The sequence below is a fragment of the Mirounga angustirostris genome, unplaced genomic scaffold (genome assembly GCF_029215605.1).
Source record: "Mirounga angustirostris isolate CCGP_5_RB_7025 unplaced genomic scaffold, mMirAng1.0.hap1 SCAF_5, whole genome shotgun sequence".
Classification (NCBI taxonomy): domain Eukaryota; kingdom Metazoa; phylum Chordata; class Mammalia; order Carnivora; family Phocidae; genus Mirounga; species Mirounga angustirostris.
The window spans coordinates 9,891,994-9,961,263 of record NW_026991713.1 but is presented as its reverse complement, the minus strand read 5'-3'; the positions used below and the strand labels follow the sequence as shown (position 1 = coordinate 9,961,263).

At 52.0% G+C, this 69,270-nt stretch overlaps 3 protein-coding genes across 6 annotated transcripts; 1 reads left to right on the top strand and 2 right to left on the bottom strand.

Annotated features, from left to right (window-relative positions):
- Window positions 1-1,498: 1,498 nt before the first annotated feature.
- On the bottom strand, window positions 1,499-24,807 carry KCNJ4 (potassium inwardly rectifying channel subfamily J member 4). The gene is made up of 3 exons (XM_045872528.3): window positions 24,419-24,807; window positions 7,925-8,170; window positions 1,499-3,256 (listed from the first exon to the last, which is right to left on the bottom strand). The coding sequence occupies exon 3, from the start codon at window positions 3,215-3,217 to the stop codon at window positions 1,856-1,858; it is 1,362 nt and encodes a 453-aa protein (XP_045728484.1). The 5' UTR covers window positions 3,218-3,256; window positions 7,925-8,170; window positions 24,419-24,807; the 3' UTR covers window positions 1,499-1,855.
- Window positions 24,808-35,574: 10,767 nt separating this feature from the next.
- On the top strand, window positions 35,575-50,094 carry KDELR3 (KDEL endoplasmic reticulum protein retention receptor 3). The gene is made up of 5 exons (XM_045872527.3): window positions 35,575-35,849; window positions 40,166-40,266; window positions 44,596-44,754; window positions 45,456-45,708; window positions 46,709-50,094. The coding sequence occupies exons 1-5, from the start codon at window positions 35,759-35,761 to the stop codon at window positions 46,747-46,749; spliced, it is 645 nt and encodes a 214-aa protein (XP_045728483.1). The 5' UTR covers window positions 35,575-35,758; the 3' UTR covers window positions 46,750-50,094.
- DDX17 (DEAD-box helicase 17) lies at window positions 47,631-68,997 on the bottom strand. Of its 4 annotated transcripts, none has more exons than XM_064590605.1 (13): window positions 68,615-68,996; window positions 63,848-63,998; window positions 62,861-62,960; window positions 61,744-61,877; window positions 61,366-61,431; window positions 59,502-59,643; window positions 58,968-59,128; window positions 58,708-58,880; window positions 58,250-58,360; window positions 57,935-57,996; window positions 55,829-55,888; window positions 51,627-51,869; window positions 47,631-50,650 (listed from the first exon to the last, which is right to left on the bottom strand). In XM_064590605.1, the coding sequence occupies exons 1-13, from the start codon at window positions 68,662-68,664 to the stop codon at window positions 50,145-50,147; spliced, it is 1,959 nt and encodes a 652-aa protein (XP_064446675.1). In that variant the 5' UTR covers window positions 68,665-68,996; the 3' UTR covers window positions 47,631-50,144. The 4 variants fall into 4 exon arrangements, with proteins under 4 accessions (XP_064446675.1, XP_064446676.1, XP_064446677.1 ...); XM_064590606.1 differs by having other exon boundaries at window positions 51,633-51,869; window positions 68,615-68,995; XM_064590607.1 differs by lacking the exon at window positions 61,366-61,431 and having other exon boundaries at window positions 68,615-68,997.
- Between the last annotated feature and the right edge of the window lie 273 nt (window positions 68,998-69,270).

Below are 69,270 nucleotides of genomic sequence, written 5' to 3'. Positions count from 1 at the left end.
TGGGTATGCAGTTGGCACATAGACTAGAGGTAGAGCTGGAAGGGGCTCTCACACTGAAAGTTTCTGTGACAGACTACCACGTACGGCCACAATGCCACCCCGGTGTGGACACCCTTTGCCACGGGACTTTTACCATGCTCCCAGAAGCTGGAGTCTGATTTCCCACCCTTTGAATCTGGGCTGGCCGCGTGACCTCATTGGCCAAGAGATTGCAGTGGAAACGACGTCATCCAAGTTCAAGGCTAGGCTCAAGAGACCTCGTAGCTTCTGCCTTCTCCCTCTTAGGTTGCTGCCCTGAGATGCCATGAAGGAATTTGGAGGAAGAGAGGCCCCGGCCGATAGCCAGACCGACCACCTGACACGTGGGCGAGGCCATCGTGGACCTTACAGCCGAGCTGATGTTCCCCAGCTGCTGGAGTGAGCCCTAGGAAACTGGGCCAGGGAGCACTCAGTCCACCCACAGAACCTCGAGGAAGAATATAGCACCGTCGTCCAGGTTTTGGGGTGGTTTTTTACACAGCACAGCTAACCGAAGCCCAGAGAAAGGAAAGGACTTAGCCAAGGTCCCACCCACAGTGAGACAGAGACCAAGTCCGACTAGGACCAGGTTTCCTAGCAGCCCCCGAGAGCCCTTGCCACCAGTGTCCTGAGGCCAAATTCATCGGCCCAGCCTGGCGTGTGTGCCTGGAGCAGGTGTGACCAGACAGGCCCCTCCCTTCCGGCCCCCCCCCCCCAGCCGCCACGGGTTACAGAGGCTTAGCTGCCAGCCACACAGGGCTTTCCTGACCATCATCTCTTGGGAGGGAGGGGTGGTTCCTCCCATTCTACAGATGATGAAACTGAGGCCAAGAGCAGATGGGCAACTTGCTGGAAGCCACACAGCGGTGAAGTAGCAAAGCTCCAGCTCAAGCCCAGGTCCTCTGAAGCCGGCTCAGGCTCTTTCCCATTGGCTCCCAGGAAGGAAAATGGCAGGTGGTATAGTCCCCTCCAGGGCTCCGTGTCTCGGAAAGGGACACGTACATACCACACGCAGACACACTCACATCATGGTCTCTCTCTCTCTCTATCTCTTCTTCTCTGCTTTTCATCTTCAACCAGCCTACCCTAATGGACCATATACTTTATTAAAAATATATAGTTACAAACTCCATTGTCAATCTGGGCTGGACCCCGGGGATCTGGAGGGACCACAGGAGGTCCTCATCCTGCCCCTCGGGGTCCCACCTTTGTACCCAAACCCAACACCATCCAGGGGCCAAGATGGCTGGCTTTGGGGACCAGCCAGCTGGGCGGGGGAAGGGGCTAGGCTTGCCGGGCTGGGAGGGGGAGGGGTTCACAGAGAGGGACTGCACCTCCTCGTCCTGCGGGTACAAACGGCAGAAGGTGGATTTGGTGCCTCCATTTCTCCATTTATAGATATTTACAAAAGAAAGTCAAGAGCAACTGGTCACAGTCATGCAAAAGAAACGCACCCCCACCCTCCCTCCTCCCACACTAACCCCTGCCCACCCCAGAACCCTGTGATGCCCAACCCCCAGCAGTCCAGCCGCCTTCCCCAAGGTTCTGAGAGTAAAGGGGGCACGTCCTTGAAGTGTCAGTGGGAAAAGGGTGGTGGGTCTGGGGTCCCCGAGATGCCAGTGGGTAGGCTGACAGGGCAGAGGGTATCCTGGGCCCTTCCCAGGCCTGGGCTCTGGAGTCAATAGGAAGGGGTTCCCCAGTCTTTGAAGCGCCCCCCCCTCCCTCCGGAAGGTCCACGCAGCCAGGGTCAGCTCTGTCCTGAGTGTGGAAGGGGTGTCCTGGCATCCCACCCCCTGCAGAGGCTCGTGTGGGAAGTGATGAAGGCGGGGCCTGGAGGTCAGATGGCGGACTCCCTGCGGTAGGAGATGTTGTCCAGCGGGAGGGTGGCTTGCATGCGCTCCAGATCCAGGTGACTGCCAAACTCCAGCATTCGGATGATGCCCGCCTCCTCCTTGGAGCCTGCCTCCAGGCCCAGGCCCGCGGCCACGGCAGCAGCGGCTGCTGCCTCCTCCTCCATCTCCTCTTCCTCCTGGCTCATGAGGGCCAGCTCGTTCTCGTAGCAGAAGGCACTGGGCGGGGGCGGCGGGGCAGGCAGCACGGTGATCTTGCTCTCCTGCAGCTCCCGGGCGGAGCAGCAGGGCGTGCCGGCCACCTCGTAGGTCTTGTGGAAGCGCGAGTAGTCCACCTTGTAGTGGCTCTTCTCCTCGAAGACCACGGGCTCAAAGCGGTGGCCCCACAGGATCTCGCTGGCCAGGTAGGAGCTGCGGGCCTGGGTGGTCATGGCGGTGGCCTCCACCATGCCCTCGAGGATGACCACGATCTCAAAGTCCTCCGACTCTAGCTCCTCCTTGCCCATGCCATAGAGCGGGCTGTCCTCGTCGATCTCGTGGACGATGATGATGGGCGACACCAGGAAGATGCGGTCCAGGCCGATGTCGTAGCCCACGTTGAGGTCCCGCTGGTCCAGCGGCAGGTACTCGCCCTCCTGGGTCATGTAGGGCTTGATGAGCTGGGCCCGCACGTGGGCCTCCACGATGTGGCTCTTGCGCAGGTTGCCCACGCGCCACATCAGGCAGAGCTTGCCGTCGCGCACCGAGATGACTGCGTGGTGGCTGAACAGCAGCGTCTGCGCCCGCTTCTTGGGCCGAGCCATCTTGGCCATGATGGTGCCGATCATGAAGGAGTCGATGACACAGCCCACGATGGACTGGACCACCACGGCAATGACCGCCAGCGGGCACTCCTCCGTCACGCACCGGAACCCGTAGCCGATGGTCGTCTGCGTCTCCACAGAAAACAGGAAGGCGCCCAGGAAGCCGTTCACGTGCATGATGCAGGGCTTGGGGGCCGTCGGGGCGGCCGCGCCACCGCCCGTCGGGGCCCCCCCTGCCGCCACCGCCGCCGCCGCCGCCGTGGCCGCGGCCGCCGGGCCAGCCTCCAGGTCACCGTGGAAGAAGGCGATACACCAGAAGAGGAGGCCAAAGAAGAGCCAGGAGACGAGGAAGGCGGCGGAGAAGATCATGAGCATGTAGCGCCAGCGCGTGTCCACGCAGGTGGTGAATATGTCCGCCATGTAGCGCTGCGACTTGTTGCTCAGGTTGGCGAAGTAGACGTTGCATTGGCCGTTCTTCTTGACGAAGCGGTTGCGGCGTTTCCGCCGGGGCACGTGGGCCTGCCCGTTTCGGCTGTGCCCGTGCATGTCCTGAAGCCGGCGTGGTCACCTGGGAAGACGCAGGGCCTGGGGGGGGAAGCCCGACAGGTGAGATGCTGGCGGCCGGGGAACCCCCCCCGCCCCCCCACCCCCGCCAGAGGCTCAGAAGGGGAAGAGCCTGGCCTAGGACCCAGGACCTCCTCGAGCCCCGCGGGCAGAACATGGCGGGGGAGGTGCTTCTGAGGTCGGGGAGGGAGTGTGGGGGCCTGAGCCAGTGCCTCCAAGGACCAGAAGCCGAGGCCACCAGGCCGGCCCTCGTGCTGCCCCCCTCCGGCCCTCCTTGGCCCCCACCCCATCTGGGGAGCTTCCTGGCACCCATCTTGGCTCCACCATCTGTCCCCCTTGCCCTGAGCAGAGGGAGCTGCGAGCGCTCTGGCCCCTGCTCACCTCCTGGGTTCAGCCTCTGCCCTCTTGGCTCTCTCTGGGGCTGGACATCCTCCCGAGCGGGCCCGAAGAGCAGCCAATGGCCCCCCGTGGCTTTGTACATTTACTAAAGATTAAACACAGTTTTCACTTCACTGCCCCGCATTTCAAGCGCTCAGTGGCCGCTTGTGGCTAATGGCTGCCATGACGAGACGGAGTTGATACAGAACATTTGCCTCATTGCGGAAAGTCCTACCAGACTGCGCTGAGACCCGAGGCCCCATGTCGGTTCCTGTCCTGTCCCCAGACCTGCTGGGAACAGAAGTGGGTGAAGACACCAATGGTGGGGGTCAAGATGGAGGAAAGGGGAGCCCCAAGCTTTGGCTCCCATGTAGGTATTGCTAGTCCCATGTCACAGGTGAGGGAGCGGGGCTCAGAGAGGGGAAGTGACCTGCCCAAGGCCGCACAGCTGTGGAGTAAATCCAAACTCAGGTGTGTCTAGCCTTCAGCCCCCAGGTGCCGTCAACCTCCATGAGCTCACGGGTCCGGAGGCAGGGAGGCAGACACACCCACTGCCTCGCTGTGACACCTCGGAAAACTCATTTCCCCTCACCTGTAAAATGGGGATCAAAAGCCTACCTCACAGGACCCGAGGAGGTCGTGGGTGCTTGGTTAAAGCCAGTCACCCTCCTGCCTGCCTTCCCGAGTCTCCAGAGCAGGAGGACGCGGGCGAGAGGCAGGGTTTGCCTGTCAGCCTCCTCGGCTGTGTCTCAGTGGAGGCGGCCCTCACCCCGCCGGGGTGGCAGAAGCACCGGCCGGGCCCACGGAGGGCAGACCCTCCCTCCACCCCTCCCCTCCGCCGGGGCCCCGGGAGAGAGAAGGTGCTGCCCAGGGCCCCCACTCCTCGCAGGGCTGGGCCTGGGCCTGGGCTCCCGGTAACGTTTTGGCCCAGAATTATATAAGGCTGGAAGTTTCTATTTTCTGTTCTATTCTTCTTCCTGATCTAATTGTGCATCTGTGGTAATGTTTATACACTTCCCCGTTCAGGACAACTCGGTTGCCTCAGCAACCGGTGCGCGCCAACGCTGTAATTTAGAGATCAACAGCCTGGTGCCTGCCTGCGCCTCTTCCCGGGAGAAACTCCCTCCCTCGGCCGGGCCTGGGGAGACTGAGCCCTGCCCCCCTCCTCCCCCGCGATCACCCCCCACTCTGGGTTCTTCTCCCTTCCCAGCCTGTGCTCCCTGGATCATCCACCACATAACATGGGGGGCAAGTCACTTGGCTGCTGCGAGCCTCAGTTTCTTCATCTGGAAAATAGGACCAGTGAGACCCATCGGTCTGAAGATCTAACAATGTGGGTGGGCAATGCTGGCCCTTAAGAGGTCATAACTTTAGCTGGGAGTCCCAGACCCTGTCTGCCACCTCCCCCAGAGGCCTAACAGCCAGGGCTCCAGGTGGGAGCCCTGAAGAAATTGGGGGCCAGGGGCACCTTCTAGGTTTTAGGGAGGTCATCCTTCACTAAGCATCTCCCTCTCTGCTCTGTCCCGCTGTCTTGAATGCCTCCAGGAGCACCACAGAAGGAACCAGAGCCAGAAGGAGCTGGAAACCACTGATTTCAAGACCCTCATTTTATATCTGAGGCCCAGGAAGCACAGACCTGGGATGGATTGGCTAAGGGTCCCAGAGGGAGGCAGAGTGGACCAGCCCTGAGCCAGGGCACCTCATTCCCACTCCAGAGCTCCTGGGAGGTGAAGGTGCTCCTGGCAAGAGGAGCCTCCTCCCTGGAGTGCTTGGGGCAGGGTTTGCTGCAGGAGAAGACTCTTCATGGGGCTCCCACTCCCTAGGAGGGCCCGGGGCTGAGGGTCAGGGAGATGGTCCCCGCGTGCTCTAGGCTGCTGGTCCTCGCTCACCAGCATGGCCCACTTTTCCCTGGTCCTGAGTGCGAGTGGCAGGATCAGCCCGGCCCCAGGATCCAGGGTCAGCCCTGAGGCTCCACATGTCCCCACCCGACACTCCCCCACCCCCAGCTTCAACCCTCACCCCCAGCCCCTGCCTTTCCATCACCCCATCCCCACCAGCCTCACATCTTAGCCCAGTAGGGGCACAGCTTGTCCTGCACCCTTGTGTCTCCTCTCCTGGTCATAGCAGTGTCCTCAAGCCCCTGCGGGGTTTCCCGCCCTGTGCCCACGGCTCTGCTCTGCCATGTTCAGCCATGCTCAGAAATGTCTGCTCCTGGGCCGATGGGAAAGCCGCCCCCAGACCCATCACCCTCCGCCACGGAGGGGCCTGTGTGCCGCCTGTCTCCCTGGGGACCCTCAGTTGGTGAGGGCCCTGTCTGCAGGGACCCGTTCAAATAAGTGAGCACTCCTGTCCCTGCTGACTCCTTCAGCAGGAACGAGAGGCTCACCTGCCAGCGCGTGGGCTGACCCACACGATGCCCAACCGAGAAGTGAAAAGTCCGAAGCTTGGCCTCGTGCTTGCATGGGACGGCCACCGGGAGACAGCCGGGTTTTCTGTCCCTTGTTTGTCACACGAGGCTTCCTGGCGAAGGCCCAAGGGCCCAAGGGGGACGTGCGCAAGAGAAGGGGCACAGATGGTCGAAGAGGGCAAGAGGCATCGACAACTGGGTATCACCCTCCTCTGAATATAGATGTGCTTTTGGAGAGAGCGCGTCCCGTGGATCGCGTCTACAGTGAAACCATACGAAGGCAGGGAGCTGGTGTTCATTCTCTTGCAACAAGTGTGCCGGGAAATGAACACACATGGGAGAACTCGGTTTCAGCACATTTCCTAAGGCGGAGGCTCCGCGAGGCTGGGCCCCCCTCACTGCCTTGCGGGGTGACCTTGGGCAAGTCCTTCTCCTTCTGGGCCAGCTTCCTGGGCCGGTCGCGACCCTTGAGCCTGAGTGCATCCTGAGACTCCTTTCGTGGTCAACATTCTTTCTTTGGGGAAGTGATAGGGATGGGAGATGCTGGCTGCTTTTAAAAACATAATGTCCTTTCTTGGCGAAGTGAAGGATTGAGATGCTGCGCCAGTTACCAAACTTTGTCTTTTCCTTTAATTTTACGGTGCTGTCAACGTCCCAAATCTGGAGCCCCTAGTCCAGACTTCACTGGACAACTAGAGAAACTGAGGCCAAGAGCAGGGCTGTGGCACAGGGAGGCAGTGCCTAGCCAAGGACATTCTGGCCTCGGGGACCTGGTGAAGGTGACCAGCAGGGCTGTCAACTCGTTGGCATCATCGCTAGCCTGCTCCTTCCGGGAGACGGCCGGATGCCCGGCCTGCCACGGGTCCAGAGGAGGCAGGAGAAAGACCCCACGCCTGTCACTAGGTTTTCCCTCTGATTTTATGACCCACAACTCCCTTTGCCAAAGAAAAGCTGATAAAGGGACAGCAGCGCTAGGGGGACTCCAGCAACCCCGGCCGACTGTGAAGACAAATCTCCCAGTGCGCACCCACCCCCCGCACGGGAGAACGCTGGTGGCTGCAGGGGTATGTCACCGTGGCCCCCAACCCGCGGCAGCAGCCCTTCCTGAGACGGGGACCAGGCAGGCTCTCTAGAGGGCAGGAGGAAGGGGACACTTAGCCAGCCTGCAGGGCCTTGATGCATGCCGTTGTTACTGGATGGGACAATAGGGCAGGTGAAGTGACTTGCCGGAGGTCACATTCCTCAGCCCTGGGGCCCAGCTGAACCTGCCGTCCTTCTCAGTGGCTGCTCTCAGGGAAGGAACCTGCTGGAAGTGTGAGCTCCCTGCCTGATCTATCTCCCTGAAGCGTCACTGCAAGGCTTTGTTTATTTAACAAGTATTTATTAAGCACCAACCACAGCAACAAGCAGGGTTATTATTTCTCTTCCCAGCTGAAGAATCACAGGCTGGGGGTGGGGGGAGTAGGGACGAGGATGGGGGTTGCCCAGCAGAAGCGGCAAAGCTGGGATTCCCACTCAGGTCTGGCTGGCTCCAGCTCCTCGGCTCACCCTGGTCCCCCAGTCTCGGCTTCGGGCTCCCTTCACCTTCCACAACGCCCTGCTCAACGCAGATTCCTCGTGTCTCTCCGCAGCCCCCCAGGCCCAGCCCCAGCCCCTCCAGTCTCTGAATCTTCCCAGGCTGCCTCGCTAGCCGCAGCCCTGCCTCCTCTGAGCCCCTTGGCTCTCACTGCCTGTCTGTTCCACTCTGCTCCTTCTTGACTTCAGGAAAAGAACATGCTGGCTAAGCCCTTGTGTTTGGCCGGCAAGACCTGGCTCTCAGTCTCAGCTCTGTCACCTCCTAGCGTGTCCTCTTTGGACCTCGGTTTCCTCATCTGCAAAGTGGACGTGATAGCGATTGTACCTACCTCACCAGACCCCTGATGAGGTGAGTGTGATAACCACTAGGAACAGAAACGCGGACCGAGGGCTCCAGAGGGCTTTGCAGGTGGAATGCACGGAATATGCAGATGATGCTGGTGGTGGTGGTCGTGATGATGATGATGAGGAGGAGTATGAGGATGACGACACAGGACAGGGGACTGGGGGCCGGGAAACCCAGCATCAGGTCCTGGCTTCACTAACTGCTCCAGCCAGGTGCTCCTTCTCTCCATCTGCAAAATGGGGGACCATATTTGCTCCCTGGCAGGAGAGCGGGAAGATGTAAGAAACAAGGCACCCAGCACAGAGTCTGAAATAAGGCAAGGGAGCTGGTGGGTGTTCCTGAGTCCCATCAGCCTCCTTCATCCCTGAAGCCCTCTGAGGCTTGGACAGGGAGGCTGACTCTTCTTCTACCAGAAGGAACAGGCACAAGGCAAAGGAGGTGAGGTGAGGTGGGGTGAGGGGCTAACTCAGTGAACCCAGATCAGGTTCTAGAGGCTAGAAAGATTTCCCTGGGGGATGTGGAAGGAATTAGCACCATTGTCTCCTTTCCCAGCCCCCTAAGGAGCCCCCCCGCCCCTCCTCCAGCTCTGACTGAGGCCTTTTAGGCCTGAGCGGCCTGGTTTGGGTAAGAGTTCACTCAGCTCTGACACAGAGGGCTTTGCACAGAGATGGGAAAGGGCTCAAGGCCTGGCAGCTGAGCTGTGTTCCTCAAAGAGTAAAAGGGAGCTGGAGATGGATCTAGCCATGGGGGAAATTGTGGCATTTTGTCCCCTCCTGCCCACAGCCTTCTGGAGGCCCCTGTCCTGCTCCTCAGACCCCAGGAGGTCTGACTACCTTGTCTTCATGAGGCTCAAGAGCCCACATCTTCCCCCTGTACTGGCTTCAACCCAAGTCCAAAGCGGACTCTCTGTACCACTTTCTGCCTGAGTGACCTTGGGCAAATTACTTAGCCTCTCTGGTCCCTGCACTCATCATCTCGAGGTGGGGCTAGCAATAGTCCTTACCTCATAAAACTGTAATGAGGAATAAATGGGATCATGCACATCATGTGCCCAGCACAGCGCACGTGGTTGCTAAGTGATACAAATCACTCCCGAGGCTGACCAGTCCTTCCCTTGTCCTCCTCCCCCTGGATTTGAGCTGCAGCTCGCCAGAGCCCGCCCAGCACCCATCACATGGCCCTGCCCCGTTTGTTTTCCCACACCAGCCCCGGGAGCAGCCGAGCAAGGGCAGTGGCCACGATCTCCCCGGGGGGCTGGGCGGGAAGTGGGAGCAGTCCCGCCTCGCATGCTCGGTCCAGCAGATCCCTTGACCTCTCCGAGCCTTAGCGTCTTCATTTGCAAAGGAACGTGGTAATGCCTACCTTGCAGGGTGGTCCTGAGGGCCAGATGTGGATTGCCACCTGTCACAGAGCTGCAGGCCACAGAGTGGGTGCTCAATGAACGCCGTTCCTCCCTCACACTCTCTGTGCCCTGAAACCCCACTGCACACGGAGGCCCGCCCCCACCGGCCGCCGGGGTGACATCGCAAACTCCTCGCGGAGCACTGAGCGTGCACTTCCTCTGTGCGGCCCTCTTCTGAGTGCTTTACGCTGATCAATTCCTGCCCTGCTCACCGTGACCTCAGAGGAAGTTACCATTATGATCCCTACTTTAGAAGTAAGAAAACTAAGGCAGAGAGAGATCCAGCAACTGATCCAACGTCACACAGCCCATTAGTGGAGGAGCCAGGATTTGGACCCAGGCAGTCGATGCCAGAGCACGTTCATTTGACATTTTACTCTCCTGGCCCGAGGACACATGGGTCATGTTGCACGTTTCTTCCCTTTAGTAAATATTTATCCAGCCCTACTGTGTGCCAGGCTCTGTCAAGTCAGTCCTTTTGGGAAAGGAGAAGCTGGGTCATAGGGCAAGTTGGAGCCAGAACATGGTCCCTGATTATAGAGCCAGACACACAGGAGACTCTGGGCTTGCAGAGGGGCTCTGAGCAGTGTGGGGTGAGCGGGCTCATTCTTCCAGCTCTGACCCCACCTCCCAACTTTCCTGCCCAGCCATTCAGCCATCAGGTGAACAGGCTCAGAAAGCAAGGTCCCCAGAATGTCCAGAGAGGCCTTCTGGTCACAGCCAAATGGCAGGAGCTGGTGGCCGCAGGACCCCAAGGGTCACTGCTCCAACCTGCAGCCGTGCCCCTTCTTGCCTGGCCCGCGCCTGGCCCCTGCCCTGACGGAGAGCTTACTACCCTCACAGGAGCTGCCTCGATTGGCCCACCAAAGGGACTGTCCCCAAACACCTGTGCCCTTCTTCTATACAGGGACTAGAAGGTGAGAGCAGATCTCTGGAGGCTCCTCTTTTCCAGAACAACCTCAGCTCTCTCATTGGTGGTGGGATTCAATCCCCCATGGCCTCGTTGTGCCTTCTCGGGGCCTGGTCTGCCGTGCATTCTTCCTCAAAAATTGTTCAGTCCACTACTATTTATCGTATACCCTGCTGCAGGTCAGACCCAGGCCGTGGATTCACCCAGCTTATGGCTCAGCTGGGGAGAGACGTTGCACACATAATAGCATCTACACAGTTGGGCAGTCAGAAATTGTGGTAAGCTGCTTGAAGGAAAGTTCGGCGTGATGTGAAAGAAAGGACAAGGGGGTCTTGTTTACTGGGGGGTCCCCTAAGGTCTCTTTGAGAAAGTGACATTGAAACTAGCGCTGAGTAGTGACTGGGAGTCAAGTCGGTGAGGAGAACCGTGTGTCTGTGTGAAAGGTGGGATGTAGAACATTCCACAAGGGGTTTGGCGTGTCAAGAATCTGCAGCAAGGGGCGCCTGGGTGGCTCAGTTGGTTAAGCGACTGCCTTCGGCTCAGGTCATGATCTCAGGGTCCTGGGATCGAGCCCCACATCGGGCTCCCTGCTTGGCGGGAAGCCTGCTTCTCCCTTTCCCACTCCCCCTGCTTGTGTTCCCTCTCTCGCTGTGTCTCTCTCTGTCAAATAAATAAATAAAATAAAATCTTTAAAAAAAAAAAAAGAATCTGCAGCAAGTCTGCTTAGTGGGAGTGAAGTGAGCAAGAGGAGCGAGAGCAAACTTGCCCAGGATGAGGTCCTGGGTAGGGGGTGGGAGGGATTTCGGATTTCACCCTCATGGCCACAGGAAACAGGTGGGCAGGCAGTTGGGTTTTGCCTGGTTGGATCTTTTCAATTTTCATGTGAAATCTTTAAGACAGATAGGAATAAAGAATAATACAATAAACCCTTGTGTATCCACCACCAGGCTTAAGAAATAAAACCTCCTCAGGGCAACTGGGGGGCTCAGTTTGGTTAAGCATCTGACTCCATCTCTGCTCAGGTCTTGATCGCAGGGTCGTGAGTTCAAGCCCCGCGCTGGGCTCCATGCTGGGCATGGAGCCTACTTAAAAAAAGAAAAGAAAAGGGGCACCTGGGTGGCTCAGTCGGTTGAGCGGCTGCCTTCGTCTCAGGTCATGATCCCGGGGTCCTGGGATCGAGCCCCACGTCGGGCTCCCTGCTCAGTGGGGAGCCTGCTTCTCCCTCTGCCTCCCCCCTGGCTTGTGTTCGTGCTCTCTCTCTCAAATAAATAAAATCTTTAAAAAAAAAAAAAAAGAAAAAAAGAAACCCTCCTCGATGTGGCTTCTGTGGCCCCCTGCCCTGGTCTGGCCTCGGAGGCCTCCACTGTCTGGGCCCGGTGCACTCACGGGGTAAGAGGTGCTGGGGCCCCGCACGGGGTCCCGTGCACGCAGGAGGCTTTCGCGCGGGTTCGGGCGGCAGCCCAGGCGGTGGCCTGCAGGGCACGGTGGCAGGTTGCATGGGGCGGTTGGGAAGAGGGGTGTTGGGAACAGGTGCCACGGGACACTGAAAGAGGACCCGATTTAAGGCGTGATGGTTTCCAGCGTGCGGTGGCTGTGGGGTGTGCGGGTGGAGAAGTCCGCAGCACGTCCGACCCCGAGGCTTGATGCTGACCACTGGCGCTGTGGGAAGCTATGGAAGCTGATGCGGCCGCTCTCCTCCTGGGGCAGGAATGCTGAGGAGGAGAGCGGAGGCCCCAGAGCCGCCGGGCATCCCCTGCCCGCGGACGAGGACCCGGCACAGCGGAGGGAGGCAGAGCGGCACCCGGACAGCAGGGCCCCTGGAGCCAGGAGAAGAGGAGTTTCGGCAGAGCTGCCCAGTGGGTCCCAACCAGCCCAGACCACGCGAGGCCAGCGGCCCCACATCCCTTCTCCACTTGGATGCTGTCCCTCCCCAGCCACCAAGGGCAAAGTGAGGACACCGGAGAAGGCAAGGTGCTGGGGACGTGGTAGCCACGGTGGGCCAGGGACAGGAGCAGAGGTGGCCTTGGCACAGTCCACGTCCAGGGCACATGCCCCAGCCGGGGAAGGGGGCGGGCGTGGAGATCACCAGCCCAACCTCGGTCTCTCAGCAAACAAGCCCGCAGGAGCTGGGGCTGTCGGCCAGGGCGGGGTGGGGGTGGGGGTGGGGGGAGTGTCTACCGGCGCCGTGGGTGGGGGGGCGCGTGGGGGCTGACACCTCTCACCCACACCGGCACGGGGTTCCCTGGATTCTCCGATGGGCCTAAGAAGAGGTGTGGGGAGACGGGAGGAGCAGGGAAGGCGAGTGTGAGCCAAGTCCCAGGCTTACTTTCTGCCTCGCCCTGCGTGGCCCTGGGTGGCCTCGGAGAGCCATGGGACTGCCTATGACACTTGGGTGCGCTCTTGGACCTCAGCCTGCAGCTGGTCATGCACCAGGGGAGCTGGGCCCCTTGTCTGCCCAGCTTGGCCTGGAGGCAGCCTGATGCCCATCCGCGAATGGCACATCACGCAGCCAGCAAAAAAGGAGGAGGGAGCCCTGGAAGGAGCCATGTGGGTCTTCAAGATGTGTCTTTTAGCAAAAAAGAAAAAAAAAAAAAAGGCAACAGTGATGAACATTGAGTATAGTATCTACCATTTGTGGAAAAGAGGAGAGAACGAAATTTATAGACACACATATTTGCTTGTCTGGGCTTGTCTGTGGATGGAGCCCCAGGAAGCTGGTGACACTGGCCGCCTCCGGGGGAGGGCGGGGGGAAGCAGGTGGCTGGGGATGGGTGGGAGGAAGAATTCTCACTGGATTCCTGTTTGTGTCTTTTTAATTTTAGAGCCATATGAATGTATTACCTACAGAAAAAAAAAAAAAAAGACACATAGAAGGCTTTAAAATTAGTGCATACATATGTGTATTTTTCTGAGAAGGCTTAGAGCATTCATAAGGTCCCCAAAAGGGCCTGTGATCCCAGGAAGCCTGAGAATGTTTTACTTCGGTGCTGTGCGGCCATGGGAAAATGCCTTGACTTCTCTGAGTCACATCCCTAAGACGGGGCGGAATAACACCCACTTGGTGGGCATGCTGTGAAGACGAACTGTGGCGTGGACGGTAAGGGTTTATAAACTGTAAAGTGCAAAAGCCCTTCTTGAAGGGGCTGAGCATCACCTCCCATCCTCTCCCCAGCCCCCCTTGAGGGCTCCTCTCCAGGGCTCCCGGGCTCCGAAGGGGGCCCTGGCTCCTCACCCCTGCCTTCCTCCTCGAGTCCTCCAGGCCCAAAGGCCCCCATCCGGCTGGTTCCTCGAACCCTCCTCCAGCCTCCATGTGCACACCTCTTGCAGGGCCCAGGCTTGGCCTTGGCTTAAAATACCACAGACCCCGGCCGCCCCAGTTGTCCTTGGGAGCAGGAACAGGCTGATGGGGCTCCTGCTCTCGGCGGCGTCTGCTCAGTATCTAAGAGGCAACGTGAACCCAGCATTGCCAAGACCGACCAATGCCCCGCCCCCCGCTGCCTTCCCATCAGCGTCTGTGACCTCCCAGGGGGTCGTTCTAACACATGGGCATCACCCTTCTACCCTCCCAAAGCCAGTCACCATAATAATGGTAGAACAACTGAGTGTCTACTGTGGGCCAAGCCCTAGCCACAACTTTGATCCTGATCCGGAGGTGGGTGCTGTCACTCTCATCTTCGTCTGGGTTCAGGAGCTTCTGCAAGAAGGTGAACTGTGGGACTGGGGCCTGGATGCTGGCCCCACACACTCTCCAGCCAGCCTGCAGCATCCCCCTTGCTCCAGGCCCCGTCACGACCACACAACTCCACTTCCCCTCTTCCCCACCGCACCCCACCCCCAGCCGCTCAGGCCATTCTTCTATTCCTTGAACACAGCAAGTTTATTCCTATCTCTGGTCTTTACACGGGTTGTTCCTTCTGGTTGAAATCCTCCCAGACGCCACTGCTCACACCTTGCTACCGTTCAGGTCTGAGTCAGAGGCTGCCTCCTCCGAAAGGCCCCCGGGTGCTCTCTGTCTGCGTCCTGATCCTCACAGCATTTCTCTGATCCAAACCGATTTCATGTACAACCACCATTAAGTGCAGGGGTCTTGAATCTCTGCTTCACCCTGGAACCCTGGTGCCCGGCACATGGTAGACACTTAAACATCGGAGGACTGACGAAGAAACAAGATAATTTCCGCTTGTCATCATTCCCGTGAGGGACCTAAGCAGGGGATATGACAGAATGTGACCAAGGAGGAGCTATCTTTGTCACCGTAGTCAGGGAGAGCCTCTCCGCGGCGGAGGTGGTCTCTGAGTGGAGGCCAGAAGGAGAGCTTCCGGGGCACTGGAGTGAGTGCAGGACGGTGGAGGCCTCGGGCCTTTACCCCTCCTTCCACAGAGCACCGGCTTCTCCGAAGGTGTCCCCCAGGGGAGTGAGCAGGGTGTCCCTGATTCCCACGGAGGGCTCTAGGCCCCTAAGAGAAGCTCCAAGGACTGGAGGAGGGGGCGAGGAGGCTGGGGCAGGCAGACGGGTCTCCGAAGAGCCAGAGACAGGGGTAGGAACACTCAGTCCCTGCTCCGACCCCAGAGCTCCCACTCAGCCACAGACATGAATGACTGTCCCTATGGGGAGGCCGACTACACCAGGCAGAGTGCTATGTGCTCACCATTCTGGCCATCTGCCCAGCTGGCTCCTAAGGCCAGAGACTCTCAGACTCCATTCATTCATTCATTCATTCATGCATCACCCTAAACCCATGCTGAGCTGGAGTGGCCTCTGCCCTCCCGCCTGGTGGAAGGCACCACACTCAGTGGGGGATGCTCCATACATCCCCGTGGAATGAGCACCTACCATGTGCTGGGGGAAGAGAGGTGAGTAAGACACAACCCTGCTTTGCTGAGCTCCGTGTGTTAACATGTGAGGCCAAGGCAGGAGGGCTTCGAGAGAGGTCCCCAGCGAGATGTGGGTCGAGCTGGAAATGTGAAGAAGAAGCAGGGCTGGGCCCGGGCTGGGCTGGGCAGAGAGCGGGCCCCGGGCCCTGGGGTGGGGTGGCTGGCTGTGGGGCTCGACAGCCCTGAGCGAAGTGGGCTGCTGGGCCAGGGAAGGGAGGTCTGGGGACAGCAGAGAGGCATCCTGGAATTCTTGCCACTTATATTCTTGGGAGCTGAGCCTCCCGGAAAATAAAGGGATCTGCACACCCCAGCCTCTGTCAGTGCTGCCTCCAGGATTTCTATACAGGGCGGTAGCTTTTAAACTTTCTGACCAAGACCCAGATTAAAAACAAAGACACTGTATATTGCTACTCATTATACAACATACATATTTTAAAAACTGTAACAAGAGCATTGCAAAATAATACCCTCACTACATACAAAGCGCTTGACATTTTCTTTTTTATTTCATTAAGAATATAAGTAGTGAGCTCACTAAATCAATTTCACAACCACTAATGGATCAGGACCTGCATGTATGCTGAACAGTACCGACCTGCTGCATGCTCAGGAGCCCTGAACTGGCTGAGATGGGGATCTAGGGCTTGTCTATTTTCTTTTCGGGTGTCCCCGGGTGGGCACAAGCCTCTAAGGCCTGTCTTTTTTTTTTTTTTTTTTTAAGATTTTTTATTTATTTATTTGAGACAGAGAGAATGAGAGAGAGAGAGCACATGAGAGAGGGGAGGGTCAGAGGGAGAAGCAGGCTCCCCGCCGAGCAGGGAGCCCGATGCGGGACTCGATCCCAGGACTCCAGGATCCCAGGACTCTGAGCCGAAGGCAGTCGCTTAACCAACTGAGCCACCCAGGCGCCCCTAGGGCCTGTCTTGAAGCTACAACTGCCCATGCTAGGACCATGGGCTTTTGGAGGGCACAACTGTGGGGAGAGTTGTTGGAGGTCATGAGGGAAAACTTGGAACACTCTGTTAGACCCTTAGGATCATGGGACCTCTGTACCGTGGCCCAGACAATAGGACTCTGGGTTCTGGGTCTGATCCCTTTCTCTGGCCCTGTATTAGAACCTGCTGCCGTCCCCCTAACAGATGTCATTCAGCAGCTGCTTGCACACCTCCCATGACAGGGAGCTCACCCCTCCTCAGGCAGCCCACTAGAGTGTGAGGAGTGAGGCTCTGCCTTGCTGTTAATGCAGCTGGTAACTGTAACTCCCTCCCATGGCTGGCTGTCAGTTCGTTCTCCTCTCTCCTGGCCTGTCACCCCAGGGACCCAGGCCAGCTCCAGCATGAGGCCATGCCCGCGCTCTGCCCCACCTGGTTCCTTCTTCTCCCTGTTGCCCAGTGTCTGGGGGATGGCCCTGAAACCCAGCCAGAGAGGCTCTTTCCAAGGTCAGGTGGCCTGAGGATTTGCAGCTGCACAGCCTGGCGCTGGTGCTCAGCCAGCCCTGCCCCCGCCCAAGCAGGTCTGGAGGGTTCAGCAGAGGGTTCGGGCACTGACACCCAGGATAACTAGAGAAGCAGCGTCTGAAGGCAATGGCCAGTGAGCGTGGGGGCTGGGCCTGGCAATCAGCAGGATTCGCCCCTGACCAGTCGGGCCACACAGAAGCTCCTGTCAACGATGGGCCATGTTTCTCTCAAAGCTCATGGATCTTCCCAGCAACCCTCAGATGTAGGGGCACAAGCCCACCCCATAGGTCGGGGCATGGAGGCTCAGAGAGGTGAATACACTGCCCAAGGCCACACAGCCACTCAGGGGTAGAGCTGGACTTGAACCCAGATCTGTTTCCCCTCCACAGGGCACAGCTGGGACTACGGAGGCCAGAGGAGAGAAGCCTTGGGGGAGCACGGGGGGAGCTAGCCGCCCTTCCTGTAGGGAATGGGCTGGTTCCCTCAGAGCAAAAGCCAAAGTAGGAGGCAGGTATCCCTTAGCAGAACCTTCCAGACACAGTGGGCTGCCCCAGGAGATGGTGAGCTCCCTACCAAGAGGACCATGTGCCAGAGTGCCTGAGCCCCTCTGCCCTTTCCCACCTTGTGCCCACGACCAGGCTACCTCCAGCTCTGTGCATGCTACCTCCCTCAGAGGGTCCCATGGAGAGTCCAAATCACTGCCCCCCATTCTTGCTGTCCCCTGGGCGCAGTGGCACCTTAACTGTCACAGGGCAGAGGGCCTGGACTTCTCAGGCCTACATTGGGAGTTTGGGGTAGAAGTCGAGATTGGGAGGGGAGCTGCAGGGGGGCGGGTAGGGGAGAGACTTTGCTGGTCCGGAATGGGGGGGGGGGCGGTCCCAGAGGCCAGATGGTAAAACTTGGCACCAATTCTGCCACCAAATCAAGGTTGGGCGAGCTCCCTCCTCAAAGCCTCATTCTCCCCGTCAGTAAAATGGGATTAGTCCCTCACAGTCATGTGCCCCCTCCTCCCTGGCCTAGCTCAGGTCCCCTCCCATCTTGCAGCCCAGGTCGAGCTGGGGCAGCTTGACAGCAGACAGGGCAACAAAAGGGAAAAGCCCAGCACATCCCGCCATTGCCACAGGTTGTCCCTGTTTCATGGAGGAGCTAAGAGAGGTTCCCAGGGGGTGACAGTGACCCAATCAAGGTCACAATGGGTAAAGGGTAAGTGAGGGGGGTAGCTGGGATTCAATCCCAGGCCGGCCTGACTCAGGCAGACTTCTTTGTTCAGCTGCCCCAGAAATCCCCAGACTGGAGGGAGGGAAGAGGCAGAGAGTCAGGAGGAGCCCTGGGCCAGTCCAGCCCCAGCTCTGCCACCTTTGCTGCGGGACCTTGGGTGATTCACTGTGGTCTCTGGGCTCAGTTGCTCCATGTCCCAGCAGAGTATGGGAGAAAAAGCAAATACAGGAGCAGATGAGGCCACCAGAAAATGCTGGATAGAGTTTTCCCCATCTTCCCAGGCCCAGGGGTGCCTCTGTTCAACTGCACTCCCCACGTCCGGCCCCATCTCCCCTCTGCCCTTCCCCCGAGGCAGAGGGGAGATGCTGGGTCCCCTCAGGTGGACCCAGCAGGGGTCAGGTGGACCCCTGCTGGGTCCACCTGAGCAGGCCTAGACCAAAGCTCTCAGTTGATAGGGCCATGACCATGACCACAGCTTCTCCCTATACCGCTCCAGCTGGGGTCCAAAGACCAAGGATCACCAGTCTTGGTAGCCTCTCTCCTTGACCTGCCAATGCCCCCCACGGACACCTGGCCTCCCCCTGTCCCCTGAGACCGGATATTCCGGCTGTTGGCACAAGAGCTGGTCAATCAGTGGCCAGGCAGCCACAGGGAGGAATGGGGCAACTGGCGCAGGGAGAGAAAGGGAAGCCTCGGGCTGGAAGAGACGCACGTTTCCTCCTTCAGCAAGCCAAATGGACGGACCCAGAATGGCTGGAACTGGGAGGATTTCAGCAGGATGCCGGTATACGGATGCTTCTACCTGCCGGACCTTGGGCAAACTAGGGCTTCTAGCTGAGCCTCAGTTTCCTCAACTGAAAAGTGGGAGTGATGGCCCTCACGGGGTGGCAAGGAGCATTCAGTAAAACCATGAATACAAAGCCTAGCCTAGAGCCTGGCATGTGGAGGCTTGTCCCCCTTCCTGCCTCAGGACCTCCAAGGAAACCTCCCCGTCAGCCGAGCCACCAAGCAACAGCACCACCTCTCCGAGCAGCCGGGCGTCTGAGTGTGCGTGTGAGGGAGTGTGTGAGAGAGCGTGCGAGCGTGTGCTGGGAGGACTGAGGCAGGGGGACACCAAAGGGGGGGCAGCGCCGCACCCCAGCACTCCCCTCCCCCATTTGCCTGCCTGCGTGTCCTAAAACAGAACAGTGGTCTTAGAATGAAGCAAAAACCCACCAGCTCAAACCTCGTCCCAGTCACTTTCTATTTGAGCCCCGTCAGCCACTCCCCGTGCTGGACCTCAGTGTCCCCTTCCAGAAACAGAGAGGACCGCGGATGTCCCAAGTCTCGCAGCTTTGCCGTAGGGACTGGAGAGTGGGTGGCAGGGGCAGAAGTGTCCCAGGCCTTTGAGAGCGGGGGGCCGAGACCCAGAGCCAGCTGGAGCGTGAGCCCACCCTGCCCCCCTCGCTGCACCCCACCCACCACCCCGAGAGGCGCGCAGAGAGCCCCGAGTGCGCGCCGGCAGGAGCGCGCGTGTGTGACTCAAGGTCTATTCATAGCTGAGCTCCACCAGCTGCAGCGTCACAGGCAGAGGGGCCTCAGCCCGTATTATTATTTCAATTACCATCTGAATTAAAAGTTTGAGCAGCGATCAGCCCACATAGCGAGGGGAAGAGGGAGCAGGAGAAAAATAAAGATGAAAAGGAGAAGAAGGGCTGCGCCCGGAGATCCCCCACACCCCAAGGAGGGCTGAGTCGCCCAGGAGGCTTAAAGGTTATGCCAACCTCCAGGATTCCTGCCTGCCCCTTGCCCGGGGCCCAAGGTCCTCATGGGGATGGGAGGAGCACTTAGAGATGACAGCCCTCGGGGAGCTACACTGTGCAAACAGATCATTCGGTCCAGATTCTCCCTCACACCGACAAACGAGCACAGCAAGCTCAGAGAGGGTGGGGGACTGACCTAAGGTCGCACTGGGAGCCACACCCAAGGCTGCTGGTGCCAAGCTCCTCCTCCCTTGCCAGGCAGGTCCCACCCACAGGTTCCCGTGACCTCACAGGGTGTATAGCACTGACATCTGTGGGTGGCGCTGGGGCAGGGCCAGGGAGGACAGAGGTGGACCTGCTGTTTCTGCTGGTTTCTCTTCCTGCGCCCTCCTCTGCATTCCCCAGGCCAACTCCCCTACCCATAGCCTTAGCCTAGAGCCAGCACCCTCTCAGCCCTCTGCCAAACCACCGAGCAGTCAGGACCTCCAATCCCAGAGCTCACACCATCGTCAGCCCAAAGGACCCTCCTGACCCACCAGTGCGGGGAACAGACCCACTGGCCCAAATCTGACTCTCTGGGCACCTTTGAACAGGTCAGTCTTTGTCCCTGTATCTTAGTCTTCCCCTTTGTAAAGTGAGTTCTTCCCTGGGTGCCCATCTATATCCATGTCTTCAGAATGGAGCCCCCAGAGGATCATTGAGGGGGTGTCATGCTGTGGGGGCGACACATCATCTCCTGCCAAACCCCAGCCCAGGGGAGGGACTTTCTCCATTCTTTTCTCAAGGAAGTCCCAGGGACAGCCCCTGAGAATCAGACTGGCCGGGACTCAAATCCAGACTCATCCACCTCCCTGCTGTGTGACCTTGGGCAAATCGAATAGACTCTCTGAGCCATGGCTCCCCCATCTGTAACACAGGGACACCAAATCGACATGGCAGGGTTGTTGGGAGGATTACAAGAGAAAGCGTTTGCAAAAAGCTCCTACCCCAATGCCTGGCGTAACAATGTGAGTTTCCTTGCTGGAAAGCGGGTAAGTGACGGGTGCTGCTCCCCAGCCTCTCCTGGGATATGAAGGACTGAGATTTTGGAGGTGGGGATGCCATTCACCCTCACCCATAAAGCAGGACTCACCGGTACAGGATTCTTGGCAGGTACTCATCTCATCTGGTTCTGCTTAAATAGCTCTGGGAATGAGGAGCTCACTATTTCACAAAACATCCACAGAGGCTCCCCATCTTTCTCTTCCTCCAGCTCTGGGAATCTTCTAGAAGGGGCCATAATCTTCTAGCTTAACTCCAAATCTAGCCTGTCCCTGCCTGGGACTGCTTGGAACTCGCTTTAAAATGAGCCCAAAAGGGAGCTCTTCAAGTAGACTGAAGAGGGATGGGATTAATGCTCAGGGATGCTGGAGATGAGGGGACCCAGGGAGCAGGAAGGGAGAACAGGGGAGGCCAAAGTGAGAACTGGGCCCTCCAAGCTCCTGGGTCCCGCCTGGTCTTGCACAGTGTTCCACAGGGTGTGTATCTGCCTGCCTGCCCACCTACTTCTAGGCAGGGCTGGGAACCAGGGCCCTGGGTTCGGGCCCCAGCACTACTTCTTCTACCCCCAAACCATTACTGTGACCTTGGAATGGGGGTCTACTTCTCTCTTTGGGCCTCAGTTTCCACTTTTGTAAAACAAGGACATCAGAGCAGTGAGTTAAGCTCCAAGCCTTCTGTCCGTATTGAGCTACTGTCCCCACTGCCCCCTTACCTTCTGCCCAGCATGCAGGGAGCCACCGGGCCCCTGAGGCTCTGGGGGTCTAGGGCCAGAGACCCTGTCTCTTCCCCTGTCTCTCACCTTCACGTCCACTATCTCTTTCACATCTCGTGCCTTTGAGGGTTCTCTCGTCCCCATTTGACAGGTGAGGAGATGGAGGCATAAGGAGGTACACTTTGCTGAAAGTCACAGGGAGCCATTCAAAATTCTGGACTCCTCCTCTGTGCCCAGGAGAGCAGCAGGGCTCAAGGGCATCTTTTTTCAGGAAACTCACCAAGATCTCTAGTGGCCAACTGTTCTCCACACAGATGTAGACACTGCACAGGGCACGGGATGGGGGGACCTGCCCAAGGTCACCCAGCAAGGCAATGACAGATCGTCCTGAATTTAGGCTCCCTGCCTCCCAGGTGCCACCTAGCCAGGGGGACAGCAACATGGTGTGACCTCCTGCCCTGGCCCTGGGATCTTTCCAAGATCGGAGCCCTTGCCCTGCCTCGAGGCCCTGCTTGGCTGCTCCCGGAAGCCCCCACCACCTGGGACTGAGGCAGCAAGAGTGAGCAGGAAGACAGGAATTTAAGTTGAGGGTTGGCCGCTTGCCCCCCGGCCCTCCGTCCCTCCCTTTCCTCGTGCAGGGGGAGCGGCGGTGATGTAATGCATGTAATGCACTCGGCTTTGGTCCCGGTGCCAATCTCAGAAGAGAGACGACAGATTGCGTGAGCCAAATTTGGCATCCTAGGGGGGAGAGGCATGAAAAGTGGAGATGTGGAGGAGAGGAGCGAGGAGCCTGGAGAGGTGCGGGAGAAGCCCCCCTGCCCGGCAGACCCCGGAGTCACCTCCTCTCCTTCCACCCTGGCCCCCCCACCAACCACTCCAGCCCACCTGGCCTCAGGATACCCTCCTCACTCTGAGAGACCGGCCTAGTTCTGCCCCGGACCCTCCAGCCCCAGGACTGCCAGTCCTGCCCCCCCAACACACCGCTCCAGCTCCATTTCCCACCGCCACTAGTCTCCTGGTTACCATGTTGCTGGTTGTCATGTCGCTTACATGTCCTCGTGACTCAGTGGTCCCCGCAGAGGGGCCCCCTCCTCCTCACACCCCCCTCAGCACTCACCCCCGCCTCCCCCAGATCCACATTAAGAACCAACCCGCCCTGTAAGCCTACACTCTTCCTCCTCCCCTCTTATCCTAAGCTAAGAAATCTTTCCACAGCATCTCCTAGAGCTACTTCATTCTGTGTTCTGCAAATGTCTAAGAACCTACTATGCTCCAGGCTTTTGCAAGCTGCTTTCAGAGACCTGACATCGTCTGTAAATCAGTTGGCAACCCAATGAAGTCAGTACCAACATCCCCATTCTCCAGTTGAAGACACTGAGGCCCAGAGAGGTCAAGCCAGCTGCCCAAGGTCACCCAGCAGATACTCAAGGCCAGCTCCGACCGTTCCCAGTCACCCCAGAGGCTTTTTTTTTTTTTTTCTGGGAGAAGTGCTTCCTTTTCAAGGGTAACCAAAGATTCCTGAGGAATAGCTCCTAAGCCCCAGATCCCCCTCTAATTTTTGGACACTCCCCTTCTTGGTCAATCCTCTATTTGAGGCCATATCCTCTCTTTCCATTAGCTGTTCACCTTCCCAAAGGCAAAATGAGTCCTTACTGCCGTCCGCCCAGCACTTTCCCAGCCTGTGAACAGCCCTCAGCTCATTTGAGGCCTTGGAGGTCAGTGGGGCAGAGAGCTGTGTCCTCATTCCATAGATATGGAAGCTGAGGGTCAGGGAGGAGAGGGACTTGCTCAGGGTGCTTGTCCCTCAGCTAGTGAGCAGATTTCCAGGATCCTGAATGTAGGGTATGTGAAGCCCACTTCCCAGTGTGGAAAACCCCAGAAAGAGCCCTCCTCCTTGTGGAGAACAGTCGAATGTTCTAGGCTCAGCCCTCCAGGCTCCAACTTGGATATGGGTCAGCTCAATGGCCAACAGCCTTTGCTCCTGCCATGTTGCAACCCAGACCTTATCCCACCACCCTTTTCTGTCTTCTGTTCCTCTCATCCCAGGCCAAGGCAGGGCCACAGTGTGGCTCTCAGGCCCCCAAAAGTCCTGCCCATAGCTCCCCAAACTCCGGCAGCCCGGGAGGTCACAGGACTGTATGTGGGGAGAAGCAGAACAAGCATTTCTCTCTCTCTCTCACACACACACACACACACACACACACGGGTCTGGCTCCTCTCTGGGTCTTGCACGTGTGGCCCTGGGACCTCCGTCCCTCAGCTCCCCGTTCCCTCAACATGCTGCTCAGCATCCTACTGGTCTCGAGGCCCTGGCTTGCCAACTGAGCCAGGCTGCCCTGCCTCTAGTCCCTCCACCACTCTTCCACCTACCATCTCCCCGCATTCTCTCCCCATCTTAGAGCCTAGGCACCGGAGGCAGAAGTGTGATGTTGACGCTGGTGGGGAGGCAGGGAAGTTTCCCTGCTCAGGGGCTCATTCAGACCTCTCTTTCCTTGGGGCTCTCCTGTAGGGAGAGAAGAGCAGTCCTTGCCTCTCTCCACAGCTTCCGTCTCTCCCCCTCTGAAATGTGAAATACTCCGTTGACTGGACCCCTGTCCACCCACCTTGGGGTCACCTGGCCCAAAGTAGGTGCTCAAAGCATGAGAGGTGGGATGTTGTTTTCTGTCAGATCAGAGGGCCATTTGCAAACAGGTTGCAGCTGGGGAAGTGGAAAGGGGACCCCCGCCCCCCCCCCCACCCCGCCACCCTTTGCCACGAGTCACCTGCCTTGAAGTTCCTCAGAACCGGCTGACAACAGGGGGTGGGTGGAGGCAGGGAAAGGTCGTGGCCGGGGCAGAAGGTCAAGGCCTCTTCTACCCACCCCTCTCCGCCTTTCTGGCCACAACCCAGACCTTCACCCTCCCGACGGACCGAGGGACAGAGAGACAGAGCTGCCAGCTCCCGGGGAGTCGCTGGGCCGCGCGTAACGCGCGCCTGGCAGCCGAGACCCGCGGGGATAAGGTGCTGACGGGCGGGGCCAACGGCTCCCACCGCCCCCAGCCCCCCCGACGGGACACACAGACACGCGCGCGGCCGGACAGACAGACGGACAGCGCCAGCGGTGGGCGTGGGCCCGGCTTACCGCGGGGCGGAGGGTCCGACGAAGGTCCAGGAGGCGGCGAGCGGGCTCTACATCCCACGGCGCGGGCGGGCGGGCGGCGTCCCGGGCGGGGAGAGGGGAGTCCCGGCGCCCCCTCCCCGCGAACTCGGCGGGCCGGCGCCGCCCCCCTTCCCGGCTGCCGGTGGGTCTGTCCGTCGGTCTCCGGGTCTCCGCGCCTCGGGGCCGTCCCGCGCCTCTCCCCGCGGGCCGCCCAACTTTCAGCGCTGCCCCGCGCCGCGTCCCCGGCGCCGCCTGGGCGTCAGCATCGTCGGGCCGGGCCCCGGCTCAGAGCCCGGGGGTCCGGGGGCCCATGGCGCTCGACCGCCGCGCTCGCGCCCCCCGCCCCCGCCGCCCGTCCGCCGCCGCCCGCCGCTGTGCTCGCGCTGTCACCCCGCGCTGTCCCCCGCCCTGCGCTCCGCTCCCTGCCCCGCGGCGCTCGCCTCCGGCCCCGGCCCCGAGAGCCCCGCGGCCGGCCGGCCCGGGATCCGCTGCCCCCACCCCGGCTGCCCCCCTGGGTCTCTGTCCCCCCGCCGGTCTCCTCTGTCCCCGTGCGGGTCTCTCCGTCTCTCCCTGCGGGGTCTCTGTCTTCTGCCTGCCGCCCTCCCAGTGTCTCCCCTGCCTCCCTCCGCCTCTGCCCTGTCTCCCCTGCGCGTCTCTATCTGTCCTCCTCCCGGTCTCCGTCTGTCCTTCTCTGTCTCTCTCTCCCTCCCACTCTCGGTGCGGCCCCCGCTGTCTCCGACCCAGGCCCGCGCCTCCGCCGCGTCCCCGGCTCGCCCGGGAGCCCGAGCTCCCGCCGCCCGCGGCGCGCCGAGAACTCCCAACTCGCGGCACGCCGCCCCGCTTTGCGAGACTTTCGCCCCTCCTCACACGTGACCCGCGCCCCAGTGCGGAGGCCGCGCGCCCCCCCGGCCCCCGGGCCCCGGGCAGCCCGCGCGGCCCCGCCCGGCCCTTTCCCCGCGGCTCAGCGGGTCTTCAAACCCGCTCGCGTCGGCCGGCCGCGCGGGGCAGGGCCGGGGGCTGGGGGCTGCGGGGCCCCGCTCCTGCCCCGGATCCTGCCCGGGTTTTCCTCCTCCCTCCAGGAGCGCTCCTCCCAGAACCCATTCCGAGGATCCGCTCCCGGGTTTTCTAGCCCCCAGGGGCCGGTCGGTTGGGTTCCGCTGGGCCGGGAAGGGGGTGGGTGGGAGAGGGTCTGTCCTGGGTTTGGAGGCTCCCGGCCACTTTGTTCAGTGATCGCCTTCCCCTCCTGAAGTAACGGCCTTAAGGACCGTGCTCTGGGAGACGGAGGTGGCGTGGCTGGAGGGACCCTCACAGTCACCTAGACAGCAACCCCTCATTTTACAGACGGGGAGACTGAGTGCCAAAGAGGGTCGTGAGCTTGTCCAAGGTCACCCAGAGGTGGCAGAGCCGGACCAACCCCCAGTCTCTTATTCTCTGCGTCCCCATTACTCCAAGCTGTCTTTACAGGGGAGGATACCGGTCTGAGTGTGCCCCAGGTCTGGGCCCCACACTCTGGGCTATGGGGAGCAGACTCCAGCACCCCCAGCCCCTGAGAGCCAGCCACCTCCCTGGCGATCCTGCCACCTCACCCCGAACCCCTGAGGAGGGAAAGTGCTCCTTCACTAGGGTGGAGGATGAGAGAACACCTATAGTTAGACAGCCAGAAGAACTTCCCTGGGAGTCTGGCCATCTGTGGCTAGTCTCAGTTAAGAGGCGGAAAGACTAAGGCACCCCAGCCAGATTGAGAATTTTTTGAAGATGAAATCTCCTCCAGTGTCTTCTCCAAGCTGATCCCCGAGCATGTGTCCAGCACACTAACCACCATGACTGTCTTCCTTCCCCGTGGATCCTCTCCACCTCCAACTGGGATCCAGTCCCAAGTTCTCAGCATGATGTACAGTCAGGCCCCACCTTATCCAGCACCCTATATGCCCACACATACACCCTGATTCCCACAGATTCCAGAACATACCAGATGCTTCAGCACCTCTCTGCCTTTGCCCGTGCTGTTCTTCCTGCCTGAAGTGCCCTTTCTCCTTCTCTGCCCAGAGAATTCCTACTGCTCTCCCAGCCCAGGCTCCCCACTACTTCCCCTGGGAGGGCCTCCTGGTGCCCCCAGAAGAAGTCATTACCCACTCACTCATTCATCCGGCCCTGGTACTCCAGTTTTTTTTATCAAACCTCTTTGTAAAATGGGGTCCCTAACAGTCCCTCCCCTCAGAGGGGCAGATTAGGGGAGGTCGATGCACAAGAAATTCACAGCTCGGGGCACCTGGGTGGCTCAGTCGTTAAGCGTCTGCCTTTGGCTCAGGTCATGGTCGCAGGGTCCTGGGATCGAGCCCTGCATCGGGCTCCCTGCTCGGCGGGAAGCCTGCTTCTCCCTCTCCCTCTCCCCCTGCTTGTGGTCTCTCTCTCTCTCAAATAAATAAATAAAGTCTTAAAAAAAAAAAAAAAAAACAAAGAAAAGAAATTCACAGCTCATAGTAGGTGTTCAATAAATGTAACCATCTTTTCTCAGTCCTCCCTTCAACACTGTGCGGAGCCCCATTGCGGATGACCCATTCCATGCCCGGCTCCCTCATTACTCGGCGATGTCCTCACAGGCAGGCAGCCTACACTGGCTTTCCTTCACATGACTCTTTGGTGTGAATGGATGGATGAACTTAAGCAATCTGAATCCTGGGTCAGTGGCAGATAAGTGCCCGGTCACTATCACACCTTTCCATGGAAATTGGGAGGATGCAGGTGAGGCAAATGACCTGTGGTCTCTTCACCTAGCCAGAGGCCTGGCCTGGTGGCTGCCCTGGAAATGTGGGGTGCCGGAGGGGGGAAGAAGAGGGGCAGAGGAGGTGGGGAATGCAGACAGAGGTGTCTGTAGTTCCAGAGCCTCTGTTCCTGTGGGATCAGTCCTGATGCTAGGTCACTGGGCACAAGTTTAAGGAAAAGGTAAGGGCTCAGGGACAGTGACTTCTGGGAGATGGGAGGGGGAGGCCTGGTGGCTGTGATGTCATAGGGTTGAGAGGAAACATTTGGTAATGATCACCTTGCTAGTCCTGGGGCTGCAGTCTGGGGACCCCCCCCTTGCTCATCTCCTGTAAGGAGCGTCTGGTGGAGGCCAAGGTTGGACTGGGAGGAGGTGGGGAGAGGTAGAAGGGGCAGTTCCAGTCAGAGAGAGGTTCAGGGACCCCAGGAAAAAGAGTCATCCCCCCACCCCCCCCAAGCCTTGTGTAACTCTGGGCAGCTCACTTCTCTCTGTGCCTCAGTGTCCTCATCTGTATGACATCCTATTGTGTCATAGGATAATAGCCTCACTGTTGAGATGACAGAAGACTAGGGGGAGAATTCACCATTGTCCAGCACATATTTGAGAAGGGGAGGGGTGGGAGGTAGAGGTGGGGAGGGATGTAAGACAGGTGTGCAGAGGCTTGGCAGGGGCAGGGGAGAGAGGCTTGAATGTCAGAAGCAGGGTGACCCTGGGCAAGTTGCTTATCCTCTCTGGACCTCAGGAGCCTCATCTGTAATGGGACAGTCTGGACTGGGTCCCTAAATGGCAAGTAGACTTTGTCATCATCCAACACAGAAGCGGCCCCCAAAAAGGAGTGAGGAGAACAGGCCCTCCCCTGGGGTGATAACAATAGCCCAGCAGCATTCTAGGCCTTCACAGGTATTGTCTCGTTTAATCCTTACAAGAACTCTATGATGCAGGCGCTTGTTACCAATGGGGAAACTGAGGCATGGGTCATATTGTTATATGGCCGGGGACAGCTCTCTGGAAGGGTGAGACTTGCTCTGAAGTTTGATGGGTAATGATGGTAAGTAAAACCTTCGTCCAACTGGACATTTTGCCAAAACTTCCGGCCCATTTTCCATTCTCAGATCTGATCCTCACAACGTCTTCATGAGGGAGACTCTATGACTATCCCTCGTTCACAGGTGAGGAAACTGAACCGAGACACAGAGAGAGGAAGTGCCTTGCCCAGGGTCACTCAGGGAATAAGCAAGTGTCTGAGCCAGAACTGAAATCGGCTCCCAGTTTCTGGGGAAAGGTTGTTTCAGGCCAGCAGAGCACTCCCAAACTGGCTCACCCAGGGAGCCCAGTCAGGCCTCCCTGGTCCCACAGAGGCCTTGAGAGCCTATACAGAGGGCCGGGAGGACTGCAGGCGAGAGGGCTTGGGCCAAGCAGGGGGAGGAGCAGGGGAGGTAGACTGGACGGGCCCCTTCAAAATGCCAGAGTCACGGAGTCCAGGGGTTTGGGACTTCAAGACTTCCTTAAAGTCTGGCCAGCCCATTCTACAGATGGGACAAACAGAGGCAGCCCAGCTGCTTAGATTAGAAATCAGACCAGGATACAGCTGGCCTGCCTCCGAACTCTAAAGTCCCAGCAGCCGTGAGGGGTGAGGAGCGATGGGGGGCAAAGGGGCAAGGGGAGTCCGGAGGGCCAAGACCCATCCCAGCAGGCTATGCCCTGCGGATGGAAGATTGCAGGGGTCTCCCCCGCCCTCCACTCCCACCCTTGCCCACCCCCCAGCACTCAGCAGTCCCCAGGGTGGAATATTTTAGCACCTATAGAAAAACCGCCACAGACGGCCCGTGGCAGCTGTTGCTAAGGAGACGCTCCCAAAATAGCCCCCCTCCGCCAACCTTTCCCCGCTGCTGTTCCTGCTGTGGGGAGGGGAGGAGGCCGGAGGGAAGGGGGTGGTACACGAGCCCTGGACCCAGGTTCACCCACCTGCCCTTGCTCCCGCTGCCCACACTGCCCAAAGCCTGGGGCAAGCCGATGACCTGGGCAGCCACAGGTCAGCAGAGGGGGTAAGAGCCAGCCTGGGCACGCCTGTGGCCTCAGCCACAGTCCTCAGCTGGAGGAAGGTCACCCAGATGAGGATGAGGGGAGATGGGGGAGAAAAGAGCCCCCGCACGGAAACCCCCCAGCACACCTACACATGCACAGTTACAGCCCTCACGGTTTTACACACCCACCTGTGCACGCCGCAAGTACAAACCCACGAATGCCCCCTTGGGTGTGCACATTCACCACCAAAGACACAAATAGATGCACGGGTAAATACATATGCCTCAAATACACAACACACACCTGCAAGCACATACCTCGCAGCCATAAATACACACATTTACATACACATACTCAAATATGAATCCCAAGTACACACAAACACCAAGGCACGCACGCATGCCTGGCCCGTGTACACACACACGCACCCCGACGTGTATATGGTCTCACAGCACATGAATACACAACTGTACAAACACATACCCAGCATGTGACGTTCAAAGAGCATTAAGTGGTATTACCATCGGGTTCTGGGCAGGAGCCACGTCGGGCTCTCCAGACATCCTCACTTCGTGGGGAACTTCTATGATCCAGCTACGGGGTGGAAGATTAGGAAGAGGTGTACAGGAGGGTGAGTGGAGGTTGCTATCTCTGTGAATCCCTCCAGTAGGTGGTCTGGGGATCAAAGGATCCCTGGCGCCTGGGAGATCCACCCTGGGTCCATTCCTTGGGAAGGGAGAATTTCCGGGAGGGAACTCTCACCCGGAGACTGTAAACCTCTGGGCGTGGAGAGTGGGGAGCCCCAGGTTCACTGGGCATCTGGTTGTCACCGAGCCCGCAGCTGGGGCCAGACTGATCATGAGGACAAGAAGACAATAGAGTAGCAGCAGTGATGGTCCTTAACAGGTGCACAACACTTTACAGTTTATAAGCCACTTTTACACTCCTTATTTCACACACTTGGTAACAGCTACTCTGAGCTCTTGGTGGTGCTGTCCCATCTCTCTGTGACACAGGCAGGAGAGGGGACTTGAAGACCACACAGCAAGTTCCTGGCTGAGCTGGAACCAGTGCCCAAGGAGGTGCCAGCACCCAGCTCTACCAACGAGCCTTCCACTTGGCTGGTCTGCACAAGCTGGAAAGCAGGCCACCGGGGTGCAGGGCTTGCCTTGGCCCCTGACTCACTCTGTGATACTGGGGAGTAGCCAAGCGGTCCATGCCCCCTCCTGGAAAGCTGAGAGCGAATCCCAGAGGTGTATTCACCCAGCAGTTTGTGGTCACAGGGCTAGGGAGTGGTGGTTGCCAGATGCCTTCAAGAATGCCAGCGCAGGGGACGCCTGGGTGGCTCAGATGGTTAAGCATCTGCCTTCGGCTCAGGTCATGATCCCAGGGTCCTGGGATCGAGCCCCACATCGGGCTCTGTGCTCAGCAAGGAGCCTGCTTCTCCCTCTCCCTCTGCCTGCCTGTCTGCCTACTTGTGATCTCTCTCTCTCTCTCTCTGTCAAATAAATAAATAAAATCTTAAAAAAAAAAAAAAAGAATGCCAGCGCAAGGACGAAGGGCACCCGTCGCTCGCCTCCGCCCTTGGCCAGCCACCACCTCTCTCCAGCCACCACCCCCCAACCCCCGCGCGCCGTTCGCTCCGTGGCTCCGGTTCCTCAATCCGGGCTCCGGGTCTTCGCTGACGCTTCGTCACTCGGGAGACGCGGCGAGCGGCTTGCGGTTGCCTTGGGAACCTCGGGGCGGCCGAGGCGCGCCACGCACGACTCGGAGCGCAGGGCGCTGGGCCTGCGCCGCGCTCGGAGAGTGGTCTTTGGTGTCTCAGAAAGACACCTGTCGCCAGCGGATCGTCGCAAGGTTTGTTATGTTTTTCTTTTTTGTGTAATTGAGGTGTAACTTACAAACTGTAATACATCTTAAGAGTATACAGCTCGATGGATTTTTACAAATGCATAAAACCCGTGTAATCACCACTCGAGCAAGATACAGAACACTTCTAACGCCCCAGAAGGCTTCCTCGGGCCCAGAGGTTATTTGTAATTGTCTTTTTTTTTTGCACTTCTGGAATAAACCGGCGAGGGAGTGATCGCCTTCTGAGAACACAGAATTTTTGTGTTTTCTCCTGGCTCTGCTTTGCGGGCCCTCTTTGGGCCTCGGTGTCCAGTAAAGGGGAGCAAGGGACTGGCATTTGATGAGTGGTTTACTCCTTGCAAAGCGCTTTAGGTACCTAGCTAACTTCGATTCTGATAACTAACCTATGAAGTCAGTACTTGGTTTACACCCAGATTACCCATGAGAACAGTATGACTTGAAAAGATAAAACGAATTGCCCAAATTCCGACAGCTCATCAGTAAGTGGTGAAACTTGAGACTTGAACAAAGGTCTGTCTAACCTTGACGTTCATCCTTCCTCCCTCCCCTCTCTCCCCCCGCCCCGTTTTCCCATCTCTTAAAGAGCTGTACAAATAAAATGCGCTGGGAGAGTGGGTTGTATCATATTTCTGTGCCTTGACACACGTGGTTGCTTCTATTTGGGACTCCTACTCTCTTCTCCCAGGTTTTGTCCTTCAGGCAAGCTCCTACTCATCCTTCAAATCCCACTGGGGCATCGTTTGAAGACTTCCTAACTGCAACCCTCCTCTCAACTCTCTGCCAACAAGGGTAATTACTCTCCATCTGTGCTATATTTAACGCATGCACGGACACGGCCTCCTCCCACAGTGCCCCAAGGACTCCTTGAGGCTGCCTCTAGGTTCAACCTGTAAGGCACCAGCACACAGCTGGTCTTCTACAAATGTGCTTGGAACTGAAAGTGGAGGAGAGGTTTTGGAACGTTGGCTTCCCGCTGTGTAAAAATTGGACTGTACTTGTCCTGCTGCATGTCACTCAAAAGATATTGGGGAAGGGGGTGCTTCCAGAACACCTGGGGCAGAACCGCAGGAAGAGAAAGGCTGCCCTCAGCCTAGGTTAGGGAATGGACTTGACCGTGCCTCTGGAGTGGGACCTCGGGCTGCCTGGGAAGAGTTCTTTCCTTCCATAGGCGAGCATCCACTCGTGGATGCGTGGATGCCAAAGGAAGCCATAGCGGCCCCTAGTGACCTGCAGGGAGTCCCAGGAGCTGGGGCCCAGAGCTCCCCATTCTTTCCAGGGCCCTGCCCAGCAAAAGGCAGCCAATTAAGTGGTGGGGTATCCTCAGGATAGTGGTTTTCACTTTACATTCGCACAGAATTCGAGGCAGTTGGCATGATATTCACTAGGGCGGTGAAGTATAACAAAGAGCTAGGACCAGGAAGGAAAAGAGATCATTGTACACATTTTTTTTTCTATAATTGAGTTACTCCCCCATTCTCTCTCTCCTTTGACTTTGAATGTACAATTTGCTTTGTTAATGGGGAAAAAAGAACCCTTGCCCTTTGAGCTGAAGGAAATTTCCCTCTTGGCTTCCCCCCAGCTGCATTTCTACAGCAGACACATTCGGGGTGTCAGGAAAGTGAGGCTCACGGGGATGAGGGATGTGCCCAGAACCACCCAGCATCAGGGACAGAGAGTGTCTGATGGTGCAGGTGGCCGAAGTGCTGGCCCGGGCAAGGGCCGAGTATTTTAAATGAGCTCATGATTTTCCCTCTTCTCCACAAGGAGCTTTGAAAAATGCTCCACATTAAAGATAGGGTGGGTATGAAAAAGGCAGGGCTCATTACTAAGAACAGAGTGGTAGAACTTTGGGGAGAGGGGTCTATGTGACCTGGGGGAGCAAGAGACAAGTTTGAGCCTCAGTTTCCTCATCTGTAAGATGGGGGTGATGATGGGGCACCTGGGTGGCTCAGTCAGTTAAGTGGCCAACTCTTGATTTTGGCCCACGTCATGGTCTCAGGGTTATGAGATTGAGCCCCAAGTGGGGCTCTGTGTTCAGCGTGGGGACTGCTTGAGATTTTCTCTCCATCTTCCTCTGCGCCTCCCACTGCTTGTGGACGCGGTCTATCTAAAATAAATAAATAAATAAATAAATAAATCTTTAACATGGAGGTGATGAGCTCTCTGTCTTGAGACAGGGAGTATTGGTTTCCTGGGGAGACTGGAAAGACTATCTGCAAGGAGGACCAAGTCACCAGTTAGCAATAATTTCCCCTTCATTATCCCCATTAACGGATGGGAAAGCTGAAGCCCAAGGAGAGGACATGGCAGGCTCAAGATCTTGGTCCTGGGGCCACCCAGCCTGGGTGCTGTCCCTTCCACCATCATGGTTCGCAGACCTTCCCTGGCCTCGGTCAGTTCTCCCGGGGTTGGGGGGTGGGGGGAGGGCTGGAGAAAGAGAGGGAAGAGGAGAATTCTAGCCTTGTTCCAGCCCCCGCAGCAGTTGGGACTGCTTCTCAGGAGGACAGATGTTTCACCAAATGGCAAATGCACGTGCTTTTCCCTGGCTTGGGGAGGAGGTGGGTGCTGAGGAGATGCCAGCCGGTAGGGCCCAGAACCGTAGCCACACCTGAGGGGTTTAAATAGCCACCGCCTTCTCTGGGTGATGCTGGAAGAGAGGCATCTGAGCAGGACTGGCCCGGGGGAGGGGGGGGGAGGGAACAGAGCAGCCCATTCAGAATCTGTCACAGCCCCGAAATGAGTGCCTGGCTCCTCCTCCCAGAGAAACTTGGCCCATGCACCTCACCTCCCTGGACCTCCGTCGCTGTCACCTACAAAGTGAGGACTTAAAGCCTACTGCGGAGGGGGCCTGTCGAGGTTGAATGGAGAGAACTCACTTACGTGCCTGACCCATGCATGGCACCCAGTCAGTGCTCAATACCTGATGGCTGTTGTCATCCCAACCTCCCTGCCAGGGCAGGAGTCCCCACTGCAGCATCTTTGACAAATGGGCACCCACCCCCTGCTCACCAACCTCTGGTGACAGAGAGTTCATCATCTCCCATGATGACCCACAGTGTAATTATTAATTTATTTGCATAAACCCTGGGGGTGCCTGGCTGGCTCAGTCAGAAGAGCATGCAACTCTTAATCTTGGGGTCATGAGTTCGAGCCCACTTTAAAATAAAATCTTAAAAAAACCCCACACTAATTGCATAAACCCTGGAGTCAGACAGTGTGTTGGAATCTAGGCTCCACTACTTAAGAGTCTGTGTGACTTAACCTCTCGGCGCCTCAGTTTCCCCAGTGTAAAATGGGAATAATAGCGGTAGTATCATTTAGATCAGTGCCTCTCAAACTTCCATGTGCCCATGAATCAGCCGGCGATCCTCTTTAACCGCAGATTCAGAGTCAGTGGGTCTGAGGTGGGGCTCGAGATTCTGCCTCCCCAGCCCGTGATGCAGATGCTGCTAGCCCTTGGACCACGTTGAGAGTCTCAGAGGACTGCCTTGCCCTGGGAGTCATGGTGAGGGAGCCATGGAAGGGTGATGAGTCGGAGAGTGACAGATTCCATCATAGCAAAGCCTCTCTGGCTGTGGTGGGGATGGAGGTGGGAGGAGGCCAGTGTTTAGGGAGAGATGAAGGGCCTACTGGGGTCAAAAAGAGGGTGGTAATAAAGGCCCTTAGCTTATGCGGTCCACTCTTACAGATGCAGAGACCAAGGCCCAGAGAGGGTGGGTGGACCTGCTTAGGCCACACAGCACTGGGAGGACTCCTGCCCGCTGGTGGTCCTTCGCCCTTCCCCCTTCCTCCCACCTTGGTGGCCAACAGCCCACGGCCCTCTGGAGTCTCCTGGCCTGTGTTCCTGTTGATCATCTTGTCATACCAAGAAGAGGAAAACACTAGGGGGGCCCTGGATCTCCCTGACAGACATCTTTCGTACAGTAACCCATTCTACAGATGAATCGACTGAGGCCAAGACAGAAGGCGCACAGCGGGGAGGCTGGACCTGAGGTCAGCCTGACTCCAAACTTGAGGGCCATGACTTACCCCCTTCACCTCCTACTGGTCAGGGCAGAACAAGGTGGCTCTCCCAGGGGACAGGTGAGAGGGCCAGGTATCCGGCTCCAAGGAAGGAGGAGTTGAACCCCAGATTGATGGTGACAGGGGCAATGGGTGACATTTACGGGGTACTTCCAGCCCCCGAGGCTTCTGCCAAGCGCTAGCCCGCGGAACCCCACTCCACCCTGGCGTCCGCCTTGTTCACCGGGTCCAGATGAGCGGACTGAGGCGGCGGGACTGGGCGCGGCAGCTGGCCCGAGGTGGCGTGCGGGAGGCCCCGGGGGCTGCGGGGGGGGGCGGTGGCAGAGGCCGCGGCCCGAGCCCCCCCCCCCGCCCGGCTCGCCCGGCAGCCCCGCCCCCGGCCCGAGGCGCTGGGCCGGGCGGGAGGCGGGATCTCGGGCGGCGGCGCTTCCTGGCTCTCCCGGCTCGGCGGGCGGCCCGGCCACGTCACCGCCCGGCCCCGAGTGCGCTGGCGGAGCGGCGGCGGGCGGGGAGCGCGGGGCTCGGAGCGCGGGCAGCGGCGCGCGGGACCCAGAGCCGGGCCGGGGACGTGGCAGCCGCCTCGCCCGCCGCAAAGTTTCCCGGGAGTTGGCGGCGCGCGGTGCCGGGCCGTCGGGGGCACCATGAACGTGTTCCGGATCCTCGGCGACCTGAGCCACCTCCTGGCCATGATCTTGCTCCTGGGGAAGATCTGGAGGTCCAAGTGCTGCTCGGGTGAGGGTCGCCCCGGGCGGCGGGGGTGGGGGTGGGGGGTGGGGGGTGCCGGGGGCGGGCCGGGGCCAGCCGATGCCGCCTGCCTGCAGGGTGAGGACTCCGGCTTGGCGGTGCTTGAAACTCTTTTTGCACAGCTCAGCTTCCAAAGAAACTTTCAAGTTGTACTTGGTCAAAGAGCGGGCCCGTGGAGATGAGGGACGGAGGGTGGGCTTGTGCCTCCACTCACCCCCGCGCCGTCCCTGCCTCGGCACCGCCACGGCTCGTGGGAAGAGGACAGAGATAAGGAGGAGGCGACATCCTCTTGCTCCTGCCAGTCCCTCCCTTCACTCCGCAGCAGGCGAGGCCTCCGGCTGCGGTGGGATCGAGGGGATCGGGGGTTGGGCGGGGGGGGGGGGGGGGGGGGGGGGGAGTTATGCACACAGGAAGTAGCCTGCAATTCCCGGGGCCTTCTCTTTCCTTCCCCCACCACTCTCCCCTGCCCCCTCCAGACTGCCCCTCGGGCTGGGCCCTCTTCCCTCCCCCGCCTGCGAGCGCACAGGCGGCCGTGATGTGGCAGGAGGGACACCAGGCCCGGCCCCGGTGAGCCCGGAGCTGCCCCGGAGCCGAAGCCCAGGGATGGCAGGAGAGGTCCCAGCAGTGTGGAAGCCCTGCTGGGGGTTTGGAGAAGTTTCACAGCGGGACGGGTGGTAGCCAAAGAGACTCAGTGCATTAAGAGGCTGCTCAAGCCTCCTGCAGCCATCTTTGTCCGCGGGTGTCCCGGAGGCACCCACCCTGGGCTAGGCACGGGGCTGAGGGGATACAGAGATGAGTGCAGGCTGGGCAGGGGGCCAAGGAGGCAGAGAGCAGACCCCTGAAGGCTTCATGGAGGCAGCAGCTCTGTGCTGGGTCCCGGAGGACGGGCAGAGTGTCGCCCAGGAAGGGTGTGCTGTGTGGAGGACACTGGGGGTACAAAAGCCCACAGGTCGCAGAGGGCAGGGAATGTCCCAGGGACAGCGAGCAGCCCGATTTGGGGGTGGTCCGTAAGGGAGATGAGTGGCAGGGGGGCTGGGGGTCCAAATGTGAAGGGGCCTTGTGTTTCAGGCTAGGGCGTCGGGACTGGGGAGTGATGGAAGTTTGGAGAACAGGGGAGGGGGCCCCGGAAGGGACCTGAAGCAGGTCACTCTGAAAGCTGTGTGGACCCACCGAGAGAGGGGGCAGAGAGCAGCGGGGGCGGGGGGCGTTGGTAAGGGGTGGGGTGGGGTGCTCGGGTGAGAGGCCTTGCAGAGGGAGTGGTTCTGGACCTGCAGGCCATTCCAGTTTTCGGTCTCTGGAGAGATAGGCACTCACAGCCCCTCAGATTCCCACTCAGGGAAGTGAGGCAGGAGCCCCGGGAGGGGCTCCCAGCTCCGGTGAGGGGAGGGATCTAGCTCGGACGTGTCCCTGCTCTTCCGCGGAGGGCCCTGAGCGGGATGAGCAACCATGACCAGGAGGGGGCGCTGTTCCCCAACCCACTCTACCAGCACGGCCCTAGGCCCGCCGGACATAACTGGGAAAGCAGGGACAGAGCCCCCGGCCTGGGGGAGCGGACTTTCTAGCAGTGGGAAACTGCCAACAAGCAACAGTCGGAGCAACCAAGTAAATGATAGGTTTGTTAGACGTGCTAAGTGCTGTGGAAAAAGGAAAAGGGCAGCTGGGTGCTGGATCCTGTGTGTGTGTGGAGGGGGGTTGGCATAGGCCTGGTTGGGATCTGAAGAGGTGAGGTGCCTGGATGCCAGCCCTGTCCACCCGGAGATGCGGAGCCTGGTGAGACCCTCCCTGACCACTCCTTGCCCTCCCCCCGCCCCCCACCAAGGTAGGACACTGGGGCTTAGTTCTTACTCAGCCACTGACTCACCGTGTGACCTCGAACCTCAGTTTCCCCATCTGTGAAATGGAGGGAGGGCTGTAGTGGGTCCCATATGTGCTCAGTGGACCCCTGAGGGACTCTGGCTGGGTACTGGCTCATGTTCTCTTCTGTGTCCTGGGTCTCTGTGCATGGCTTGCTCTGGTGGAAACTTTTCACTGCTTTCAAGAGTGTGAAAACTTTTGTGCTCAAGATTGCCAGAGCTCCCAAGCACTAAGGAAAATGTGAGCAAAGCCCAGGAACCTAGCAGGCTGAGGATGCAGAGAAGGGAGGGCTTGGGGAAGGCTGTGGGGGGGGGGTAGCAAATTGTCCCCTACCAGAGTCCCCTCCTGGGCCCTCCTAAATGGTGCTGAGGACCTCTCTGTGAGGCCTCTGGGAGATGGGGGAGCAGTAGGTGTAGCCCAGAGCTGGCCTCCTGGACTCCACGCCCCATGCCTGGGGTGGGCTCCCTCGCCCACAGCCAGCCTCACTGCTGCAAGTCCAAGTCCCAGACCCCCAAAGGGCACTCACGTTCTCGCCAAGTCCTCTTTAGGCTTCCGGTCAGTCCTGTCCCACCTCTGTGAGGCCGCTCCTTTCACAATGAGGAGTGTGAGGCTCAGGCCTGCCATACTACTAGGAGGCTGGCACGGCCACCCAGCACCCTCCAGAATGTTAGGGGCTTCAGTGGTATTCAACCTCAGTCTTTACAATTGTCCCCCTCCCCAAAATATCCAGCACCAGAGGAGTAGATATGGCACCGTTTAGGCGAATAAAGGAACCAGACCCTTAATCAAGTAATGTCACTTCTCGGTGCCAAAGTCCCCAGTCGATCCATTACCAATAGGCCATCGGTTGGTAAGTGGAATGGAGGGGGGTGAGCTGGCAGCAGGGAAGGACTTGGGGAGACCAGTGAGACCTCTGAGGTAGGGCGCCGGGCGGGCAAGGGGCATGGAAGTGGATGTAGTGGAGCTGGGGGGGACACGGGGGAGGGACTCAAGGATGGCTCTTGGTTTTGTGGCTTGAGGGGATGGTGGTGGCATTCTCAAAGAGGGGAGACAGGAGGAGGGGCTTGAGGGGATGGTGAGTTTGGTCAGGCTGGCCTATATAGGTCAGAACTCGGAGGAGCGTCTAGAGCTGGGGCATCCCTGGCATGTGAGATGAGATGGCACGGGGACAGGGAGAAGCCGGGGTAGCCCTCCAACAATTAGGGAGCCAGGACAGGAGCGGCCAGGGGCAGTGAGCCAGCAGTGTGGATGGTCGCAGAAGCCAGGGGAAGGATGAGGTTCTGAACAGACACTCCTCAGCTGGCTCTGGGGAGGTTGGGTGAGTGAGGACAGAGTTGGCCTTTGGATCAGAAACGCAGGTATCGCTGATGGGAATGGTTTGCTGAGGTGTCCAGACTGGTGTGGGCTTGTCTGTCGAGCAAGAGGAACAGAACGGGAGGTAGGACAGGGCTCGCCTTGCCCTGGACCCACCTCCATGACATAGCAAAAGTGGCCACGGGGGGATTCAGGAGCATGACGGCATTTAGCATTTAGATTCCTGGATTGGCTTGTGGGACACAAAAGGGGTGTGAGTGGGAAAATGGGAGAAATCTGAATAAAGCCTGGAGTTTGGTCAGCAGCGCTGTGTCAGTGGGAATGTCTTAGTTTTGGTAAATGTCCTGTGATTAGGCAAGATGTCACCGTTGGGGGAAGCTGGGTGAAGGGTGTATGGGACCGCTCTGTACTATCTTTACAGTTCTTCTGCCAATCTAAAATTAATTCAAAATAAAAAGTTAAAAAAGAGAGACCAAAGCAGGTGAGGTGGTAGCATGAAAAGTATGACCCCAGTTTTGTCAACTTGATGTGGCCACGTGTGTGCCAGCAAAGATCTGAGAGGACGCACACCGAGTCTTGGGGATTCGGGTGACCGCTGCTTTTTTATTTATAGCTATGTATTCTTTTCTTTTTACGAAGGGTAAAAATAGTTATAACTTTTATAACTAAACAAAACGTATTTTTAATTTTTAAAATTTGGAAAATAAAACTGAATGCTCCTCTGGCCCTGCTTTTTCCTCCACCCGCTCTGGTCCCCCTGCCGAATTGACACTTTGTAAAGTCCATGACTTGCTCTCCAGAAGACAGAGCTTTGGGGACCGCCAGTGGAAGTCGGGATGGAGCGAAGAGACGCCTCCACCCCCCGCCACAGCTTATCAGAGCCGGGAACTGAACCCGAGCAGGCCCATGCTGGGGCCCTGGGAGCTTGGTGTTTGTGCTCATGAGAGGAACTCAAGTGATCCAGCAGGAAGGGCTGTTTCCTGACCCTCAGCGAGGGACCGTGCGGGGACAGGGTGTTGTCACTAAGTGGGATTGGACACCCTGTGGGCCTTTTCAGCTCAGGCTCTGGGCTTCTGGAGTGTTGGTGGGCCTAGGAGTCTGTGTTCTCATTGTCTCTCATCCTCCTTTGGCCACAGGCATCTCTGGGAAGAGCCAGATCCTTTTCGCTCTCGTCTTCACCACCAGGTACCTGGACCTGTTCACCAACTTCATCTCCATCTACAACACAGTCATGAAGGTGAGGGGGTGGGTGGCCATGGTGGCGGGGGCTGCTGAGCCCGACAGACCCAGATAGTATGCTTGCAAACTCAGGCGGTGGAGGCAGGCAGACCTGGGTGTGTTGTTAGCCGCTGTGGGACCTGGGCTCAGGCGAGGCCTCGGGCCTCTGTGTACCTCCCTTTCCCCATCTGCAAAATGAGGATAATAATAGTACTCACCTCAGAGGGCTTGTGGTGGAAATTAAGTGAGGTAATACATGCAAATACACAATAGCCATCATATATATATATTTTAAGATTTATTTATTTTGAGAGAGAGAGACAGAGTGCGTGTGGGGGAGGACAGAGGGAGGGGCAGAGGGAGAGAATCTCAAGCAGACTCCCCGCTGAGTGCAGAGCCCAAGGTAGGGCTCGGGCTCCATCTCAGTCTCACGGCCCTGAGATCATGACTGAGCTGAAACCAGGAGTTAGACGCTTAACCGACTGAGCCACCCAGGTGCCCAATAGCCATCATATATTAAACAGTCGGCAAAGGTTAGCTATTATAATGGTTAAAAAATAAGCAAGAAAATCAAACATGAACTCTGAGCTTTCAGAGAGATTATCCATCCGACATCCATTTGACAACTATTTATTGAGCACCTACTATGAGCCAGGAACTTGAAGAAGACATAAGAGGCTCCTATTCTTTTTTTTTTTTTAAAGATTTTATTTATTTATTTGACAGAGAGAGAGAGAGACAGCGAGAGAGGGAACACAAGCAGGGGGAGTGGGAGAGGGAGAAGCGGGCTTCCCGCTGCCGAGCAGGGAGCCCGATGCGGGGCTCGATCCCAGGACCCTGGGATCACAACCTGAGCCAAAGGCAGACGCTTAACACCCAGGCGCCCCAAGAGGCTCCTATTCTCGTGGAAACTATATTCTAAATGGGGAGACAAATAATAAAACAAGCAAGAAAATCTTTGGCTAGGGATGAGCCTATGCAAATCATTAAAATAGGGTGATGACGTTTCCTTTAATTAAAAAAAGTTTGTTTGTTTGTTTAAAGTAGTCTGGGCATGGAGCCTGGGGTTTGTTTTTGTTTTGTTTTGTTTTGTTTTTATTTGAGAGAGAATGAGATAGAGAGAGAGCATGAGAGGGGGGAGGGTCAGAGGGAGAAGCAGACTCCCCGCCAAGCAGGGAGCCCGATGCGGCGGGACTCGATCCCGGAACTCCAGGATCATGACCTGAGCCGAAGGCAGTCGCTCAACCAACTGAGCCACCCAGGTGTCCCGGAGCCTGGGGTTTGAACTCCCGACCCTGAGATCAAGACCTGAACTGAAAAGTCAGATGCTTAACCAACTAAGCCACCCAGGCGCCCCATAAAAAAAAAATCTTAAAAACTGGGTGATGTGATAGAGAACGAATGGGAAGCTGTTTAGGGAGTATGACCAGGAAGGGCCTCTCTGAAGAGGTGACATAAATGTCAAGGTCTGTGTGACACAAGGAACCAGCCATGGGCTGATCAGCGGACAGCATTCCCAGCAGAAGGAATAGCTGGTGCAAAGACCACCAGGACGGAAACAAGCTTGCTGTATTCACAGGACAGGCGGGAGCTCAGCAGGCCAGGGCTGCCCGATGGAGGTGGGGCTGCCATCAGAAGGCTGGGGGGGGCGGATGGCGCAGGTCCACAGTTTGGACTTCGTTTTGTGATAGGAAGCTGTTGCTCTGAAGCACGGCCCTGTTTTGTAGGAGAAACTGAGCATCTCTTGGTTCCACTCTGATGTCTTAGGCTCTGGGCCATAACCATTAGAGGTTATGTTGGGGTGAGGCATTTTCTGAGCTTTTAATCAGCCATCATAGCTCTTTTTTTTTTTTTTTAAAAGCTCTACACCCAGGGCGCCTGGGTGGCTCAGTTGGTTAAGCGACTGCCTTCGGCTCAGGTCATGATCCTGGAGTCCCGGGATCGAGTCCCGCATCGGGCTCCCTGCTCGGCAGGGAGTCTGCTTCTCCCTCTCCCACTCCCCCCCGTTTGTGTTCCCTCTCTCGCTGTGTCTTTCTCTGTCAAATAAATAAATAAAATCTTTTAAAAAAATAAAAAATAAAAAAAAATAAAAGCTCTACACCCAACGTGGGGCTTGAACTCACGACCCCAAGATCAAGAGTCACATGCTCCATTGACTGAGGCAGCCAGGTGCCCCTCAGCCATCCAAACTCTTTAAGGCAACATGGGTTAGTGAAAGGACCACAGGTTTCAGAGTCAGTGAAGTGGAATGTTACTGCTTGGATGCTGGTAACAGAGACTTAAAATAAAAGTTATTTTAGGGGCACCTGGGTGGCTCAGTCGGTTAAGTGTTCAGCTCTTGGTTTCGGCTCTGGTCATGATCTCAGGGGTGAGATTGAGCCCCGTGTTGGGCTCCGTGCTCAGCTCAGAGTCTGCTTGATTCTCTTTCCCTCTGTCTCTGCCCCTCCCACTCGTGCTCTCTCTTTAAAATAAAGAAATATTTTTAAAAAATAGTTAGTTTAATAAGATAAAGGTTTATTTTTACCTTACTCATAACATGGAATCTGGAGGTGGGCTGTCCAGGGCTGCGATGGCAACTCCTTTTAACTTTCTGCTCCATCATTTTAGTGTGACCAGGACTCACAGATGTGTGCCCCGTGCAGTTGCTCAGAAGGGCCCCACGCTTGGTTTAATGCTTTGCTATTGCCATCTTGAAATTCAGTTCTTTAAGAGGCCCTGCAAATTATACAGAGTCCAGATGTGACATCTACCCTCAAGGTTGCCTCAGGCTCACAAAATGGATGCTAGAACTCCTTACCATCACATCACATTCTGGGCAGGAAGGAGGAAGAAGGGGAGAGAGCCATAGCGTGTCTGCCAGCTGGCTAAGCCCTTTGGTAAAGAGCCTTTTCCAAACTGTACCCAGTGACTTTCACCTGCACATTACTGACCATCCTTATCTGCGGAGGAGGTTGGGAAGTGTAGTTTTTAAGTTGGGCACATCATCTAATAGTTCCGTTTTTAAGGAAGAAAGGCTATGTGAGGGGAATTCTACCTATGTTGCAGGACTATTGTGAAGACTATATGAGAAAGTATATGTAAAGTGCCTAGCACGCAGAAGATACTTAACCAAGGCAGGTTCTCTTTCCCCTCCATACCAGAGATGTGCCTTTCGGAATCCAGGGATCTTGTTGGAATGGATGATGTTATCTGTGGGGTGTTGAACTGTGTGAACTTCAGTCTGAGGTCCTAAAATCATGGTCTTTACTTAAAGTCAACACAGAAATAGCAAACACCACCTACTTAGTTCATTCCTCTGCCCAAGGGTCTGACTTGGATAGCCCTGGGAGGGACTGCAGACCTAGCGCTTGGCATGGCTGAATGAGTTGTAGGAACCTCAGGCCAGTTTCTACATTTGTGAAGTGAGGAAGTGATCACCACTTCATTGATTCATTCATTCATTCTGACATGTTTTGTGCCGGGCCCTGAGTTAGGGGCTGGGGATTTGGAGGTGGACATGAAGTCAGGACCCTCTTACAGAAATCCCCTCCCACAGGGGAAAGAGACTGGTACACAGACATTTACAGAACATGTGATCATGGGGGGCAGTGAATGGGTTCCCATGGAGCTATGGTGACGAAAGTGTATTTGCCTCATTCTGGTGAGAAACTAATCTGAGTTTTGAAGTACAAATAGGAGTTCTCTAGGCCAGTGAGTTCCTGGACCGGCAGCATCAGCATCACATAGGAACTTGCTAGAAATGCAGATCTTCAAGTCTACTTAGACCTACTGAGTCAGCAGTAACTCTGGGGGCGGGGGAGAAAAGCGGCCATTTATGTGATTCTGATGCACACACAAATTTGAGAACCTCTGGCAAACCATAAAACCATCACATGCTGGAGGGCAGCTACTGTGATTAGAAAAAGAGAGCTTTTCTGAAGGAGCAAGGATCGGCTGATTCAAAGGGTGTCAGTCCTGGTGCAAGAATGCTCACAAGTCACTGAGGCAGATCCAGGAATTCGAGTTAAGAGCCCTGGGATTCCAGCCACTGCTAAATTCCCGGACAGAGACCAACTCTGGTCTTCTCCCTAACGCTCTGCAGTAAGGAAAGGCCTGGGCACCTTTGAGTGTTCATAGTTGGTGCCGTCCGTCCTCATTAGAAGCATGGAGTTACTTAACAAAAGGGTCATTAGCTTCAGAATCTAGGCCAATGACTCAAGAGAAATTGCACACGCATTTCACTTTGTCCACCTTGGGGCAGCGCTCTAGCCCCTTATTTGGTAAGTCCCAACTGAGGGTGGCTTGGAAGCCCAGCAAGTAGGTTGGAAAATGACTTCATTGATTCCCATGTGTTTCTTTCCCTTGTTAGGTGGTTTTTCTCCTCTCTGCCTATGTCACAGTGTACATGATCTATGGGAAATTTCGGAAGACCTTTGACAGTGAGAATGACACATTCCGCCTGGAGTTTCTTCTGGTCCCCGTCATTGGTCTCTCCTTCCTTGAGAACTACAGTTTTACTCCCCTGGAGGTAAGAGAAGGGACCCAAATAGTCCTTATGTTAACAAAGCAGGCATCACAGCACCGCTTACGGCTGAGACCTTCTGTCCCCCAGGTGGCCGGTTACTAGAGCGCAGTCCAGGCTGTGATTGCAGCGCAGGAGGTCTGGGCTGCAGCCCAAGAATCTGGGGGCCCGCAAACCTAGCAGCAAGTTCTGATGCTCGCGTTCAAGGACTGCATTTTGAGAAACTGTGGCTTTAATTAAGAGGAGTTTAGACAATAAAGTTCCCCAACAATTAAAAATTATGTTCTAGGGGCGGCTGGGTGGCTCAGTTGGTTAAGCGACTGCCTTCGGCTCAGGTCATGATCCTGGAGTCCCTGGATCGAGTCCCGCATCAGGCTCCCTGCTCGGCGGGGAGTCTGCTTCTCCCTCTGACCCTCCCCCCTCTCATGTGCTCTCTCTCATTCTCTCTCTCTCAAATAAATAAAATCTTAAAAAAAAAAAAAATTATGTTCTAAAGAAATGTTCATGTGATGTTAAAAAAAGCACTTTGCTTCAATCTTTTAGAAATATCTTGTATTTACAGAGGGGTGGAATGATACACTGATTATTTCAGAAACTTTTTTTTTTTGCTGCACTAGATTATTCCAGTAATTACGTCCTTTTAAAGAGATGGGCCCCCCTTCATGGTCTTGATCCGCCTCTTCTAGCCACTTACCTCTTTGGTTCAGGTCCTCTGGACTTTCTCCATCTACCTGGAATCAGTGGCCATCCTGCCCCAGCTCTTCATGATCAGTAAAACTGGAGAGGCGGAGACCATTACTACTCACTACCTGTTCTTTCTTGGGCTGTACCGGGCACTCTACCTGGCTAACTGGATCAGGCGGTATCAGACTGAGAACTTCTATGACCAAATTGCAGTGGTGTCTGGAGTAGTACAAACCATCTTCTACTGTGACTTCTTCTACTTGTATGTGACCAAAGGTAGGTACCAGACAGAGCAGGGGTGCTCTGGAGGGTTGCACAAGGAGTTACCCATTCAACAGGACGGGATCTGGAAGTGAATGTATAGATACAAGTCTCTGCCCCTCCTGGTGCTTTTACTTCAGTTGATGGAAGATGAACATTTTCAGGAAACAAGTACCATGAAGAAATACAGACCAGTTAGATACTGCATGTACTAGTGCGAACACTGTGTAGAGAGAACTATGGGAGGACATTTGACAGAACACTTGGTTAGAAAAATATAGGAGTGGGGCGCCTGGGTGGCTCAGTTGGTTAAGCGACTGCCTTCAGCTCAGGTCATGATCCTGGAGTCCCTGGATCGGGTCCCGCATCGGGCTCCCTGCTTGGCAGGGAGTCTGCTTCGTCCTCTGACCCTATCCCCTCTCGTGTTCTCTCTCTCTCATTCTCTAATAAAAATCTTAAAAATATATATATATATAGGAGAAAGATTCCACAGAATAGCTTATGTAGGAGCCCTGAGAATGGAACCAGGTTGGTGTGTCAAAGGACGAAAAGGCTAGTGTGGTCAGTCTATAAAGTTGGAGAGCTCAGAGTCAAGCAAGATCGGGGTTACGGGTCTGCATTCCACCGATTGCTAAGTGCAGCCACTGGAAGGCTCAAGAAGCAGCCCAGCAGCTGCCCTGTAGAGTAAAAGGCAGCCAAGTAGGGAGACTAGGGATGGGGCAGTTGTGGTTGTTCACGAGGCCGCCTGTGTGTGCAGAGGTCACCTGTTTGGGGCAGATCTCAAAGGCACTGGACAGATGTGAAACAGAAAGGGAGGCCAAGTTTATGGCCTAAGGGAAAGTGGGATCAGTAACCAAGATGGGGAGGTGGTGTAGGAGTCTATAGTTAACCTGGGATGAAGTTTCCCCCTTGGCTTTAACAAACACCTATTATGAACTGGGAATTAGAGAAACTGCAGTTTGTAAGGGAGTCTTTTCATGGGATAAATTCTAATTTCATCTCCATCTTCTTCTAGTCCTTAAAGGAAAGAAGTTAAGTCTTCCAATGCCAATTTGAGGGCCCCAGAGATGGTTCTACACCCTAACAAGAACACTGAACAAAGTATTTGAAATGTTCTCCTGGACCACTTCTACAGGACTCGGACCAAATGTTACAATTAAAATGAGAAAAACGCTTAGTGTGGATTTCAGCAAAGCACTGATCATTCTACGTAGAAGACGTTCTCACCGATCTGTCCCTTAAATTATAGCAATAAAAAACCTAGGCCAATTACACAAGCACGGGGCCTCACGTCAACTGGAGCATCAAGGAATCTTAGCTTAACCCATGTACTATTGCTCCCAAGGTCCTAGCGTGAGCCTCATGCTAAGGAACAGTCAATCCCATCTGGAAAGAGGTCTGTGTATAAGGCAAATGTCCCCAAAGATCAGACTTCAAGTACTAGAAGCATGGTATTTAATTTTCACTTTCAAGTTTAGGGAGTGATACAGAGGTGACCTAGTATTACAGGTGTGAAGTGTTACTTCAACTTCTGTCTTCAAGCCACAAGCGAAAGCCAAATTTATCAGCTTTGGTTAGACTGAAGTAGTTTCCTTCCTCACCTTTAAAACAGATTTGGGTCTTCCTATGGCTCACAGCAGCTCCACACAGTACTTTAATCCCAGTAACCTAAGTGGGTACCGCCACCATGACGACCATTTACCAATGAGGAAACAAATAACCAAGCCTTTACCTACTAGGTGCCTGGCCTTGTTGCTTTGTGACTCCAATTTTTCCATTAAGACCAATCAATCCCACCTCCCTTTCACATTTTTAGGTGCTAGGATGATTACTCAATCAAACACCCCCAAATGTGGTCTTGAAGCAAATAAAAATTGTTAAGAAAACTACCAGTGGACTATAATCAGAGAATTTTCAAGCAATAAAAAGTTCACACCTTATTGTCAAGTGTTTTATTTATACCTACAAAAGAAAACAAGATGGTATCAAAAGGACAATTTACAAACTAAGAATAGTAACATAGCTCTTAGCATCCTGTGCCTGCTGAACATCACACATCTACAAATCTTTCAAGTCTTAACGCAACAGGAATGTGTTCAGAGACCAGCAAGAACGTGAATAGAGCACTGATCCCAAGCAAAAGCCACCAACCTTTTAGATGAGAAAAGTCCACACAATGGATTGTTAGGAATTGGGGAGAAGCAGCCCCACAGCTTAATATTGAAATCCCTTCCCTAAATGAGTTTCAACCATGACTGCGATAACAACTAGCATCACATGAGGACTCTTCTGCTCATGTCCTGAAGCAAAGGCAGAACCTGAATTATGAGTGACAGAGAAGCAGAAGAGTTACTCTAAAGCTATAAAGGAAAAACTCTGCTAAATTTCAATTGTGCTCAGACCACAATTGCTTTTGAGATTTGGAATATGCTGTTATTTTGACTTACGACATCATCCCTGGTGGAAAAAGGGAAGCAAGCAGCTGACCAAGTAACGCTTGCCCAGAGACCCTTCCCACAAAGGGATGCTTTAAGACCTGCAAGAGAGTAAGTAGGACACCCCTGTGGTGGCACCTGTTTAAAAACAAAGAAATATCTAGAATGGACTGGTCAGTGCTTAGACCAAAAAATAATTTTTTTTTTTTGGGCAGGGGGTGAGGGGGCACTTTGGTTTTAAAAGCACAGAGCAGTTTTGCCAAGTTTTCCTGTGCCTACCATCCTCCCTCAGCCTCAACTTCTCGAAGAAGGGGGAAAAAAGTACAGTTAAAGAAGAAAATGTGTGGGGGGAGGGGGAGACATGTGGAAGTTCTTACATGCGTACATTTCAGCTTCTGCTGACAACCTACCTGTATGTTGCACATTCAACCATACTTTTCAGAACCCCTCAGAAACCATCCCTTCTCTCTCCCTGAAGAATTTTAAAAGAAAAACAAAACGAAAAAAAACCTCAAGTATTTAGATATTACAAACCAGCAAGCACCCTCAGGCCTTAGCCAAAGAATGCAGTGGAGCCTTCCCCCTTTAACTACATTGTTAATGAACAATACCAATAATAGCATAAAAAATTAATAGTCCAACACTGGATACGGAAGAGGGTTCTGGGGCTGTCTGATCTCCCTGTCCTATTACAGTGAACACAAGAGCAGAAAATTCCTTCTAGGCCCATGTGCTACAGAAGTGTCAGTAAAACAGTATCACTATCAAGGGGACAAACTCACCTACCTTCAAGAAGAAGAAAAGTGAGGACTTAGGCTTTAGTCCTCTGTAACTTTTCTTAAGCACTACCTACCTGTAAAAAGCTGAGTGTAAAAGGATGCTGAAGAAAATTTGCATCCAAAAGCTGTTACAAAGCACTGCAGAGAAGAGTATGAAGAGAATTAAGAGCTTTCTTAACAGACCCCCAAAGGTTCTTTATTCAAGATCATTTGGCCAAAAGGGCTGAGTGGCTAGCAAAGAGGTGCTTTTATTCTAGCTCTACAGATACTGAGTTTAAAAAGAAAATTTGCCACTGAGTATATTCTGTTTATAATTAAAGGTGGTTTTTATACTGCAGGTGAATGCATACTTAACTGGTTATTTACCTGGTTACTAAATTTTCAGTGAGCATTTATGTTCATTCTGCTCAGAGCAGCTATCTAGCTGGAAAATGAATTTCACAGATGGTCCCTGGTTATGTGGGGAAGAAAAATAGGCAGCTTCCACCCAGATACTGAGATGCTACATTTAACCATCGCAATAAACACTTGGGGTTTGTAATTTAGAAGATACACTTAAAAAACTCAAAAATTCAATGTCTAACCAGACTAAAATGGTTATTTTTCAGTAATTGGGAAGGAGCAAGGCAGAATATAGGGGGGACAAAACCAATTAGGAATTTTTTTAAACTGTCAAATGCACTTAACAAGCAATCAGCCAAAATGACAATGGCAAAGCACTGTCTTAAAAACTCATCAGGCCTGAGGAACATTAAAAAGCATTACAGAAAATGTGCAGGGAATTCCCTCTTGGTTTTCTAACCCAGCAATGAGAGCAACCTAAAGCACAGATGCCATCTTCTTCTGCAGAATTCAACCCTCTACCCTCCCCCCTACCCCCCCAACTCAGGACAACAAAAAAATGGGCTCCCACAAAAGGGCCTAATACCTTACTTTTTCTTTGAAGATGAAAAATAGCTCAAGTATCCTCAACATGCAAGAAGTTGGGGGGGGGGAACTCTTCCAGTCGGCTATATATATATATGTTTTTACAAAATCTGTTATTACAGACTGGATCATTTTGGCGGACAGAAGAAACCTGGCAGTGAAGTCTAACTAATCTGCATGAAAGACAAATCACAATGGTTGGGGAAAAAAAAAAAGAAAAAAGAAAGAAAAGGGGAGGAGGAAAAAAAGGGGAAGAGAGCGTTCCTTTAAATGTAGTAAGTCTGCACAAGTCACTACCACTCGAGTGGTTTCATTTACGTGAAGGAGGAGGGGGGGGAGGAGGAGGGGGGTATTGGTAGGCGGTCTGCCCCATGTAACCTATCATATTGGTGGCTCCCGGAGGCTGTGCAAACTGTTGTGACATCAGTGGCTGTGGCTGCTGCCCAGACCGGCCTATCCCACTAAACTGCTGGCTAGAGCTCTGTGAACTTCTCCCGGCTGAGCTGGTGCTACTGGCCCCGTAAGTGCCGGCGCCATATTCCTGGGCTGTATAGCCACTGGTGCCATAAGCAGCTGCCCCGTAGGTGCCTTGACCGTAGGTGTATTGGCCTGCTTGTGCTCCAAAGGCAGAATTTGGGCTTCCATAGCCACTGCCGTTAGCATAACCGGCTCTATCGGTTTCACTACGATCCCGATAGCTCGCAGAGTCTCTCCGGCCACCATCCTTGACTCCTCGAAGCCTCCGGTCACACTCATCCTGATACATCAGATTGGGATTGTTGGCTGAAGAAGTGGTCCGGTATCGAGAACGACCTCCTGAGGGGAGGACACGAGGTATTTTTAATGCCAGATACAGAATCCAAACATAACCAGATGTAAAAAGCCGTATGAGGCACGGAAGTATTCAACCTTCTTTCTGGACCTTTAGCTAGGCCAGCCTCCAAATCAGTTACTTTAAAACTTATACCCATAATCTGATTCCTTAACAGGACATTCTCAGAAGAATGGTGAACAGTCAAGGTCATTCAACTTCTCCCTTTGAGAATTTACCAAGAAACACAATCTTCAAAATAAAGCAACAATGTAAAGAAGTTTAGGTGACTTACCACAGGTTAAAAAACAAAGACAAGCCCCTAAAGTTTGGACCACCCTACCCGGACCCTCTACTAGTACACAGTGCTTCTCAGACGTTGCTTTGTGGACCTAACTTCATCGGAATTACCTCACAAGCTTGGGGATCCTACGCCCAATTCCAAACCCACTTAAAAAACAAAACCTTGTTATTTAAGAAACTTCTCAGGTAATTTTAACAGCTTCAGCATGCAGTAAGTTTGGGACAAAGTAATACCAAAGTGGTAGTCAAGAAGCTCCGATCCTAGAATATTTTGCAACTATCCAATTTTCAGATCCATTAACTACGCCTAAGACCATAAAATGGTGTAAAATTACTATCTCTTAACCTGAAAAACTGAAAACCTAATATACACTGAGGCCTTTGAAGGTATTAAAAGCAACTGGAATTCAGCTTAATTCTGAACATGCACCATGTACTTCAAAACACAAAGGTCAGTTTTATTATTACCATCTATGGAAATAATGGGATGCAAAAGGAGGACAATGACAGCCCCCCCCGCCAATGGTCTTACTTAGAAGAGATCATGAAAAACTACTAATCACTGCCCCCGTTATTAAGCAACATACTCAAAAGCCTTCACAGGACTTGGGGGGGGGGGGGAGGCACAATGAGCACAAAAAGATACCTTGGCAGTACCTGGAGAACTCCAGGACTTACCCTTACCCCCTCCTCCGCCGCCTCCTCTGTGGTCCACCAACTGCATCAGTTTTGGATTGATAGCCTGATTAGCCTCTTCCAGCACTTTGATCAGCTCTCTGGCCTGCTTTAGGTTCCCTGGGGTGAAGAAGGTGTAGGCGGTGCCCTTGTTGGTGCTACGGGCTGTTCGGCCAATACGGTGCACATAATCCTCTGAGCTGTTTGGATAGTCATAGTTGATCACAAACTTGACATCTTCCACATCTTCAAAGCCAACGGTGAGTCAGTTGGTAGGGTGATGTGGCAGGGAAAGAGAAGGTAAAGGACATGCCAACAACAGGTGGGAAGCACGAATGCAGATGACAGCAAGAGGAAAGAAAATTAAGTTAGTAACCACTCTGAACAGGAACAAAAAAAGACTTATCCCAACAGAGTAAAAGAGGATTAATGATTCTTGGGACATGCACAGGAAGTGGCATCTTTATCAGCTGTAAAATCCTAAGGGAATCCCATCCAACCATCCAAACTCCTGCCTCTTCTTTATTTTAATCAATATACCGGCAGGAACCGTCTCGAATTCCAGTTCCTTTTCAAAACTGGAAATGTAGAAGGTAAGTGGTACCACTGATAAGGTACAAGGTCAAATTACTTCTACTCTGTTGGGAGAAGCCTGGCAAAATCTACCAGTAATATAACAAACTTACCTTTAAACCAGTCACAGAGCAAAATGAAAAAAGAAACTTCATATACTTTATTACTACATTTTCAAGGAAACTTAATTGAAATACTTAGATTAAAAAATGTTTGCTCTCATACTTAAAAAAACTCATCAGAGCCAAAGTTAAGTACACACCTATTTTCCTTTGCAGAATCATCCAAATTATCTTTCCCCTTTCAATTACCGCAAGAGCACATTACACTAAAATTTCACTGTACTACCAAGCCCAGCTCTGCCAAATGAGGTTTGTTTTTTTTTTTTGCTCAACTCAAGGTTATTTCAACTCAGTACTTGCTTCAATATTGAAGATTGTCTACATAACCTGGGAAATTAAATAGCCAAAGAGGGTGGGAAAAACCATGAAACCTTGAGACACAGTTTAATGTTCTATCCACTGCTGGGAATTGGGTTGAATAAACCTCCTAATGCTTAAAGTATGTAAATGTTAGTGTAATGCTTTCAGCTAAATGTATATTTTTACCTACTTAAACAAACAAATCTAATATAACAAAGAATCCTAATGTTTTGTGGAAAAAAATCTGCATTTTACAAAGAATATTCAGAAAATATCCTAGATAAAACACAGATTTTTGTGATATAAATAATTAAAAAACATTCTCTGTTTGTTACCAGACCGATGCACACTCCCTCCTCCTTTGGGAAACCGCTGCAGCCGATCCCGTCTCTTTGCCTTTTATTTTTGGCGGCCTCCTTTCGAAAACTCCGCCTTCTGACACGGGACCACTGGAGCGCGGGGAGCATGCATCAAGGGTCCGTGGCAGTGAGAAGTCCCCACACACGCTCGCTCTGTGAACTGGCTTAGATGCTTCTCTGTAGCCCCATTTGGTTGCCAAGCGCCGGAGAACCTGGGTTCGGGTAAAAATTTCAGGTCCTCCAACGCCTCCCCCAAGGATAATTGGGGTGATTGTAGAAAAAAATAATTAATAAAAAAATGTAAGTTACATCCAAAGGGTCAGACTGCATCTATTGCCCAGACTGGATTAATTTCAGGGGAAAGGGGAGATGATTAAAAAAAAAAAAAATTCAGCTGTTATAAAGGGCCTGTGAAGAAAGGGGCATTATGTCTGTTTCTTATTACAATAAAGGCTCCTCAGTCTTTACTGACCCCTAAAGTCCTGAAATCACACCAGAAAGACGAGAAGGCAGTTATCACAGGGGGCAGCGTGAGTCTCCGGCTAGAGTCGTTGATGTAACAAAGGAAAAACAAAAATGTACAGGGCCAGGATGGATGGAAGGTGGGGGGATGGGAAATTATGCTCCACGGCCACATCTTCAGAGCTAAGATAATGCTCCTTAGTCAGTCCCATGGTGTCTGACCACAGGCGGCAGAGCAAGCTGAGAGACTGCACTGAATGCACAGAAGTGTGCTTTCCTAGCAGAAAGCACTGGGGACTGGAGTCAACAGCTCAGAAACTAAGACTTGGGAATATTTCTGGAGGGGTTCAATAGGGAACAGACACGGTGCCAGTTCTTCATACTAGAAAGATGTCCTGTGTGTATACACAGAGAGCTGGCTGAGGGCACACAGGAGCAAGCGCAGAATTTGTTTTCTCCAGTCAAGCTTGCCCTGATGTTATCTGCGCACTGCCACAATATTATCTTGCTGCCTTTAGAGAAGATGCTGTAGCAGGGTAAGAAATTGAAAAGTTAGTGTTTTGGCCAGCTGCCTAGGATAACAACTTTTTGTCTGACAAGCCCTAGGACATGGCCTGAATATCCAATCACTAATTGGGAAGGACTGAAACTAGCCAATAGGCTCATCTAGAGCTGCTTCGGGCCAATGTAGATTTGCCTCGGCCATGTACTGAGTGATCTGCAGCTGATATCAAAGCTTCTGTTAAAAAACAAAACAAAATAAATTCAATACTTTTATTTTCACAGTGTGTAGTTTAAACAAAAAAAAGGAAAAATTAAAACTATCCCAGTGGAAAGGGAATAGTGGCTTCCTGAGGATGACTATCATAAAACTATGGGAAGTGAAGAACTTACCTGAAGGGAACATTTAAGAGGCCATCGCTCGACAGGAAGTGAAAAAAGGCCTGGTGACTCAGCTGAAAATTGCACCCCTGTCTGTGAGGTAGAAGCCTTCACTTTCCAGGATCTTGTAGGACCTTGGTCAGCATTCTGCCATTTTGGTGGGTTTTCCCCCTCCTTTTGATTTTTACAAGGCAGCAAACAAAGGGGCCCAAAACAAGCACTGATGCTGAGTAACAAGAAACAGACTCAGGTACCTTCCCTCTCCCCTCACTTGGATGAGTGGGGGTGGGATGAAGAGTCTAAATTATTCTAATGGTAGCCAATTGATTTGGTTTAGAAATGCAGGGGGAAAAGGAACAAATATTTTTAATTGTCTAGGCAAGATGCACAAAGAAGCTACCAGCACATAGCAAGCCTGTTTAAAAACCACCATCACTGAAAGCTTTTGTGTAAACTGCTTTCAGGCCGCAGCCTCTTCTCCCAACAGGCCCGAGTTCTAACCGCACAGATCCAGACATGACCTCAGAGGGCACAGACAAGTTTCAGTCATGGCTGCAGGTCACCACCTCTGAAGGAGGGAATGATGAGTGCAATGTATAGAAAGCCTTCATTCTTTTGTATTCCAGCTGAACACTTATCCTCTTTATGTTAAGTATTACAAGGGAATATGGCACTTCTCACCTTACTGGGCAAGAAATTAAATACCTGTCAATAATTTTAAAATATCTTTGTAATAGAGAAAATGTCATCTTTTTCTAATATAAAGTTTTGAATTATACCTGTTTACCTCAGAATAACGGGATAAAGTACCACAAAATGGTTCTATAAATCTCAAATCATAATGGGTGGAAAGCTCCAGAAGAACATGAGCTTCAAATGAAGTTCTTAAATTGGAAAACAGCACATGGATGATAGGAACATGGGTGGGAAGAGGGGATAGCTGAGTGTCCATGATAATTTTATGCCAATAAATAAAATCGGGCAGTGCAGATTTAATTGCTGAATAACATATTTACAGACTTATTAAATCCCAAGGATATATTACGTTAGCATTTATGGAATTGGACTTCCACATACATATCTAGTACAGATAGACTGGTATAGGGAGAACAACAACTGCAGACTCTAGCATCTAATAGCTAGGTTTAATCAGGCTCATTCTATCCAGCCAGAATGCAGAATAAAACCAGGAAGAGGCTGAGCTGTCCGACTGAGTGTCTCCTGTCCCTCTAACTGAATAGTCATGCCTAGGCCTTGCTGCAGACCAAAGCCTGTTTGTCAGGAGCAGGAAGAGACTTTGAAAATAAAAGGAAAAAAACAAAACAAAACAAAACAAAAAAAACCAAGGTTAAAAAAAGTTGTGAGGGGGAAAAAGTCACACTTTGTATTCTTCTCTTTTAAATATCTATCTAACCACATGTATATACAACTCTAATTTGAAATGACAAACAAATCTTTAAACCAAAAGATACATATACCATTGACAGAGACACCTATCTATACAAACCTAGCCCACGGGAGGCTACATCTGTGGCAATGAGGATGGGAGCCTTTCCCGAACGGAACTCTGTAAAACAAGCACAGGAGAAGGGAATGATGAGTGCAGTGCAATGTATAGAAAGCCTTCATTCTTTTGTATTCTGTCATCCTCTAAAACAGGCTTGCTATGTGCTGGTAGCTTCTTTGTGCATCTTGCCTAGACAATTAAAAGGCCAAGTTGAAGCCAACTTGAAAGCCAAGTTATACAATCGAAGCTAAGTGATTATCTTTATAAAATGACCATACAGGGCGCCTGGGTGGCTCAGTTGGTTAAGTGACTGCCTTCAGCTCAGATCATGATCCTGGAGTCCCTGGATCAAGTCCCGCATCGGGCTCCCTGCTCAGCAAGGAACCTGCTTCTCCCTGACCCTCCCCCCTCTCATGTGCTCTCTCTCGTTCTGTCTCAAAAAAAAAAAAAAAAGAAGACCATACAAACATTCCTAGCTATCTAATCTTTTTATTTTAGCATGTTAAACTTCAAATAATGATGTCAGAACATGCCAAACTCTTTTAAAAATTCAAGAAAAATAATACTTCTTTGAAAATAAAATCTTTATTATACTTTTAGCAGAGAAACAAGAGACAAAAACTACCTTTAATAATGAAATACTATTAAAACTGTGTAGCAATTTGTAACAAAATTAAAATGAGCTAGAATTTTCCCCCCTTAAATTATGACACCAAAGTTATCTTCCAAATGAAATAAAACCAAAAGTAGGGGTCAGGGGAGGAAGCAAGTTTAAAGATGTGAAATCAAAGGAGAAGTGCTACTTTCCTCTGTGAAATAACAGAAATTATGTATATTAGTCTCTGCCCCCAAGTCCTGGCCCTGAGTTCCTAAAACCCTTTGTACACAGAGATGCTAGGGGAATCTTTTATTCCTAGTCTTTGACCTTGCCTGGTTCCTGACACAGAGACCCCAAGTCCCTCAGAACTTCCTGAGTGATGGGAGTATCTTTTGTGCTGAGGCACTACTTGGTGGAATCCCGGAGAGCTTGAGGATGGGGGCTCGTCACCAGAAAGACCAAGCCATGATTGTAAGAGCTTGGAACATCTTGGGCATCTGCCTTTGGCTCAGGTCATGATCCCAGGGTCCTGGGATCGAGCCCCACATCAGGCTCCCTGCTCCACGGGAAGCCTGCTTCTCCCTCTTCCACTCCCCCTGCTTGTGTTCCCTCTCTCGCTGTGTCTCTCTCTGCCAAATAAATAAAATCTTAAAAAAAAATCCCAAAAGTAGGGGCGCCTGGGTGGCGTAGTCCATTGAGTGTCCAACTCTTGGTTTTGGCTTGGGTCGTGATCTCAGGGTCGTGAGACTGAGCCCTGCATAGGACTCTAAGCTCAGCACAGAGTCAGCTTGAGATTCTCTCTCCCTCTCACTCCCCCTGCTCGCCTGCTCTAAAATAAATCTTAAAAAACAAAAACACCTCCAAAAGCACAGAGTTTGGCGAGCTCTCCAGGCTGATGAACATTAGATCAGAACGTTAACAAGGACAAGATCTTATTAAATACAGGAAGGGTGGTCTAAGTTATGAAAAATAGTTTAAATAGGCAGCATTATGGACCTTCAAGGACAGTAGAGATATGCTAAAAAATGCCCCTAATACTCAATTACAGAGAGCATAGTTAGGCAAACTCTGACCTATGGATCAAATCTGGCAATATTTATTTTTATTATTTTACTTCAACACAGCAAGGCTTTCTTTACATATTGCCTATGACCATCTTTTTCTGCTACAACATCAAAGCCGAACTACTGTGACATAACCACCGTACAGTCTGCAAAGCAGAAAACATGAACTTTTTTAAAAAAAAAGATTTTATTTATTCATTTGAGACAGAAAGACAGACGAGAGAGCATGAGCAGGGGAGAAAGGCAGAGGGAGAAGACTCCCCGCTGACCTGGGAGCCTGATGCGGGGCTCGATCCCAGGACCCCAGGATCACGACGTGAGCTGAAGGGAGATGCCTAACCATCTGAGCCACCCAGGCACCCCGAAAATATTTACTTCTTGACCCTTTACAGAAAGTCTGCCCATCCCTAAAACAGTATGGACAATGTTTAGTTTTGAACTCACCATTAAGTACCCAATCTCTTTCTGGTTGACTCTTATCTCCATGGATACACATAGCTGGCCAACTGTCAGAAGAAAAGTGACCAATATTTCAGAAATCTTTAAAAGAGTAAAACTAAACTTTAAAAAGAAGAGCTACCACACGGAATTGTGAAGGTTTATTAAGCTACGTGAATAGATGACTGTGTCCATCCAAAGAGCAAAGTGCATGACAGGTATTACTGAAATAGTAATACAACATTCATTATACCAATTCAGAAATTCCTACTGAACTATAAATATACAACCTGTGGCTAATTACCTCCGTGCAGTACTCACCCATCTCTGCGCATCCTTCGAGTGAGGTCATCACATCGTCTCTTTGTCTCTACAAATATTATTGTCTTATTTTCTTTCTCAGCCATTATTTCCTCCATGAGTTGGATCAACCTGAAAACAAGACCAGCAAAAACGCACGCATTCAGAGTAGACCTCCCTATACATCATGTAGAAGCTATGTCTACAATATCAACTCCCCAAAACTACAGTACTTTCTTTTCACATTTTCTATACAGCCAATAACTATTCGAGCTGGGATTTAATTCTAAGGCTCCAGAATCCTTCCTTGTAACCACAATGCTCTGGAAAATGAGATAAAGAATGGATAGTTGGAAAGCTGGTAATGCTTTTAATGTTCTGGGGCCTCAAAAAATTTCAGACTTCTTCAATGCTTTAACTCTGGGAGGATTATTAGGAAAGGTTTAACAGCATTATCAAAACAGTAAAATCTCTCTTACTTGTGGTCTTTTTCACTTTCCATGCAGACATCCACAATCTGGAGGATGTTGTGGTTGGCACTCAACTCCAGATTGCCCACGTTGATCTGGGTGTAATCACGAAGGAAATCCTCTGCAAGCTGTCTTACTTCTTTTGGCCAGGTTGCGCTCCACATCAATGTCTGCCTATCAGGCTACCAGGAAAAGAAAGGCTTTCTTTTAAGCTAAGGAACCATGACAGGCAATGAGCATAAAGACAGGGTATCATCAGTTTTACACACCCTGATTTGGTCCACAATTTTACGGATCTGAGGTTCGAAGCCCATATCAAGCATCCTGTCCGCCTCATCCAATACAAGGTAAGTACATCGGCGAAGATTTGTCTTTCCTGACTCCAGGAAATCTATCAGGCGCCCAGGAGTAGCTATACAGATCTCAACACCTGTAAAACAAAACCAAAGATGTAGCCAATTAAGAAGTCTCTATATACACTGTCCAAGCCTCAGTATACTAAGAAGCACCAGCTCTGGTGGTTGCATTCGATACTGCAGAGCACTAGCTAAATCTTAACATAATACTTGGAAAAGCATGACGTAAAGAGATTTATGTATAATCATCCAATCTCCACCAAATTTAAGTCTCTGTGTTAAACATTCCTTTAATAGCAGTTTAACCATACCTGAGAATTTCTAAGCTCCTGAAATACTGATTTTTTTCCCAATAAGAACCCACTATTTCCCTCTCCAACTTCATTCATAAAAATTGGTAAAATGAGAAAAATTATTAATTCTTACGTTTTTGTTTTTTTAAATTACCTCTCTCCAAATCTCGAATCTGAGGACCTTTAGGAGCCCCTCCATAAATGCAAGTACTCTTCAATCTAGAACATTTGCCATAGTCATCAGCCACCTGCTGTACTTGCTGGGCAAGCTCTCTGGTAGGAGCCAGAACTAGACACTGAAACAAACACACATGTTTAAGACACCTATCCCAAGTTAAAAAAGAAAAAAAAAACAAAAAGGTTATCTAAATTCTTTTTCTATTGTCTAACCTGTTACTTTAAAATTATATGAGGGGGTGGGGAAGGCAGAGAGTTTAAGACAGTACACTGGAGTGTGGCAAAAAACAGAGTATTTAGCATGTGAACTGATGGGTCTTTTTTTTTTTTTTTAAAGATTTTATTTATCTATGAGAGAGAGAGCGCGCGCACATGAGAGGGGGAGGGTCAGAGGGAGCAGCAGACTCCCTGCCGAGCAGGGAGCCCGATGTGAGACTCGATCCAGGGACTCCAGGATCATGACCTGAGCCGAAGGCAGTCGCTCAACCAACTGAGCTACCCAGGCACCCAGGTTTTGATACACGATTCATTCATTATAGTCTGTGTGCTATTTAAGTGGATTTACAGATTGCATTACCTAGGGGTTTTTTTGTTGTTTTTTAAAAGATTTTATTTATTTATTTGAGAGAGAGAGAGAGCATGAGAGAGGGGAGGGTCAGAGGGAGAAAGCAGACTCCCTGCTAGGCAGGGAGCCCAATGTGGGACTTGATCCTGGGACTCCAGGATCATGACCTGAGCCGAAGGCAGTCGCTTAACCAACTGAGCCACCCAGGCTCCCCAGCATTACCTAGTTTTAACTAAACAACTCTCACAAAATGAACAAGTAGCTTTAACCATGGATCAAATATTAAGAAAAAACCAAATGAATAAGGAAATAGCAAAGCAGACACTTTTCTGACTTCTAGTTTAAGCTTTTAGCCAGACACATTAGGCAAAAACAATGACTTATACACAATCAAAACAACAAAAAATTAAAACTCTTTGAAATAGGTTATCATATACACTGTTAACAACACATCCTGGTCTGTGTACAGATCCGTGAGATATTAGCTAACAATAATGAAGCTAATTCTATTAGCCATATGGAATATATTTCATACTGCAAAGTAACGTATTATTCTTTCTGTGAATATTTTGAGACACACTGTAATAATGTACCTATCTGTAAAAACACAGCAAATGCAAGCTCAATTTTTTTTTAAGATTTTAAGTAATCTCTACACCCATCATGGGGTTCCAACTCACAACCCTGAGCTCAAAAGCTGCATACTCTATTGAGCCAGTCAGGCACCCCTTGATTTTTAAAAAACAGGTTAAGAATATATTAAAAATGTTTCATAACCACTACGCACATTTTATAGAAAGTAGCGTTAAAAGTGAAAATAATCAAACCAGAAAACCATACTGCCCTTTGTTAAACATTTACAAAAGTATTACTTAACCACAAAGAATACACATCCTAAATCTGACTTACATACACATGGCAGGGACATCATTTCATACTTCCTTATTCCTCACAGCATCATCAAGCAATTCAAAACTGTATCTGAATTTACTGCAGAGTAAATGCAGTAGTATGAAATAATATGAAGGCAGTACTCATAGTGGTTAAGAGTAAGACTAGTTCAAATTCAAACTCAGCCACTTAACAGCTGTATGACTTTGGACCAGTCATTTAATAGCACTGTTACCAAAATTTTATCAGTAAGATGAGGATAACATCATTTCTACATATGGAGGGTGGGTTTGAGAATGAAATCTGAAATCACATGCAAAGCACAGTGCCTGAAACACAGTTATCTTTAAGTTGTGGTTATTTTTAGAATTATAAACACACTTACGATCGGGCCATCTCCCCTTTCCAGGTACGGCTGATGGTTAATATGGACAATTGCAGGCAGCAAATACTGGGGGGGGGGGGGGGGGGGGAGGGGAGAAAGAACAACAGTCTTATTCCAAAACTAAGCCATTATCCTAAATTATCACAGTTAATTGATAATGCCTAACCACAGAAGTGAAAACAGAACTCATAACTGTTACACATTTTGTGCAATGTAAATTAGAACACAAAATACTCGCAAACATTTCCCATAGCTAAGAAACCTGAAATATTACCTACACTATCTGAATTACAATTTTCTAAGAATTAAGAATTAACAGGATAATCAAAATAGCAAAGTAAGTTACCACAATGTTAACATTCCCTTGCTGGTACGTACCGCCAGCGTCTTCCCAGAGCCAGTCTGAGCGATGCCCACCATATCTCGGCCACTGAGAGCCAAGGGAAATCCCTGGCACTGAATCGGAGTTGGTTCTGTAAAGTGCTGATCCATCAACACATCCATTACATATTCTGTTAGGGAATAGAGGTCAGTGCTTTTAGGTAAAACTAAGGACACAGCCAACAGAATTCTTTTTTTTTTTTTTTAAGATTTTATTTATTTGAGAGAGAGCGAGCCAGCCAGAGAGAGAGCACAAGTGGAGGGGAGGGGCAGAGGGAGAAGCAGACTCCCCACTGAGCAGGGAGCCCGATGTGGGACTCAATCCCAGGACCCTGGGATCACGACCCGAGCCGAAGGCATGCGCTTAACCAACTGAGCCACCCAGGCACCCCACAGCCAACAGAATTCTAAAACTGTTCAACTCATTGAAAGATTTACCCAGCTTCGTATCTCTCCAAGAGAAGTGCTGTTTCTTTCTTTAGTTACTGAATCTCTGACCTGCTGACTACTACCTCTCAGAAGACTGTTGCCTTAGCTATCTACCCTTCCCTTCAATACTTTAAAACCACTGCCCAAAAGTCTCTAACAGAGCATGGACATATGGTTGTTAGTCACATATTGTTTGCCAAGTTATACCCGGCTAGAACATAATTTCATTCTGTTTTCTAAAAGGTAGAGGCAAAACTAGGGGAAGATGAAAAACTCAAAGTTTTAAAACGAAGAACAGATAAGCATAAAAAATCTCTCATGCAACAATACAGCATTTACTTCCAGCCTTGAAGTTAATATTACTTTTTTAAGACTTTATTTGACAGAGACAGCGAGAGGAAACACAAGGAGGGGGAGTGGGAGAGGGAGAAGCAGGCTCCCCACTGAGCAGAGAGCCTGATGCGGGGCTCGATCCCAGGACCCTGGGATCATGACCTGAGCGAAAGGCAGACGCTTAACGATTGAGCCACCCAGGCGCCCCTGATATTACCACCTTTGTGAAAGGTTTCTACTTGCCTCTTCAACAAAATACTGAGCCTGAATCAAAACCTTTAAATAAGCCATTACCCATGTTTACCATTCAATAAAATTTAACAATTACAATCCTGGTTTGAAGAACACTTACGTGGGAAGTTAGCATGATGGAAGGCAAATACAGGTTTAGGACAAACATCTCCCCCCCTCACTGTAATTTCCTTCTTTCGGCGTAGTTCATCAACCTCATACTATGGAAGAAAAAGTAAAAAAACGAGTAAATTATTCTAAACATGCAAAACTTTATGTTCCAGTCAAGCTGAACAATGATCTAATCTACATTTACACTGGAAAATTACGTTTAATAACAGTTCTGATAGTGCTTTCATATATATTTAACTTCAACCAATTTGTAAGGATCCTCCCAACTTCTTGAGTCAATGAAGCAAGTGATAAGAGTTCTATTTTGCCCATGAGAAAACAGATACTCAGAAATATTAAAAGTAATTTGCCCAAGGTCAGAACTAGGAAGAGGGAGAAATAGTGGAACTTGGGACCAAGTGCTCTTGCCATCATACCTTTTTTTGAATGAGTAACCATTTCATGAGTCCAAAATCATCACAATGAGATTAAAAAAAAAGAGAAGTATATTATGCCAATGTTTTATTTTTTTTGAAAGATTTTATCTATTCAACAGAGAGAGAGCACGAGAAGGGGAGAGGGGGCAGAAAGAGAGGGAGAAGCAGGCTCAGGGAGCCTGACACGAGGCTCGATCCCAGGACCCTGGGATCATGACCTAAGCCGAAGGAAGACGCTTAACCAACTGAGCCACCTAGGCGCCCCTATGCCAATGTTTTAAACTTAACTTCGTAGATGAAAGGACGTGAACCTCATATACAGTTAAAATCTCATACATGACAAATTGGGAAGCATAGCCAATAAATGAGAACCAACAATAGATTAGGTATATATTTAAACTATTTCCTCCTTTGAGTACCAGTAATCTTACAAAGAATCTAACGAAATACCACACAAGAATAAAACATCTAACAGCTGTAAAGCCTGCCTAGTATGTCAACTCGGTCATTACTGTGTATAGAAAAAAAGGTAAATCAATCAATCAATCCCCAAAACTTACTGGAGTCAGCCTTGCCACTTCTGGATGCTCTACATAAAAATTCTTCTCAAACTTGGGGAGCTCACTCAAATCCCATTTCTTTTTACGTAAACGCTCCCCAGGATTACCAAATTTCTTCGGGGGAAGGCCACCACCACCTCTTGCACCAAATCTAGAAACATAAAAATTTTTAGTTTATTAGTATTTTAAAAGCAATATACCTTAGGTGGCATAAAAACAAGCAAAAGATTTTCTCTTAGGATACCACCAGCCCCCTCCAAAGAGTAATTTTTTTATTCTCATTCAAAGGTATGGAGAAAATGTTTGTAAAACTTCCGTTACTATCCAGTAATTGTTACAGGTATGATTACAATAGGTGAAAAATTAAAAACTCCTATGTTTAGAAAAATATAGGGATTACAACCAGATTCTGGAATGACTGAAAAGGTGTTAATTTTTATTTTGCCTCTTAGGGATGATTTTGAACAATTTAACTTCTCTGTACCCATTTCTTATGTAGACATACTACTACCACTTATTTCAGAGACTGAGATGAAGTGCTTAAGAAAGTATCTGGCATAGTAAGCGCTCAGTACAAGTTAGCATAACTGTATTCATTCAATGTTACTGTAGTAACTGTAGTAACCGTAGTTACTGTACCAGGTACTGTTTTTAGTGGTGATGAAGACATAAACTGAAAAAAAAAAAAAAAACAAAAAAAAAACAGAAGTCTCTATTCCTGTGTAATATTCAGACGTGTAGGCAAGGGAAGACATTAGTTCATGTTTAAAGGCAACAGTGTGGACAGGTAAAAAAATATACTTCAAGCCAAGCTGCTCCACACTTGGAACAGTTTGTTGAACCTTTATCTAGATTGTGTGATAAGCATTCCTATTATCTGCTAATAAGGAAAACTAGGGCCCCTCTAAGACTAGGAGGCTACTCTTCACCTTTAGTTTAGGCTAATGAATAGCCGAGAACTGACTTATGACCTCTTCATCTCCACCTTTACTTTCTGTTCCCAGGGAACTATATTAACTATAAATTTACCCCAAAAATATTAGTCTTATTTAAGGTTTTACTTAAGTTCATTCTTTTTAGTAATCTCTACACCAAACGTGGGGTTCAACCTCAAGATCAAGAGTCACCTGCTCCACTGAGCCTGCCAGGCACCCCTTATTTAAGGTTTAAAAAACTCAAACAAATTTAAAGCCAACCTTTGTTTTATCTAACATTCCTAACGGACAAGTTCAATTGGAATACAAATGACCACTAAGCGAACTTGCAATTTTCTAACTTTTCCTAGAACATGAAGATGGTCTTCATTTTTTGTATTTCAACCTATTAAGTGTAGGGCATTGTTTTGTATACAAGTATACACTTACACTGTTTTCATTCCGTTTCCTTACTCCCGAATTTGAATTTAACTTCCCTTTTCCACTCTAACCCACTCGTAACATCATCTTGCAGATGGTTCCACTTTATAATTGACTGGCAGTTGCTGTATTATTTTAAAGGACCTCAATTTCCTGGAATTCAAAGTGATTCTAAAACTTACTCAGCTAGACATTTCTCTAAATACAAACATACAAAGACTGATGGTGGGAAATTTTCTTGGGACTACTGAGCATCTACACTCAACAGGTACAACTTGATGGATTCCATTTATACTACTTAACGGGTAAGAGAGATCAGGAATCAAAACAGAAGCAAAGAAATATACATATATTGAAGATACAGTATCAATGACATCTTCACCTTGCCCTCAGGCCCAAAGCTCAATACTGAATAGCAGACAATCAAAGACCACCTGGATCAACCCCCCCCTTTACAAATGATGCAACTGACACAGATCTAAATAGGTAAGCCAAATCTTTAGATTGTCAGCTTAGTTTGTAAAAATGTATGTGGTTCCTAGAAGGTGCTGTTTCAATGCTGCTCCTGCACTCCAAGGCTACCCAAACCTTAAACTAATGATCTACAAGAAAACAGAACTCTGGGGGGCGCCTGCCTTTGGCTCAGGTCATGATCCCAGGTTCCTGGGATCGAGCCCCACATTGGGCTCCCTGCTCGGCGGGAAGCCTGCTTCTCCCTGTCCCACTCCCCCTGCTTGTGTTCCCTCTCTCACTGTGTCTCTGTCAAATAAAATCTTTAAAAAAAAAAAGAAAAAAGAAAACACAACTCTGGAAAGTAACATTCCTTTTAAGGCTTATTCAACAGAAGAGGTTTTTCCCATCTCCCTATTGCCTTGATTATTTAACCAAGACGTATCATTCTACACTACAGATATTTGAAACATGGGGTTCTTTAAAAATATGCTGTCTCCCACCATAATTAAAGCTTACCTCAATATTCAAGATAGCCTTTTACAGAATTTTTGAGCACATTCTTGCCATCCTTCAAAGATGCACATATCCTAATCCCTGGCATACTATACTGCTCATTAGATATTTTGACTGCTTTGCAATAAATGCAGCTCTGAAGATTCATATATTAACCATGCAACATCATGCTAGTTTAAATGTACACAGCACATCACTTTTGGATTTTCCATGTACACACACAGACCTTTCATTCCCTTTTCAAAATAATAATCCATTTCAGCTCTGTAACATTAATATAGCAATTCAAATCATAAATGAAATTTCATGGCAAATGTAGAATTAGGACACAGATCTTATGAAAAAGTGCCATTGTTTGAAAAGAAGTTTTTCAAGCTTTAAAAAAAAAGTCATCTGATAGTCAATATGGGGGTAAAGTATGGATCAGTAATTCACTTTTCAAATAATTTATTTTTATTGTTAAAACATATATATGGTGGGCGCCTGGGTGGCTCAGTTGGTTAAGCGACTGCCTTCAGCTCAGGTCATGATCCTGGAGTCCCTGGATCGAGTCCCGCATCGGGCTTCCTGCTCGGCAGGGAGTCTGCTTCTCCCTCTGACCCTCCCCTCTCTCCTGTGCTCTCTCTCATTCTCTCTCTCAAATAAAATCTTTAAAAAAAAAAACCAAAAAAAACCCCATATATATGGTTAAGTTATTCAACACCCACTGCGAAGAAATAAAACACTCAGTACCTTGGTAGCTCCCTGTGCCTATTTCAAGTTTACAAACCCTGGAACTATCACCTCCAATTTTGCTTTTTAGAGTCTCGTCCTATGTATCCTCATAGGTATTATCCTTTTACCATGACTTGCTTTTTCACTCCACATTTGTGAGTCATCCATGTTGATGCGTGTTTTCTTTTCACTGCTGTATTGTATTCTACTGTATGAACACCCACACTTTACCAGAGACGAGCAGTTCCCAATACTGTCACAAACAGTGCTGGTAAAAACATTTCTGTACATGAATGCTGGGGAACATGTACAAGGATTTCTCTAGGCTTTAGTGTATGGGGTATAAAGCTCAAGAGGAATTACTGGGTCATTTTCTACTAGGTAATGTCAAATTCTTTGTCTTAAGCGGTTGCACTGAAATTCACTTTTAAATACAGCTATACTGTGAAACACTGAGCAAACATTCCACTTCTAGCCCTCCAAATTTAACACTACGATCAAATATTTTCCTTCCTAACAAGGTATAAATAAAGTAATCCTTTTTACTTTGTAATTCAAGTGATAATTGAGGTGCTTGTGACTAGAAGATCTGGGACTTCTGTATCTGAACCACAAAAGACAAAAATGTTTGGAGAAAATACCATTAACAGAACACCTACTACAAAGAGACAATTTCACATAGTGTCTTAATTCCCAAGAACAATGCAAAGTAAAGGCAATTACTTATGCCCATCTTCAGTTGAGAAAACAGGCTCACAAAGGTCCAGGATCTTGCACAAAGTCACATATGTTAATAACTGGCGTTCCATTACTTTTTATCCAAAGATAAGACGTTTATTACAAAAAGTAACAGCACAAACGAACATGAATCTCTTGAGTAACTTTTTCCTTTAACTGATGTTAAGATTTCAATCTCAGTATCTGGGAAGACTTCAGGTTTAATCTTGTTAACTTCCAACCGTGGCATTATCCCATCAAAAGCTTTCTAGTCAGGCCGAGAAAACTCTAATACCCCAGCCCAACTGGAGAAAAGGAGTATGGGGAGGAACCCTATAGCAAAAATAAAACAAAAAACCTCTCCCTCCTCAAATACGATCATTTAGATGGCAAACAATTCCACTGCTTTACTCTTCAGTGTCGTTACCTGAAATACGACTAAAGGGGACCTAAAGATATATTTAAAAAACGAGAAATCAGCCTTTTGGTCTCGTTAGTTTCCAGTTCTATTAACAGTGATCTCTGGCGACAGATAACGTAAGGGAAGCCATTTGGCGTCAAGATTTTCCCAGGCCGCATTCGAAGACCTCCTCCTCTTCTCAGCAGAACATCCGTGTTTTACAGATGAGCGCTGAGGCCTGGAGATCAAATGACTTGCCCAAATCCGCCGGGCTCGAAAGCCGGGCAGCGAGGCGAGGCCCGGCCGGGTCTGCGGCGCCTCGCGCTCCCCGCCACGACGGCGGTCCGCAAGGAGGGGCTGGGGCGTCGCCAGGCCGCCGCCCCCCAGCCGGGTCACCCGCGATCCCGGGGCGCAGGCCCACCCGCAGGCCCGCGCACCAAACCGCTATTAAGTCCCAGGACGCCTCGCCTCCCGGAATCGGGGGCGTCGCTCCCAGGCCCGCAGTCCGTTCCGGGTCTCCCGCTCGGCCGCAGGCTGCGGTCTCCTCAGGAAACCTCCCCCCCCACCCCCGGCCCACGCACACGCGAGGCCTTCCCTCTCCCCCTCCCCCCTTACCCTCCACGGTCACGATCCCGGTCCCGGTCCCCAAAGCCGCCTCCGCGCATGGTCCCAAACGGATAGAGATCTGGGAGCGGGGCACGGATGGCCGGGCTCGGGAGGGCCTGCGGCTCCGGTCTGGTGACGACCGATGGCGGCGGCGCCTCCGCTGTTGGGGCGGCGGCAGGCGCGGCGCTCTCTCGCTCCGACGCGCTGTCTCCCGTCGCAGACGCCACCGTCGCCGCCTCTCTCGTCGGAGACGGGAGCAAAACACAGAGAATCGGGGTTATAAAAACAGTGGGTAGGTTTGGCTACGCTCAAACCCGGCAGTGCCGTGGTTTAGGCGTCTCCTTCCTTCCCAGCGACTGCACAAAATGGCGGCCGGCGCTGAGACTGCTCCAGCTTAACGCTACGTACGTCGGAGACGATACGTAAACAGCGTCTTGGAATAGCCCGAGGGCTTGGCGGAGTACTAAGGGTATTCTTGGAAGCACTTTACGTCAGTTGCGCAGACGGGTACATTTTGCAGTCCGTAGAAGAAAAATAAAGTACGAAGCGGGCGTAGAATTCTCGCGCCACCTGAACTAGAACGTGGGGTGGGGTGAGGGGAAGAGCCTCCGGTGCGACGTAACATTCTTTGCGTCGTTACCCGGCCCACTATTGCGAAGATGCGC

Excerpts from the sequence above, each read along its gene's own strand:
- KDELR3 (XM_045872527.3), top strand. The coding sequence starts at position 35,759 with ATGAACGTGTTCCGGATCCTCGGCGACCTGAGCCACCTCCTGGCCATG. Across the intron at positions 35,850-40,165 it reads GAGGTCCAAGTGCTGCTCGG|GCATCTCTGGGAAGAGCCAG; the intron begins GTGAGGGTCGCC and ends CTTTGGCCACAG. Across the intron at positions 45,709-46,708 it reads CTACTTGTATGTGACCAAAG|TCCTTAAAGGAAAGAAGTTA; the intron begins GTAGGTACCAGA and ends ATCTTCTTCTAG.
- KCNJ4 (XM_045872528.3), bottom strand. The coding sequence starts at position 3,217 with ATGCACGGGCACAGCCGAAACGGGCAGGCCCACGTGCCCCGGCGGAAA.
- DDX17 (XM_064590605.1), bottom strand. The coding sequence starts at position 68,664 with ATGCGCGGAGGCGGCTTTGGGGACCGGGACCGGGATCGTGACCGTGGA. Across the intron at positions 63,999-68,614 it reads CGGGATCGTGACCGTGGAGG|ATTTGGTGCAAGAGGTGGTG; the intron begins GTAAGGGGGGAG and ends TTATGTTTCTAG. Across the intron at positions 58,881-58,967 it reads AAATTGTGGACCAAATCAGG|CCTGATAGGCAGACATTGAT; the intron begins GTGTGTAAAACT and ends TTTTCCTGGTAG.